Below are 71,272 nucleotides of genomic sequence, written 5' to 3'. Positions count from 1 at the left end.
ATTGGAACGAGAAACCTAGAATGAATGAGAATAGAACTGTGAGGTTGAGGATGAGGCGCTTGAAGTCAGATTTGGTTGTTCGTATGGTTAAAACAAAGATAACACTATACAATTAACACTAAATAGTTAAATAAATCATCCTTAACATTGTTGCTTTATGGTTAAAATAAAGATAACTCTGTACAATTAACACTAAATATTTATTTGATCTAATAGTTAAAATAAAGATAACTTTACAATTAACACTTAGGATCACAGATAAAATGCTTTATGGTTTTCTTAAATAAAATACTCAAAATTATCTAACAGCATTATTTTTTATTCCTCATTTTATTGACGTGTCTTAGATAAATATTTTTTTTGCTCATCTTGCTTCATCATGGAAGTGTTTATTTATTGTACTTTTGGTTTTTTGAAAAACTTTTATGCTCTTTAGAAGTGTTGAGTTTTATTGCTTGATTATGCTAAGTAGTACTACTACTACTCTGAAGTTGAATCATTTCAAATTAAACTGAATTTAGCCCTGAAGACATGATCTACCAAATGGTAACTTGGAAGTTTAGGTATTTAGATATACTAATATGTACATTGTGTTTATGGACGTTTGATAATATGCATTTGCAGGTGGTCGCACCAAAGACACAAAGGTTACGGCCAGGAATCATTGACCAAGAAGCATTCACTTTCGTCTTCATTTAATAGCAAGTCAGGTTCATTTTTCCCAGGCAGAAACATTGGTAGCCTCGAGCGGAAAGGGAGTAATAAGGACCGCTAGGTATCTGACGTCTTCAATGGATATCACAAGTTAGCACATCGGAATCTACTCTTTTTTCGTGGTACTCTTAACTAATTTGCTACAGGCCTACAGCTTTGGTTCTGAGACTTTTCCCTTCAAAAAAAAAAACACTTTGATCTATTTGTAGATTCTTTCAGGAATTTAAAGATTGTGGTTTTGCCTTTGTTGTGAGTTGTGCAGTATATTCAAATGCATTGCTAATTGAGTTGGCCATTTTTCTAACAGGTATTTTGATCTGTTTCTCTACTACAACCAGCATGAATGTCTGTCTTTTATATATGTTGCCATGGAAACTATATTTTTCTTTAGGAAGTAATTGAAGCCCTTTAATTCTGATATGAAGACATTTGATTTATGTTATGCTATTTTCAGCAAAAATAGTTCTATTGACTTGATTATAATGTTATGATCCTTTTAACTCCAACTTTATTTGTGGCATAGAAGTAGTTTACTTCTCTGAAATTTCTAAAGTTGAATTTTTTTTCTTTTTAGCATTTTGAAGGCAACTTATATTGAAAAATAGTGAAATAGCAACCTTTGATGCCATCTTCAATTTCAAGTAACCCCTTATGTTGTGTTCCCTTTTTTCCCAGTTTCTCATATCACCATTAAAAGTTGTTATTTTTTATAACATTATTTTAATCCAAATTATCTTGGAGAGCAGAAAAATCCTTCATCATTAGCTTTGTATCCAGCAACTAAGAACTGCATATCAACATATGAGAATATCACTCATACCATTTATTACGTTAATTTAACTATCGGTTTTCAATTCAAGTGCTCTTTGGCATTCTCAGTTATCTTATTTTTGGTGCATGTATGTACCATCATATAGTATTATATCTAGCGGTAGTCGATTATATAGGGTGTATAAATTTTCAAATTGAACCCACTAGAACTTGATTTCATCAAAATACTTCATCAGATATATTCTCTAGCTAATTGAAATGGCACAAGGTAACAATAGTTTCTTTTAATGTGGATTAGGAATTTGAATTTTAACAACTATATATAAGCTTGCTAATACCATGATAAATGAACATTCATGTTTATTCCGATGCACCAGATGGAAATGAACCATTGGCTTTGGACATGGAAAGCATGGGGAAGGGTCAGATATGGATTAATGGAGAGAGCATATGAAGATACTTATTGTAGAATTGAAAGAGGGGTTGTTCTTCTTAAGTTCAAAGTCTTTCATGTATTTTTAATCACAAATTAGAATTTCTTTAAATCACACATTAGGATTAATAAAAGTATGTGCTATGATGGTTTTTTTTGTATTATTTGAAATTTCAGCACATTACAAATTTTGCTGCAACAAAACTTTGGTATTACCTGTAGCTGCATTTAACTGATTATATTTTATTGTAGGTTGTTGATAAACGTGACTAGCAGAAAAATGCATATAGCAAGATGTGTCAATAAACATTTCTGTTAAGCTAAGTAGAGTAACACTTTCAAAAAACTTATGGGAATATGAATTACCTTAACCTAAAAAATAATTTAATATAACGATATTCAATTTGCATGTTGTGTACTCTTCAAAAATAATTCATGTGAACCAATCAGATTTACTTGCCCCCCTTTTTGTTTTTTCCATTTTTAGTACTTTAGGGCAGAATTGGTATTTGGTTTCAGTTTTCATCTTCTATTATTGATTTTATATTTTTGTTCATATTGAGTGATTTTTATTTTCTAAAAAACAATATATGAAAAAAGTGAAAGCATGATATAACAAAAGAAAATATGAAATCTTTTGTTGACTTTACCTTAAAAATAGAGAATTGGTTTATGTGAAGAAAAAATTGAAATATATTTTTATATTTATTTTTTATTTTCACTATTTATCTAACAAAATTGTGAACAAAACTAAACAAATGCCTGAACAGCTAACAATTTGGTTTTGGTAATTCTATATTTTGAAAAGCTTTCAAGCTTAATGGCCCATCAAAATTTTTTCGTTTGGTGTTTGTTCACTTTTCATTTTAAGTAGATTGCTAAGTTATTTAAAGATCATATTAGGAATTTGGTCCTTCAAAAATATATTTGACATGATCTTAAAAATATTTGTGGTATTTTCACTCTTAATTGACAACTTTGAATTCTTTAGAATAATATTTTGAATTTTCATCTTGCTTCTTATATTAAGTATGAGGTTCAACTTACAAATTAAAATATAAGTTTCCACCATTTCATTAAGTTTGTCTATTTATTTATTTAAATTTTATGATTTTAAATTCTTTGTTGTAATTAATATTGTATGTGTTCTTCTTTTAGATTTGATCTTCTTGACATTATAAATTCACTGTTTGTAATGAAAAGCTGCCTGCATGATAGGATCCAAAGTGTCATCCTTCTAGACGGTCCTTTAACTTGTGAGATACTTAATTGGACTTTAATTTTGTTCATTGCAAAAGGTTCTTTAACTCTTTCAAACTCTTATATTTAGAAATAAAGATGAAAACATAGTAACTAACCTCATCCATTCTAATAAATATCTTTTATCAATGAATCTTCAATAATTTTGAATTTATTTATTTTGTGTATTAAAGCTTTGGTGGCTAATTGGTTTATAAAAATTCCATTAAATTCTTCTTCTAAGAAATTGGGTTGCTTTTATTATAAAAATTTTACTTTGGAGTTGTTTTTTTTTTTTTGTTTTTTTGAAAGAATGACAGCTTCAAATTTCATTGCTTCATGATAAATAGTCAATTAAAATTCTTCGTCATTTTTTTTATTTTATTTTTGTAATTTTTAATAAATTCAATTAAGTGTCTGGATTAGAATTTATAAATTTAAAAATTTATTATAATAATTTTTATATTTAAGTGAAATTTATTAATATAAGCTAAAAAAATAACAAAATTATTTTGGTTTCTATAAGTAAAAAATATAATAATATTATATTCTGCATAATAAATTTTTATTACGAAAATCTTTTGAAATTAAAAATATTAATGAATAGATACTAATAAATTTTTATATTGAAATAAAGCAATCGCTCAAATAAAGATGATAAAAATATTTTTTAAAAAAGATACTTTATTTAAAAATGTGACTTATTTATTTAGTTACACTTTAAACAAAAATAATATTTTTATAAATATTAAAATCTAATCATACAATTTATTATTTAAAAATAAAAAAAATATATTCACATAAAAATAATTATAAAATCTTCATTATAGTATTCAAATAATAGTTACGCCAAATAATAGTTACGCCCGTGTTTTACACTAGTATATATATATGTTGTGATATGGATGACCACGTAGACTCACCTTCTCAATATTGAAGGAATCATTCTCAAGAGAGAATGGATTTAATGAGGTTTGAAAAAGCTAGTTTTGTATGCCTATAAAAGGATGTACGGGCAAAAGGAATAAACAACAATAACAACAGAACAAAAATATTATTCTTCCTTCCTTTTCATACAAATAAATCAATCCTCTTTTATGCAATCAAATACCCTTCTCCTTATATTACTATTACAATTCTTTCTCTTCTTTTATTTTATAAGTATTTTAAATTCTATTTTCTATTACTCTTTACATATAATATTAATAGCAATATTAACCATCTTTATTATATTGAGATAGTATCAAATGCAAATCTCTCTCTTTATTTTTAATACTTTTTCTTATCTTTGTATATATATATACACAATACAACATATAATATTATTATATATATATAATAATTATTGAGCTAATTATATTAATAATAGAGTCTTCTATTTATACATCTTTATTATATATATATATATATATCTTTTATTTCACAACACGTTATCAACACGAGACTCTGATCAAATTTTTAGGAAGACTCAGGTAACAAATTTTCATTATGTCGAAGCTCTCTCATCTTGAATTCAATGCTCTTGATATATCTGGAAACAATTATTTATCATGGATATTAGATGCTGAAATCCATCTTGATTCAATGGATCTTGGAGATACCATTAAGGCTGAAAATAATGCATCCCAGAAGGATAAAGCTAAAGCCATGATTTTTCTCCGTCGTCATCTTGACGAAGGATTGAAAAATGAATATCTTACATTAAAAGATCCTGCAGATCTTTGGAAAGACCTTGAAGAAAGGTATAATCATCAGAAAACGGTGATACTTCCTCAGGCCCGGTATGAATGGACGCATTTGCGTTTACAAGATTTTAAATCTATAAATGAATATAATTCTGCAATGTTTCGAATCACCTCACGAATGAAATTGTGTGGGGAAAAAATAACTGATCATGATATATTGGAGAAAACTTTCTCAACCTTCCATGCCTCGAATGTGCTCCTGCAGCAGCAGTATCGAGAGAAAGGATTTAAAAAATATTCTGAGTTAATTTCTTGCCTTCTTGTTGCTGAACGCAACAATGAGTTGTTATTGAAAAATCATGAAGCGCGCCCAGCTGGCGCTGCCCCATTTCCTGAAGTAAATGTGGCAAATTACCCCAGAAGAGGTAAATGGCAAGGTTTTAACAATAAGAAAAATTATGGAAGGAAAAAGAATTATGTTCAAAAGAGAGGATCTCACCAGAAGTGGGACAAAGAAAGGAATATCGGGCAGAATAAATCAACCGAGGAGAAGTGTTTCCGTTGTGGTGGAAATGGTCATTGGTCACGTACCTGTCGTACCCCAAGGCACCTAGTCGATCTTTACCAGGCATCTTTGAAAAAGAACGACAAAGGAAAGGAAACAAATTTTGTTTCAAATGATGCTGAGAACTCCACCACTCATTATGATGTATCTGATTTCTTTGAGGATCCTGAAGGAAATATTGGTCATTTGATCAATGATGGAATAGTTTAATCTATGGGATTGTGAAGTATATATGTAAATAAATAATGTAAAGAACTTATTGTTAAGTTTTATTTTCTATGTATTTAAGTTTCAAATGTGATGTACATAAATAATGAAATATTAATATTTATGAATTTTGAAATTATTAATTGTGTCAAATTTTAAAATAAAATTTCAGTATATGACATTATTTTATGTACAGTGTTTCTTAGAAAAATAATTCTGATCAAGTATTCAATTTAACTATGCATACTACTCATTTTATTATTATTTGTTTTTGAAGAATGGCAAGGATATGTAATGAAGATGTATGCCTTGCGGATAGTGCAAGTTCACACACTATTCTCAAAAGTGATATATATTTTACCCATCTTGTGCCAAAAGAGGAATATGTTAACACTATTATTGGCTCAGGCAATGTGATAGAAGGCTCCGGAAGAGCTATAATTTTGTTTCCTGGAGGAACAAAATTTATAATAAATAATGCACTATTATCTACCAAGTCTCTGAGAAACTTGTTGAGTTTCAAAGATATTCGCCGAAATGGATATCATGTTGAGACGATGAATGAGGAAAATCATGAGTATTTATGTATCACAACTCATGATTCAAATAAGAAAGTTATATTAGAAAAATTACCCTCACTTTCATCTGGGTTGTATTATACCAAGATTAGTGCAATTGAATCACATGCCACTGTAAACCAGAAGTTTACTAGCTCAAATGAGTTCATAACTTGGCACGACCGATTGGGTCATCCGGGAACAACCATGATGAGGAGAATTATTGAAAACTCTCATGGACATTCACTAAAGAACCAGAAGATTCTTAAATCTAGTGAATTTTGTTGTGCTGCATGTTCTCAAGGGAAGTTAATTTTAAGGCCATCACCAGTAAAGATTGGATTTGAGTCCCCTGAATTCCTAGAAAGGATTCAAGGTGATATATGTGGGCCTATTCATCCACCATGTGGATCTTTTAGATATTTTATGGTCCTAATAGACGCATCTTCGAGATGGTCACATGTGTGCTTATTATCTTCTCGCAACCTGGCGTTTGCGAGATTACTGGCTCAAATTATTCGATTAAAAGCACAATTTCCAGAAAATCCAATCAAAGCAATTCGTCTTGATAATGCTGGTGAATTTACTTCCCAAGCTTTTGATGCTTATTGTATGGCTAATGGAATAAGTGTTGAACATCCAGTAGCTTATGTTCACACACAAAATGGGTTAGCAGAATCACTTATTAAGCGCCTCCAATTAATTGCTAGACCCTTGCTTATGAGAACAAATCTCCCAACCTCGGTTTGGGGGCATGCTATTTTACATGCCACAGCACTTATTCGTTTGAGGCCAACGAGTTATCATCAATTCTCTCCTATACAATTAGCTTTTGGCCAGCAGCCAAATGTTTCCCATTTAAGAATATTTGGGTGTGCGATATATGTTCCCATTGCACCACCTAATCGCACCAAAATGGGACCCGAAAGAAAATTGGGGATATATGTTGGATATGATTCTCCCTCTATAGTGAGGTATCTTGAGATACAAACTGGTGATGTGTTTAAAGCCCGGTTTGCCGATTGTCATTTTGATGAATCAAAATTTCCAACATTAGGGGGAGAGAATAAGTTTCCTGAAAAGGAACTTAATTGGAATGCATCATCGTTGATGCATTTAGATCCTCGATCAGCGCAATGTGAACTAGAAGTTCAAAAGATTGTACATTTGCAAAGAATAGCAAATGAATTGCCTGATGCATTTTCCGATACAAAGAGGATAACCAAATCTTATATACCAGCGGAAAATGCCCCAATTCGAATTGATGTCCCAGTAGGACAAGTAGCTACTGAAGCGAATTCACGCCAGAAGCGTGGCAGGGTGGAAAATGTCCCAATTCGAATTGATGTCCCAGTAGGAAAAATAGCCACTGAAGCAAATACACGCCAGAAGCGTGGCAGGCCTGTCGGTTCTAAAGATAGAAATCCTCGAAAGAGAAAAGAGGTAAATACTATTCCTGTTGAAAAAGACATAGTAGAGACACCCGCAGTTGTCCAAAATTCTGATATAACGCCAGAAGACGTTCAGGTACCTGAAAATTGTGAAAATGACGAGATCTCGATAAATTATGTCTTTACAGGAGAGAAATGGGACCGAAATAAGACAATTGTCAATGAAATATTTGCATATAATGTGGCATTAGATATCATGCATGAAAGTAAGGATCTTGAGCCAAGATCAGTCGAAGAATGTCGACAAAGAAGTGATTGGCCAAAATGGGAAGCAGCCATGAAGGCTGAATTAGACTCACTTGCAAAACGTGAAGTCTTTGGACCTGTAGTCCGTACACCTGCAGATGTAAAACCTGTTGGATACAAATGGGTATTTGTGAGAAAACGAAATGAGAAAAATGAAGTTGTGCGCTATAAAGCCCGACTTGTGGCACAAGGTTTTTCACAAAGGCCCGGTATAGATTATGAAGAAACGTATTCCCCAGTAGTGGATGCGATAACATTGCGTTATTTGGTCAGTTTATCTGCATATCATAAACTGCATATGCATTTAATGGATGTGGTAACAGCCTATTTATACGGCTCATTAGATCGGGATATCTATATGAAAGTCCCCGAAGGACTAAAGATATCTAAACCATCCAATGAATATTCGCAAGGGTTATACTCAGTCAAATTGCAAAGATCTTTATATGGTCTAAAGCAATCTGGACGAATGTGGTATAATCGTCTTACTGAGTATCTGGCCAAAAACGGTTTCAAGAATGATGATATATGCCCGTGTGTTTTCATAAAGAAAACTGCTTCTGGATTCATTATAATTGCTGTGTACGTTGATGATTTAAATATCATTGGGACTCCTGAAGAGATTCCAACAATTATAAAAATTCTAAAGGAAGAGTTTGAGATGAAAGATCTTGGAAGAACTAAATTTTGTCTCGGCCTGCAGATCGAGCATATAAAAAGTGGGATCTTTATTCATCAAACAACATACACAGAAAAGATCTTGAAAAGATTTTATATGGATAAGTCACATCCATTAAGTACCCCAATGATTGTAAGATCTTTAGATGTGAAAAAGGATCAATTTCGTCCTAAAGAAGAAAATGAAGATATCCTTGGTCCTGAAGTAGCATATCTTAGTGCCATTGGAGCGCTAATGTATCTTGCTAATAATACGCGACCTGACATATCTTTTGCTGTGAATTTACTAGCAAGATATAGTTCCTCTCCAACCAGAAGACATTGGAGTGGAATCAAACAAATCTTTCGATATCTTCATGGGACGGTTGATATGGGTTTGTTTTATCCCTATGGATCCAAGTCACAATTAGTTGGCTATGCAGATGCTGGATACTTGTCTGATCCACATAAAGGGAGATCTCAAACAGGATACCTGTTCACATATGGTGGTACAGCTATATCATGGAGGTCCACGAAACAAACGATTGCAGCAACCTCCTCTAATCATGCTGAAATACTGGCGATTCATGAAGCTAGTCGCGAGTGTTTTTGGCTAAGGAGTTTGATTCAATATATTATGTCATCATGTGGACTGATTGATCATAAGATAGCTCCAACTGTCCTGTTTGAAGATAATACAGCATGCATTGCTCAACTTAAAGGCGGATACATCAAAGGTGATAGAACAAAGCATATTTCTCCCAAATTCTTTTTCACTCATGACCTTCAAAATCAAGGGACAATTGATGTCCAACAGATCCGTTCAAGTGACAATCTGGCAGATTTATTCACAAAGTCACTCCCGAAATCCTCCTTTGAAAGATTGGTACATGAGATTGGGATGCGTCGATTTCGAGATATTAAATGATGTCGACAAGAGGGGGAGACTGTACTCTTTTTCCCTTGGTCAGGTTTTTTTCCCATTGGGTTTTTCTTGACAAGGTTTTTAATGAGGCAGTCCCCATCACTAAAGGATATTGTACTCTTTTTCCTTCACTAAAATTTTTTTTCCCACTGGGTTTTTCTTTAGTAAGGTTTTAACGAGGCAATAATCCTGAATGGTCATCCAAGGGGGAGTGTTGTGATATGGATGACCACGTAGACTCACCTTCTCAATATTGAAGGAATCATTCTCAAGAGAGAATGGATTTAATGAGGTTTGACAAAGCTAGTTTTGTATGCCTATAAAAGGATGTACGGGCAAAAGGAATAAACAACAATAACAACAGAACAAAAATATTATTCTTCCTTCCTTTTCATACAAATAAATCAATCCTCTTTTATGCAATCAAATACCCTTCTCCTTATATTACTATTACAATTCTTTCTCTTCTTTTATTTTATAAGTATTTTAAATTCTATTTTCTATTACTCTTTACATATAATATTAATAGCAATATTAACCATCTTTATTATATTGAGATAGTATCAAATGCAAATCTCTCTCTTTATTTTTAATACTTTTTCTTATCTTTGTATATATATATACACAATACAACATATAATATTATTATATATATATAATAATTATTGAACTAATTATATTAATAATAGAGTCTTCTATTTATACATCTTTATTATATATATATATATATATATATATATATCTTTTATTTCACAACAATATAAACCCGAGTCGCTGCGTTTTGTTTCTTTTTGTAATAATCTAATCTCAGATAAGAAGAGACTTTGCATCTCTTCTCATCTTGCTTCGCATACGAGTACACGACAATCTTGAATCTATATTCTTCTTTCCACATCTTCGAATTAAAACCCTAACCCTTCTCTCTCTCTCTTTCTCTGCAATCCATGGAGGCTATCGATTCCAACCCTAACCCTACGCCTCCGCTTCCTTCATCAGAGACCCTGAATTCATACGATCCATCCTTGCATCTTCACAATTCCGAACCTCACTATTCAGATGCTGCCAACACTACTGACCCTGGCCACCCGAACACATCGGAGAACGGCCAGGCAGCCGTCGGTGCTGATGTGAATTACCCGCCTCAGGTCGCCAAACCTTTGATATCCGAGAACGGGTTGACCGGTACCACCACCCGCAGTGGCACCGACAAGGACCAATCCGGCGGCGAGGAAGAGACAACCAGCAGGCGCCGACGTAGGAGCCGGTGGGACCCGCAGCCTGATTCCAACGACCAGAGCAACAGCTGTGGCGGTGGCGATGCCGATTCTGGCACCAAAGTGAGGAAGAGGAAGTCGCGGTGGGCTGATGACGATCCGAAGCCAGTGATTCAGCTTCCTGATTTCATGGGAGGTATTGAATTCGATCCTGAGATTCAAGCTTTGAATAGTAGGCTACTTGAGATTAGTAGAATGTTGCAATCGGGTTTGCCTTTAGATGATCGCCCTGAAGGTGCTCGATCCCCTTCACCTGAACCTATATATGATAACATGGGAATTAGGATTAACACTAGGGAGTATCGTGCTCGTGAGAGATTGCAGAAGGAGAGGCAGGAGATTATATCTCAGATTATTAAGAAAAACCCTGCCTTTAAGCCTCCAGCTGATTATAGGCCTCCAAAGCTTCAGAAGAAGCTCTTTATACCGATGAAAGAATACCCTGGTTACAATTTCATAGGACTGATTATTGGCCCTAGAGGTAACACGCAGAAGCGGATGGAGAAAGAAACTGGTGCTAAAATTGTGATTCGGGGTAAAGGATCAGTGAAAGAAGGTAGGCTGCAACAGAAGAGGGATTTAAAACCTGATCCTTCGGAGAATGAGGATTTGCATGTTTTAGTGGAGGCAGAGACACAGGAATCGCTTGATGCTGCTGCGGGTATGGTGGAGAAGCTCTTGCAACCTGTGGATGAGGTATTGAATGAGCACAAGAGGCAACAGCTTAGGGAACTTGCAGCCTTAAATGGGACGATTAGGGACGAAGAGTATTGTCGATTGTGTGGTGAACCTGGTCATCGTCAATATGCTTGTCCTACAAGGACTTCAACATTTAAGAGCGAGGTTGTCTGTAAGCATTGTGGCGATGGTGGACATCCAAGCATCGATTGCCCGGTAAAGGGTGCTACTGGGAAGAAGATGGATGATGAGTATCAGAACTTCCTGGCAGAGTTGGGAGGTACTGTTCCTGAATCTGCAACAAAGCAAACTCCTACGCTGGCGATTGGTCCCGGCAACTCTGCAAGTAATCCCCCTTGGGCAAACAACAGTGCTGCTTCAACTGGTGGTAGTACAGCACACCCTGGCTTAGGTTCTGCTACGATTAAAAAGGAAATTGATGATACAAATTTGTACATTGGGTATTTGCCACCCACTCTTGATGATGATGGTCTGATCCAACTGTTTCAACAATTTGGTGAGATTGTTATGGCCAAAGTTATCAAGGATCGAGTGTCAGGTTTAAGTAAAGGATATGGATTTGTGAAGTATGCTGATATTCAAATGGCAAATAATGCAATTTCGGCCATGAATGGTCATCGCCTTGAGGGCCGAACCATTGCTGTGAGAGTTGCTGGTAAGCCTCCTCAGCCTGTTGTACCTCCTGGTCCTCCAGCATCTTCTGTGCCCACTTATCCTGTTCCAAGCCAGCCACTTGGTGCCTATCCATCCCAGCAATATGCTGCTGGTGGTCCAATTGGTAGTGCGCCCCCTCCAAGTTATGGTGGTACCCCTGTTCCGTGGGGTCCTCCTGCTCCTCCTCCTCCTCCATATGCTGCTTATGCGCCACCTCCTCCTGGGTCAACAATGTATCCTCCTATGCAAGGCCAGCCTCTGCCTCCCTATGGTGTTCAATATCCGCCTGTCCAGACAGGCCCTCCTGGTGCCACATCCCAACCTGCATCCAGCAGTGAAGTTCAGCAGAGTTACCCTCCTGGAGTGCAGTCTGACAATAGTACCACTACTCAGTCTGTACCCTCTATATATGGGAACTCGGTGCCTTCAATGCCTCCACCACCTCAACCTACTTACCCTGCATCATATGGTTATCCTCCATACTACAATGCAGTTCCTCCACCACCTCCCCCTTCTGCGCCTGGTCCTCCCTCTACTTCAGACCAGTCCCACATTGGGAATGTGCCTTGGGCCAGTAATCCTCCGGTACCACCTCCTGCTTCATCTGCAGAAAAGACAACATATGGTGCAGATCAATCACAGGGAATAGGCAATGTGCCTTGGGCCACAAATCCACCAATTCCTCCGCCTGCTTCATCGGCTGCAGATTCAGAGTATGAGAAGTTCATGGCAGAGATGAAATGATCTAGTTTTGTTGGAATTGATTTCCAAAGGTGCGTGTGTCATCTCCATTTTTGGCCCATATGAATGTTGTATTTGATTGAATCTATAATTCAATTGCTAACTTGCTTTTTACATCTGATATATAGCTTACTTTGCATTTAGTCATAAGTCCATGTTTTTTAATTCACATAAAAGCTTCTTGTGACTCATGTACTGTAGCTCTTTCAGCTGATGAGCATCCTGAGAAAACCATTACTTGTTTGGATTTACTTTAATTGGAAACAGGTTCTGAGTAAGCTTTCCCTTCTGGATTTCAGCTTGTCCTAGTAACTCATGAATATTGATATAAAAAAATTAATTATACCAAATTATTCCGTGTGGTCATATTCATGGTTACATGTTTTGCATTTGAGTTGCGATTTTCATCTGCAGCTTGGACCCCCAATGGATATATATAAGCGTTGTTTTCCTTGAAGTGTTTCAGAAAAAAATAGAGGGCCATCTCTGAACTCCCTGATTTTCTCCCCCTCCCTCCCGTCTCCCAAATTCACACCAACAGACCAAGTAAAACACACACACACACAAGGAAGATAATTAAACTAATTTAATTAATTATGTAAATCAACTTATTCACCTCTCTTTGTTAACTTGCTTCCACTTGGGCTTTTGTATATCTGAAGGGCCCTTACAGAGGGATGGGCAAACTGGTATGATTTTGTAAGTATATGTGATATCCACATACTTTAAATTTGATTTATTTCAGCTCCAGCTCTCTTGTAGTGTGTCTTTAGTGTTGTATACCTTTTTTTTTTTATTTATTCTTTTCAAGTGGTTTAAAACAACTTGCAATATTAGCTATGGCTTTTTATATTTTTACTATTATATTTAATCAAGATTTTGCCTTTGTTAACACCTCATTGTTATGATGCAACATTGTACAGGCCTGATGTTTCTTGGAGCTCTAACCTCTTGCCATGTCTTTCTTCGAAGTATGGGACTCACTTTAACCTTGCTGTGTACTCTTATGAACTTTGCAGAGTTTTGGGCTAGAAGTTGAGAAAAGTCTTCATACAGTAGACACAACATCAGAGCTTATTATTGTCATGATTATTATTAATCTCTTTTTGTTGTGTAGGACTTAACACCGTCTTAATTATTTTCTTTTGGTATTTTATTGATTTATACATTAATGTCTGGTTTCTAATGTCTCATTCTGAAAGTTTGTCCGAACTTCTATGGCAGCTGGTTCCTGGTGTTTCATTGATAAATTTGTTTTGTCATTCTCGGTTTATTGAGTTCATTCAGAGCTGATTCTGAGTTCTGACTTGTAGTTTTTATGATGAGCCTAAATCATTTGTTTTTGATGGCCCTAAGTCTCATAATTGCTTGGTGCTGAAGCTGCCTTTTAGATGCCTTTTATCATACACCTCCTTCCTGAAGGTAAATCATGCCTTGTCATTTCATTTTGGGCATATTTCGGGTTGGTTTACAAGATAATTTAAAAAAAATGTATATATTTAACAGTTGCAGTGTGGCAGGTAAAAGATTTCAAACATTTTTTAGGTTTTTGGCATGATGAATGTCAAAATTTGGTGTCCTTTACACATTTCTCCTCAATTGAACTTAAGCTGACACGGTGTTATGAACACCAAGTTCTTGTATGATGATGATACAGGCAAGTATGAAGTTTCCCATTTGTTCTGAGGTGATCATTCATATGGTCCTCTGAGGAGGGCAAATATTGTTGGGCATAAGATGGAGGCTGAGATGAAATTGATTGTTGGTAGGGTTTTGAGTCGTTTTCACATGCTTCATTTAGCTGTGTTGCTGGGTGAAGATAGATATAGTAGATAATCATAGTATTGTAGAAAACTCCTTTATCTGTTCTTTTTGGATTAAAATGAACAATTGAATTGTAATGCCGCTGGGAAATAAAGCTTTATGGTCGCCAACAATTAAATGTTAAATTATTGTCATGAAATCCCCCAGTCATATTAGGGCCTATTTAGTTTGTGTTTTCATTCTCGTTTTCAATGTTTTCTAATTTTAAGATTCTCTAAAGAAAAAAGAGAAGTAGTAAAAAATCTAAAATTCTGTTTTTACTTTTTCTTTTTTCATTTACAAAATCTTAAAAAAAAAGTGAAAATCAAATAGGCCTTTCGTTTTTCTAGTTTGTTGGTCTGTCGAGGTAAATATGTAGGTTCTGGAAGCCCTCCTAATGGTTAATAGGTACCATGTCCACCTTTCTAGTACTATCTAAGATGTGAACTATCAATTGCTTAGTGGATTTGGTGTTTCCATTCTCAGAAACGTGTTGACACCTGACACTAAATGTAATATGGGCTGTCCTCAAGTTTCTTGAAATGCGATTTATTTTGAGTGTTGAACATGATTGTTTTGCAGTATTTGTGAGTTGATGTTTGATTGGGAAGAGAAGAGAAAGGGTTTGAAGAATAAGTTGCGCTTTTAGGTAGTGTTTACTCTGAGGTTGAGATTCAGATTCAGAATTGTGTTTGGTAGTTTTTGGTAGTTTGAAACTAAAATTTTAGTCTTTGTCTCCAAAATTTTAGTCTCTTAAATTAAGCATTTCTAGAAAATGAAGACACAAGAATCTGAAATTTTTTGGGACGAAAATTAAAATTTTAATAATATTTTATTTATGCAATACCCTCATCTAATTTTTTGAATTCTTATTCTACCCCATCTACCCTCTCACCTCTCCAACCTCAATAGTAGTAGATCTCTGGTGATGTCTCCGGCGCATCTGAACAGATCTCACTCCGGTCTCACCTTTGATCTTGCTCTCCTCCAAAGCCTCTCTGAGAGGAAGTGCCAGAAGCACCGGGAGAGGGCCTAACAGATCTCGCCCCAGTCTCACCTTAGGAGGGTGCTGGAAGAAGTGGGAGTGTTTATTTTGTTTTTAATTTTTTATTTAATAAGGATAGTAAAGTAATTTTATTTGTTTCAGTATTTGTATTTATTTTAAATCAAATAAGATAGTGAGACATAGCAAAGTCTTGTATACTTTATACTAAATACATTATAGAGACTTCATTAAATCTTAGTCTCTCAGTTTCAATCTCTCCTCTAAATACTACCTTAGTGACTCTTCAAAAGCTCAAACTCTCCACTACCTTTTTCTCTCAAAACAGCCCCGTTGTATTCCAAATTTCCAATAGTGTATCCCTTGGATGTTCATTGTGGTGCTATTTGTCATCAACTTGCCATTAGCTTAGGCTAGAAAAACCTCTGTATATTTTATCTTAAATAATTTCTATGACTTGACGACTTAGTATGTGATATCAAATCAGTGTTGTTTTTTTTTTTTTGAGACAGAAGATTGATTTGAACTAATCTAATTTAATATTTTTTTAAGTATACATTAAATTTGATCGAAAAACCAGAAAGTTTTTTTTTTTTTTCCTTTAGCCTAAGATGGTATCCTTTCCCATTGTTGTGCCATTGAACATAGTGCATTCATCAACGTTTCAGTAACCACATTACCATGTAACAGTAATACTAAATACGGTTCAAGATGCCAATTGCCAAGGACCCCAAGAAAACTTATTTCAACAAGTGTGAATAATTGAGTTGCACTTTTGTTATTTGTTTTCATTTTTAGTGTTTTTCATAAAATAATATTTTTTTCACCTATTTTTTTATAATATCCTAAAAACAAAAGTACTAAAGATGAAAATAAAAATAAAAATGAAAAAACAAATTAAAAGCATTCTTAAGCTTCCAATTGCTACCAAACAACATTTTGCAGGCTTAACTGAATAATGATGTAAACTGAATAATGACCAAGAGATCAAATCAAGAGACTGAAGTGAGTTAATTTAAAATTGAGGCATTAAAATGAACGTTAACTTTAGAAGATTAAGAGTGTGTTTGGTTTTGTGTTGAGGAAGAGAGAAGCGTGTTTGAATCTCTTGAATATTTCATTTTTATGTTAATTTTTTTTTTATCCTTTAAGTCAAATTTACCAAAATCTACAAATTCTAGTTTTTGCGTTTACTTTTTTACTGTTTGTTATTTTTTTATAATATTTTTTCTCCAATACTCTATTATGCATATTATTATTTTTATAAAATTTTTATTATTTTTTATTTATATGAATTTTTTTTACCGTTATTATCATTTCTTTTTTGTATGGAATATTTTTTTTACTTTATATTATAATTCTATTAATTCTATTAAAGTACTAAAGAGTACTGAAATTACTAAAAAAATTAAGATTTATTTAAATATCTAAAATAAAATTATAAGATAATATAAAATAATTATTTAAATTCATGTCATTTTCTGTAATCTAAGAGTGATTTTTAATAATGTAATCCAAATAATATTTAATTTAATATAATCCATTTTGAATAAAAATGATCAAAGATAAACCACACTAGTCACAAAAAAACATAAACTATATTAATACCAACTCACTTTTAATCAAAATTAATTTTTCAAAATCAATTTTATACAAATTTTTGTTTACAAATGTTAATCCCAACACACACTAAATTAGACAAGTTAAAAATTAAGAAATTAAGAATATTTATTCAATCAATTCTGTAGTATCTTAGACTGACCAATTAACATGGTGAGGTTTGGAAAACAAAATTAATGGTTCCAAAAAATCATTGTTTACTTCATTTATTAAATTATGTAAATTAAAAATATTCAATCAAAGCTGCGAGTTACTTTTAGGTGAGATGGTTAAATAGTCGATTAGAGCTTTGTTTTGAGAGTTGAATGGTCACCACTTAAAATCATTATATATATATTAAAAGTGGAAACCCTACTCATCTGGCAATTTAAGCGAAGTGGTTTAATCTTCACATAGCAATTCATTTACTCCGAGTTCGAGTCCTATTTTTTGCGAAAAATAATCTTTTTCGTGCTTCATCTTCTTCTTCATGGATCAAGATCCTCCTCGAGCTCCTCGGAAGGTAAATTTCAAACGCCGAACTCTCTCAGTTTAACTCTAGATAGTTTTTATTCATTTTTATTTTTTCATTTCTGCGCGCAGATGAAGTTCACCCCCAATCCTCCACCCAAAAGGAAGCCCAAAACCACTGCTTTCCACAAGTACGTTAGCTAGTTCAATTTTGGAATTGAAATTCTCAGCCATCTTAACTCCAAACGATAAATTCATTAGTTCGTTCATTGTTTCTGATTTGTGGAAATTGTTTTGAATTTGCGATGCAGGGGAGATGCTGAAGGACAACAACAAAATCCCGAAGAGGATAAATCGCTCTTGCGTCATTGGAATGTAAGTAATCCTCTCTCATCTTTCCATTTCTTGAACGACGGTGTAAATTTCTGTTTCTGTTCTGTTTAATTTAATTAATAGCCTTTCTTGATTATGTTTTGTTTGGTGACAGAGAAAACCAGAGTCATGAGAGTTCAGTGAAAATAATAATTAGATATTAGTACATTCCCGCAACAGACTAACAGCAAATTAGCACGTTAGATCTTAGGGGGAAAGAATAAAAGAAAAAAAAAAAGACGTAATAGAAAGAACTAAAGAAGAGTCAAGACTTACACAGCTTTTGTTTTTTGTATAAATATCCATCAAAATATAGACAGAGGAGTACATGTATGGTGTTTGTTTACTGAAACAAAGATTATGAAAGATACAGTCATATACAAGCAACCATTAAAAAGATGTATTCTGTGTCTCTCTAAAAAGTTGAGACACAAATTTCTAACTTGAGATACTAATTTTTTCAATTTTCCTTATTTTTCAATTTTCTTTTTGTCCTAAAGACTAAAAAAATAAATAAATAAAATAAAAACCCTCTCCATTTAAAGATTTACTGATTTAGTTTCATTTTGAATAAAATATAGTTTTTAGCTTTTTATTTAGGATAAATACCATTAATTGAATCTTCGATTTAGAGGAAAATTGAATGAATAAAGAGGGGAAGAAAAAACACATAACAAAATTTTAGGATATGATACCATCATTATTGAAAGATTAACACGCTTTATTTATTTTTTATTTCTTTTTCTGACAAAAAAAAAGAGAAAAATGTATCACAATCTTGAATCTTGATTGCTTATTATTTTAGGAAAGACTAAACTATAAAATAAAAACTAATGATTTGTTATAATGTATGTTTACAGTTTGACTGCTTTTTCTTTTTCTTTTTTTATTTTTAAAAAATAAGGAAGAAAGAAATCCCCAATCTTCTAGGTTTTCTTAGTCAGAACTTAAAATCAAGTGTAGAACTGCAAGTATGCAAACATTAAAAAGTTGAATGTATTCTTTGAAGATCACTAACATAAATGTTACTCTTTAACTTCCACGGCAAATGCTATTGTTATATGGATATTATTATAAGGGTTTAATTTTGATGCACTTAAACCATTTTACATCGTGGTTCAATCATGTTCGTTCCTTTATATGATCATTTCTACGTTGGTTGTTGAAAGTAGTTATTTTTGTTGACGTGGTGATATGTAATTTAATGTATGTGTAAAACAACTTTACACTATAGGCTTCTGCTTTTGTTGGAAAGCATTCATGAAACGCTAATAATGAATATTTGAATAATGTTCTTTTAAATTGACATCATAAATCGCTTCCCCGTCCGTTGATAAAATGAGATTGACTTCCTTTATTTTCTTCATTTGCAGGAAAACATTGCAAGACGCACACCTAAAACTGAAACAAAATGTAACGTTTTGCTGAAATTTTCTAAATATTATTGTTCATCTATATATCAAGCCAAAAGGCTGATGAAAACATGAAAGACATATTCCTGAAATTTGCATAGCTTTAGGGAAACATTTATGATAGATGTAGAAAGTTGTTCAAGTTATCAGATAACTGTTGTGTTGAAGAGGTAAAAGATCAGAACAATACCGCTTTATGGTCATCTTACCATGGAAATACTAGTTGAGTGGATTGGCTGCAAGAAAATGTACTGAACACCTTGATTAGTTAAATTTTTATATGCCCTGCTTGTTATTTTCATAGTTAATATTTTCATCTTGTTTTTTATGTAAATTTTGCAGCAAGTCATCAAGTTGCATTTGGTCCTGGAGATAGTTCTTCAGCTATGCTTCGGAGATATGGTAAAAGTAGCGGCTCATCTTTCGAAGACTTTTCTAATGATCTTGCTTTAACACTTTCTTCAATTGCTGAAGATGATAAAAGTCATAGTTCAATTGCTTGTTATTTTCATAGTCAATACTTTCATCTTGTTTTCTATGTAAATTTTGCAGCAAGTCAAGTGGCATTTGGTCCAGGAGATGGTTCATCGCCTATGCTTCAGACATATGGTAAAAGCGGCGGCTTGTCTTCCGAAGATTTAAATGCTTTGACACTTCCTTCAAGTGCTGAAGATGATAAAAGTGATACTTTTATGTATGATGTCGAGGAAACCATGAACAAATCAGAAAGGAAAAGTAAAAGAGAGCACAAGGAACCATGGGTGAGAAACTGTCATCACTCATTTTATTTTAGTTCTCATCAGCATCTTTGTCGCAAGTATAAGAATCTGAATCTTTCACTTAACTACAGGATTATCAACACTCTTACTATCCTACTATTCTTCCCCTGCGAATGCCCTATTCTGGAGATCCAGGTATGCTTTTATATACATTAACAAATGATCTAAAATCAGAATGAATATTCATCAAATAGAAAGATAAGGTGCCAAGGAACACAAGTTTTTTTTAGCATTGACAGCAGCATGTATTGGTTTTAAATCTGTTAGAAATTCTTGACGAGGATGAATTTGGGGAAGCTGCAGCAAGTGTGGAGTATGATGAAAATAAAATCAATGCTGCTGAGGAACTTGGCCTCAACGTAAGTACTCTCAGATGACATTTGATGAAGTAATTCTACGATCATTATACAGCAGAAACTGTTATATAAATATAATGAACAGATAAATTTTTCAACAGGAGAAGAGTGACCAACAAAAGATGATTTTGTTCAAGTTTCCTCCTGTTCTACCTTTCGAAAAGCCGACAGGGAGTAGGAAGGGGAAGGAGAAAGTTGGTACATCAACTGCTTCCAAAGAGCCTGGAAAGAAAGAGGGTACTCCCTTGGAAGGATTGCCAACGGGACATGTGGGAAAAATTATGATATACAATAGTGGAGCAGTCAAGTTGAAAATAGGAGAAAACCTATTTGATGTAAGTGCATGCAATGTGTTTTTCAGTTACTGCATTTGACATCATATCAATATGTAATTTTTGTTTCTAATGCAGGTGTCTCCAGGCTCAAATTCTCAAATTTTGCAATATGCTGCAGTGATGAACACTAAAAAGAAAGAGTGCTGTGTTCTTGGTCAGCTTGGTAAAAATGCTGTGGTCACCCCTGATCTTGATTCACTTCAACTCTAAGAAGACAAAATGTAAATATACCATGATTCACCATCGAGTTAGAACAATCATTGACATGGTAGTGGAAGTACCCAGTTACTTGTTAAAAGGGATATTGGGAGTAAATATACGTGTGATTAACACCGCTGATTGAGACTTGAGAGTAGCAAGTTAGATAATGAACATCGATTTTGGCACTGTGATATGACATGAAGAGTGTAATTACTATTGCTTGGTTGAAAATATTATTCCATGTAGGAAGTGCATAATTGACAGATGTTGATAATATTCTCAATTGCTTATTTGGTCTTTTATATCCAATAGTTAGAACGAAGAGACAAAATTCAGGTATTGCATAAAATTACCGTCAAATTTGTTAACATGAAACAGGCTGAAGAAATAAAAGACCAAAAAATTCACATGCTATATAAATAGCAACTAAGCCTAGTTTGGGTAAACAACTTAAATAAGCTCTTTTGAAAAAATAGCTTAAAGTATAAGAACTTTTATTAATAGCGGCTTATAAATAAGTTATTTTGTGTTTGAATTTTTAGTTATACAAATACTTATTTTAAAGTTGTAGCGTTTGGATAAATAACTCAAAAAATACAATTTTTTTCACAAAAAATAGATATTAAAACAACAATGATAACAAATACTTTTCAATATTAAAAGTTGATTTTCTATAATCTAATCACTAAGATTACAATTGTTTAGGCAATTAATTCTTTATTTGCTCTCTTATTAGTTCTATTTTTTAGGTAGAAACTGATTCTTCTACTCCATCTTCATCCATAACGGTGTTTTTGTATGTGGTAAATAGTAATAAAATTTTAATTCACAATAATGCAATACCAAAAAAATTATTGTATAGTTAATGTTTGCTGTTTTATTGTGTATGATATAGTAGATAAAAATAAAAAATAAATGTAAAATGTGTGTTAATATATATTTTGTTGCTTTTTTTTTAATTTTTTTTTACTTCTATCAGAATTCCCTCCTCTTTTATTGGGGTCAAGAACTTGTTATAACTAACTATAAAAATAATAGCAGCTATATAAAAATAAAATCACATGAAAAAAATAAAATTAAAACTGAGATTTTATACCACACACAATGTTAAATACAAATTTAATAATAAAAATAGAGTAGTAAGATGATAAAAAAACTGGAAAGAATATATGCAATAAGGTGGTTCAGATAGAATATTGTTTTAAAATGGTGGTGGAGGGTCAATATTTTCAGTAGATAAATCATTACCTGAAAATGATGGTGGAAGGCCAATGCTTCTAACAGATGAAACCTTGGGTGAAAATAGTGGTGGAGAGCCAATATTTTTAGTATTTTTTTAAGAATGAAGTAGATTTTTTTGTTTTGAGGTTATTTTTTTTGAAAATGATAGAATGACTTATCAAGGAGGAGAAATCATATATTTCTACTTTTTCAAAAAGTTATGAATTAACTTTTCGAAAAATTAAAAGTTCTTTTTAAAATAATGCCAAACACGCGTACTGTAACTTTTCATAATTCAAATGTCAGAAAAAGTAACTTCTGTTACTTCCCAAACGGGCTCTAAATCTCGCTGTAGAATAACTTCTAGTTCACTTCAAGGCTTATTTAACCATAAGGTCATCTGTGGAGTTTATTGTACATTATGTTAATCTGACTTCCACATCCCAATTTCATTGAAACACTTCATGGATTTCTTTACTAAAGCACTATTTACCTATTGTGTTGAAAAATACCATTTAAAAAATTTGTCCAAGCGGTCAATTCGCAACTAATTCTACTTAAATAAAATACCATTTAAAAACAGAAAATATTATTCCATGTAAGAAGTGCATAATTGACAGATGTTGATAATATTCTCAATTTGCTTATTTGGTCTTTTATATCCAATAGTTAGAAAAGATAACAATTCAGGTATTGCATAAAATTACGGTCAAATTTATTAACATGAAACAGGTTGAAGAAATAAAAGACGAAAAAATTCACATGCTATCTTGCTGTAGAATAACTTCTAGTTCACTTCAAGGTTGTTTAACCATAAGGTCATCTGTGGAGTTTATTATACATTATGTTAATCTGACTTCCACTTCCCAATTTCATTGAAACACTTCATGGATCTTCTTTACTAAAGCACTATCTACCTATTGTGTTGAAAAATATCCCAGCTATGTTAAAAGAAAGGGAAAGTATGAGGAGCCAATGGAATATTTATACAATGTGTACAATGGAAGTTTAGAGAGTATTAGAGATATAATCATTAATGTTACTTTTTCTCATTAATTGAAGTTTTTGGGATGAGTGGTATCATGCATGGTATTAGAGCACTAGATTCAAAAGGTCAAGAGTTCGAGTCTTGGTGAACCCCAAAATCAATTTAAATTTTTGGGAATGCCCTCTACTAACATTAAAATGCTAAAATAATAAGAGTAAAATTAAAATTTTAATATAATAATAAATGGTGTGTTCTGTCCTGTCTAAGTTACCAAACACAATGTCAAATTAGTGTCTTCTTATATTTATGTACTCTTGTGTATCTATGTCTATATCTCATTTATGTTGAAACAACAATCAAGTACATCGTAAAAGTATAATCTAACTTCATACATAAAATAATGCTAACATGTAAAAGTCCAAACTCCAAAGAAATAAGGACAAAAACACGCAATAATTTAACCATAAATTTGTAAAATAATGCTAACATTGCTTTCATGCTAAACACAATTGATACTTCAAGCATGAAACAATATTTTTATCTGATAAATGACAAAAATAAAATAAAATAAAATAAAATAAAATAAAACAGTGAGTCCCAATCCAAAACTTCTGTCCTACATCTCGTTTCCACAAATTATGTCAAACCCTAGCTTGAGCTCGAGTCAGCAGCACAAACATAAGGACCATGATAGAAAGGATAAATGAATTTCTCAGCTTGTCATTGAAAGCATCCAGGCTTTCTGCATTTGCATGTGTCCTCCTGTTAAATATAGGTTGAAACAGCTTATTCACTAAATTAGTAATTTTCTCAATAATCTCCTTGAATATGGCTCCTGCACTCTCAAATATCCTCACAACAAAATTTCTTGCATGGAAGGAGTCATCACCATCATCATCATCATCATCAGAAGGATCATGCTCCTCCTCATCTGATATGGAAGCTCATAGCAATTATCAGCATGAACTACAGACAAATCTACACCTTAATCTGTTCAAGTAGGACAGACTTAAATACCAACCTGCCGAGATCGCCTCCCTCAATTCCCGCACAGCTTCATTCTCCAGAACAGCATCCCAAACAACTTTATCAGATGATAATGACTTCACCATTCTCTGCAGCAGCAACAACAATTGGTTAAATACATGTAATAATTTAAATTAGTAACAGTTAAGTGTGTTTTCCTAGCAGAACCATGTTACTGCTTTATATTGTCTATGTTAGATTCCGGAAAAAGCATATATTTTTAACAAAGTGAACATTATGACAGGGAGTTTCATACATAATCAAGCAAAAGCTTTTAGCTTTCATTCCTTTTTGTGTGCGGTTACATACAAGAGGTTCTGACTGAGACTAACAGGACTAAAAGAATTGACCTGAACATAAGGATCATTCTTCAACAAATGAAATGCATAATAAACTCTATCATATGCATTGTTAGGTTGCAATGATGCTGAATTATATGAAGACAAAGAGGGTTCTTCCCAGTCTGGGTCAGACACTTTTGAATCTGAAGAAGAAACTTGGTCCGCAAACACCCTGCAACATTGAACACGGTAACACTCAACTCCCACTATTCAATTACAACTTCAATACGCCAACAATCAGCCACCCTTATAGAATACGCTTTAAAAATGAGGTAAATAGAATATATATTTATAAACAAATATATATTGACGGAATTGGTGGCTGATTTTAGCGTGAGCGGAACGTTTTTGTTCCACCTTACCTGATTGTTTAGTATTTCATTATTTTCAAAATAAAAAGAAAAGCAAAGAAAAGTAGAAAGTGAAAATAAAGACATGCATACTGTTGGAGAGCAGAGACAGCATGATCAACTTCACTGTGAGAAGGAACAGGGCCTATAACGTAACCGCCATGGCGCTCAAACCCATCAACACAAACCCACTCGCTCTCATCAGCACAAGCGGATAGTTTCTTAGCGTAGAGAAATCGAGCGGAGGGGAAGGAGAGAGGGTTTAATAATGATGAAAGTTGTTCTTTGTGAGAAGAAGATGAAGAAGAAAAGGGATCACTACGTGGAGGAGTAACAGGAACACCAAGACTTTCCCTTGACCTTGAAACCGCTCTGCCAACGCTCTTAAGAGACCTCAACATGCCGCCGTCACTGCCGCCGCCACCGCCAAATATCTTCATACTTTTAGATTCTTAGTCGGAGGTGGGAATAGAACAGTTAAATTAGTACTACGCTATTCAGCCCCACAACCTCCATAGCAGTGTTATGATATGCAGGATCTAATAAGATAAATGAGCTACAGTTACATATTGAGCCGTATTTGCTTGCAGTGATGCTTTCTTTCATTTTTAAACCCGCAGTACTTGTATATAAGGTTAATGGATTTGAATTCACTCAATTTTGAATTTTATTTTAAAAGATAAAATATAATTTTTTATTATTTATTTTATGAGGAATGCTAGGGTAACAACTATTGTGATTTGTAGCCAGTCTCAATGATGATTTTAATGGTGTGAAATTTCATACAATAATTCATTTTTCTTTGCTAGTTACATGTTGGCCAGAATTTAACAAAGTTGTTGTCCCCTAGACTTTTCCATATTTTATAAATAAAATAAAAAAAGTATTCAAAAATAAAAAATTATATTTTATTTTTTAAAATTTTAAAAATTTAAATTCAAGTATAATAATTATAAATTATTAGATAATTTAAATGTAATTAAATTATTTAAAATAAAAATAATAAAAGTTTTTAAAAATTAAAAGTAAAATCATTAAATTTTGTTTTTTAAAATTTTTGAGCATATAAAATGATTCAGTTTTATTAAATAGATAATAATTTTTGTAAACAATATAAATAATAGGTTCTAAAATTGATCCAATAAAATAAAAAATACTCTATCCTAAATTATCTCTTAAATCATAACATTAGGATAACTATCTAATGAATTAAATATCTATCTATTATTAACTATGTAGGAGTAAATCCAATTAAGAATAATAAACATAATCATCTGGATAGTCACCAAAAAAAAAACATAATCATCTGGATACCTATTAAATTGAATATTCAGTATATCTATTATTCACATTATTTAATATTCTTATTATCTTTCTATACTTTTCCTAGATGATTTTACCTCATATTCTTAAATTTTGAACATTTTACTTTTTTTATTTTAAATTTTAAAAATATTTTTATTAGTCATTTAATTCTTTTTTTAATAGAAGTATAAATTAAATTTTTTTTATATTTTAAAATTTAAAAGACTAAAATATGTAATTTTAAAAATTTTAAAAATTAATATGGATAATTTTTTTATTTTTTAAATAATTAATATATCGTAATTAAAAAATTCTAATATTATAATAATTCAAATAACAATTTAGTGATTTGCAAATTTTCCTCCGTCACAATAAATATATATATATAGGGGCCTGCTACACATACAAGTAAAAAGGCCGTACAAGTTTTACAAGTTATCAGCCCAAACTTCATTAACACGCGCATTAACTCATTTTGAATGGAGCGTAACTACACGTGCCCCACTCAAACTCAAACGGTTCCTCCTCTTCTTCTTCTTCTTCTTCGTTTTTTTTTTCGATTTTCATGGTTTCTAAAATTCTTTTTCTTCTTCTTGCTGCACATTCTTCTTCCTCTTACTCTTCTTCTTCTCCTTTTCTTTCGTTTCTGCACGTTCTTCTTCCTCGTTTTCCTCTTTTTCTTCTTCTTCATTTACGTCTTTTCTCTCTGTTTTCTCTTTTTTTTCGATTTTTCATGGTAAAATCGTTTTTGAAGAAGAAGAAGCAGCAGAAGATGAGGAGGAGAAAGAGAAAGAGTTCTGAATTATGCATAATCGTTTGGGTGAATTCTTGTAACCGTTTGGGTGTATTTTCTGTAATCCTTTGGGTGTATTTCTGTAATCATTTGGGTGTATTTGAGTGATATCTGACTGATATCTATGGGTGTATCTGACTCATATCTATGGGTGTATCTTACTGATATCTATGGGTGTATTTTTCATTTCAGAAAAAATGGCAGGCAGAAACCAAGCTGAAAAAAATGTAAGAACAAATATATGTCTTCGATCAAATCAGTTTTTCATAATAGAAATATATCTAACTCTAATTTTGCTTTGTTTACAGCAAATCAAGGACCTAAAGTGTGCAACCCATCTGTTGAGTGAGAAATTCAGAAATATGAGCGAGGAGAAGTGATGCAATAAGACTGTCCAGGCCATCCTCATTGTTATTGAGTCCATTTTGTCAGATAAATTCTAATGATATTGTCACTGATTAATGTAACTGTTATATACTCTTGTAAGAAATTGAACACATGGTGTAAATATATTTGATCCAATTATAAGTAAATTTTTTTTTCCATAATTAAACTCTCTCTGGTGTATTCAAAATGTCTGATTTACAGGTACTATAATATGAAGTGGTGATCCAGATAGATTGGAACCCATATATGACGGTCTGCATAGAGATCTGCATAATACACCCAAACACAGACTATAAATACACCCGATAAAAAATTAAATTTACACATCTACTGCAGATTTTAACCCAACACTACCTGAAAGCCATTTGTTGTCCACAAGACCAAAATTAATTAAACTCTCTCTGGAGTATTCAAAATGTCTGATTTACAGGTACTATAATATGAAGTGGTGATCCAGATAGATTGGAACCCATATATGACGGTCTGCATAGAGATCTGCATAATACACCCAAACACAGACTATAAATACACCCGATAAAAAATTAAATTTACACCTCTGCTGCAGATTTTAACCCAACACTACCAGAAAGCCACTTGTTGTCCACAAGACCAAAATTAATTAAACTCTCTCTGGTGTATTCAAAATGTCTGATTTATAGGTACTATAATATGAAGTGGTGATCCAGATAGATTGGAACCCATATATGACGGTCTGCATAGAGATCTGCATAATACACCCAAACACAGACTATAAATACACCCGATAAAAAATTAAATTTACACCTCTGCTGCAGATTTTAACCCAACACTACCTGAAAGTCACTTGTTGTCCATAAGACCAAAATTAATTAAACTCTCTCTGGTGTATTCAAAATGTCTGATTTACAGGTACTATAATATGAAGTGGTGATCCAGAATTTCAAATAGATTGGAACCCATATATGACGGTCTGCATAGAGATCTGCATAATACACCCAAACACAGACTATAAATACACCCGATAAAAAATTAAATTTACACCTCTGCTGCAGATTTTAACCCAACACTACCTAAAAGCCACTTGTTGTCCACAAGACCAAATTTTAGCAGAAAATCATTCCAATTCCTATCAAATGAGTCTTTGCTATGAGGGTTTCATTTTTCCTCTTTGCTACATGTAATCAATTGATTCTTAATCTCGTTTTCCTTCTTATTTGTGCTCCACTTCGCCCTGATTCAGCTGACAATCTGAGGTTGAATCATCTATTATCTTCAAAACGAGTTCAAACTTTGATTTCAGAAACCAGAAAATCGAAAAGAAAACGAAGCTGGAGTTACAGAGAGAAGAACTAACGTCAATGACGAAGAACAAACCAATGAGAAAGGAGAAGAAAAGAACGATCGAAAAACCAGGGGAAGATGCGCGAGAAGAAGAACGATGAAATTTGGAAAGAAGGAAAACAAAGAAGGAAACAAATCTTTTAAATTTGGTAGTTATACAAACGCGGAATCTTTGTATAGCGCGTGTAAGTGACGTAGGAGTTGCAACGCGTTTTAGTAGATTAGGCGTTAATGAACTTGTAATAGTTACAAGCCCTAATCGCTTGTATACTGAGCTTTCCCCATATATATATATATATATATATATATTCTTTCCCAAAAATTGACAGCCTCAACCCAAAAGCCAAAATATGACAAATGGACACTTCACTCACACACATTCCTCCACGTGGATTTTTAAATATTTTTTTATTTTTCTAAAACAGTTATAGTTCACAGGACAGGAGCCACTTCACTTCACTTGCGAGTTCTTCTTCCTCTGTGGTTCTTTCCCAATGGCTCTCCTCTCTTTCCCTTATTTTCCTTCTCATTTTCCGTCACTTTCCTTCTCCCCAAACACTCGGCGCTGCTCTCCTTCCTTCAAAATGAGTGCGCAACAAACTGCTACTACGGCCATTGTGTGGTTCAAGCACGACCTCCGAATCCACGATCACCCAGCCCTCACCGTTGCTTCTAGCTTCCAATCACTCCTTCCTCTTTACGTCTTCGATCGCCGTATCCTCTCTCGTCAGTATCCGCCGACAGCCCGAAACACTCTTTCAGATCTTAACTCCCTTCGGAGAATGAAATCTCACCATGTTGAATTGCTGATTGCAGGTTTCTCTGATGAAATGCTGGAACTGCTCCTGTTCGCGCTGCAAGATTTGAGGAACTCCTTGAAGGAACGCGGCTCCAATCTCATGATTAGATTCGGGAACGCAGAGCACGTCATACAACAGCTTGCATCTGAGGTTGTTACTCTTCAGTTAGTTAGTTACTTCTTTAGTTGATTAGTTACACAGTTAGTTAATTTTTATAGTGAGTTACTTAGTTGATTAGTTACTGATGACGCCACAATACATGTCCGTGCATAATGAGAACTTTTTTTCCGCCAAAGTGCATGATGAGATCTTGAATTAAGAATTATCAATTGCTTTTGTTGAACAAATTCATCGCCCAGGGTGGAACAGGTGAATGCCAGTTGTGTATTTGCAGAACAAGAGGTGGAGTATGAATTGTACTTGCTTTTGGATGTTATGAAGGAGTGTATGAAATCTGTCACGGTTCGAGAACGTGCTCCTAGGATTGAATTATGGAACACTCCATTTTATGATGTAAATGTAGGTATCTGATTGATTCTTGGCTTCTTTGGCTATCTAAATTGTTCAAGAGTTGAAGAATTTATATGTGGTAATTGGTGATTACTTTTATTAACTTGTCGATAATTGATTTGGTCGTTTCTATCACTATCCAATAGGTTCTGCAAAATCTTCCTGCATCATACGATGACTTTAAGAAACTTCGACTACCTGTAACTGAACCACTTCAGCTGTCAAAATTACCTGCTGCAGACATGGAACTGGACTGGGGTGAGTTCTGTGGTGGTTGACTTTTCTTGTCACTTGTCATGAATCTTCTTTTGGAAGAGTATTTGATATTATATTTTCCATTTTTTTAATCCATTTAACATCTTGCACTTGTAAAGTGGCCAAAGTCATATGATAGATTTTCATTGAAATAGGTACTCTTCCTGTATATGATGATGTAAAGAATTTCATTACCAGCAACCAAGGGAGATTGAGAGAGAGGTGGAACTCAATCAAGTTGACATCAGCTGAAACCTTATTACGGAATAAAATAATGAAGTCTAGTGGGAGCAGTGAAGGAAGTTATGACTCTAGGCAACTGCAGTCAAAGAAATCAAATGAATCTGTTTTCCTGTCACAAAAAGGTAATGCTGTAGGAGGTGGAACAAACAATGTATTAAATGCCTTGGCTGCATATTTGAGATATTTCGAGGGAACAGCTCGTGATGACTGGCAAGAGTATGTAGTAAAAACCTGGCTTTTGTGATTATTTGTTGGCTAATATCTTCTAGGGTCTTGAGTATGGAGTCTAGAGGTCAGTTTAAAAACACGAACAGTGAAATGTCTTTTCACCTTTAAATCTGTGCAGGATACATGAAAAAGTACGTGCTTCTGAAAGTCGGAATGGAGCATCATTTATTGCACTCTTTGGTCCTGCTCTATCTCTTGGCATTATATCTAGAAGAAGTGTACACTATGAAGCTATCAAATATGAGAGAGAACGAAATGCAGGATTTATATCTCCCTTTGGATATTCAGCTACCACAATTGCAGGAGCAGTTGATGCTGTGTGCTCAAAGGAGGTGCTAGTTTTAGCAATTTTGCTATATTAGAATACAATTTTTTTTTCTGCCTTATTGATTTGGTTATTTCTTATTAGTTGTAACAGAAAACTTTCCTTGACCTTTCTTATCAAATGATCTATTCATTTAATTTTTTGGAACATAGTGGTACTGGCTTATGGCTTTGAGAAATCAAACAAACAATGATGGGATACACTCAACACGGATGTGGAAATGGAATGGTTTTCTTATTCAGGTATTCAACTGATTTATCATACTCAACGATTGATTCATTTCCAAATGGCCAGTCAACTCTCTTTTGTCAATTTAATGAATTAAGAACCCAAAAATTGGTTTTGTTAGTATACAGTTGCTGGCAATGATGGTCCTGCTGTTGTTCTTGTGCATGGATTTGGCGCTTTCGCAGAGCACTACCGTGACAACATAAATGGTTTAGCTGGAGCTGGAAATCGTGTTTGGGCTATTACATTGTTAGGATTTGGCAATTCAGAAAAGCCAAATATTGTGTATACTGAACTCTTGTGGGCCGAACTATTGAGAGATTTTATTGTTGATGTTGTGGGTGAACCTGTCCACCTTGTCGGGAACTCAATTGGTGGTATGATTACATAAATTGGGTGTACTTCCTCTAAAAAAATCTGTCCTTTTCACACTTACACACACACAGAAATTTGTAGCTTGTTGCATTTCTATATTTTTTTTCTACTTGTCTCTTCATCCGCTGTTGATGATTTGATAATTGTTTTTCTTACTCCAGGTTATTTCGTATCCATTGTTTCTTGTCTTTGGAGTGTTTTGGTCAAATCTGTAGTCCTAATCAACAGTGCTGGCAATGTCGTCCCTAGTTATACATACATACCTTTACCTGAAGTAAGTGTAAATCAGAACAACTGAAACTATACCATAGAACTTGGAGCATAGTAGTACATGGATTTTTTTCTGTTTGATTTATCTGGAAAATGACTTCTGCATGAGACTATTTATTTTGCTGCTTTAAATGATTTGGAGCAGATTACTAGATTTTTGATTCAGCAAATTAAAAATAGAATGAAAGAGCGAAATGCATCAATGAAAGTTGGGGTTTGGGTGATTGATTTGGTCCAAGTTAAGTTTGTTTCTTAGATGAGATAAATCTACGCGCACATCTGCCACCATGTATGTGTATATATGTATATTTCGTATTCTAATATGTATTCTATATGAATTGCTGATTTGGTGTCTGATTTTTTATGCACACCTAGTATGATTGATTAGATTTAATTCAAATCTATTTTATAATTTCTCAAAGCATTTCTTGTAATAATATGACAATCTTGATAATTTATTATAAAATAATTCAATTACCGAGTCCTATAACATGCTTTCCTATTCAGGATAGAAAAACCTCCGGCGCCTCCTGGTTGGGCTCTCGTGTTCTTCTACTATATTTGAGGTTACGGATTCAGGAGTTAGTTAAGAAATGTTATCCAACTGTAAGTGTTTCAAAGGTATAATTATGTCTCACATTTTTGGTGTGGATCTTGCTTGGTTCTGAGGCATTTAACTTCGCATGCAGCGGACAGAAAGAGCAGATGATGGGCTCATAAATAAAATGCTAAGAGCAGTATCCTCTTCTTCTTGGCTTTTACTTTTTAGTAATTTGCTTCACTTTGAGTTTTGCATTATTCTGATGTGTATACATGGCTCATTTTGCCATCTCCTTACATATGTAAAAGTCTTATGATCCTGGTTCTCCTGTGGTCGTGGAAAGCATCTTCAGTTTTAATCTTTCCATACCTCTTAATTTTCTTATTGAAGAATTCAGGGAAAAGGTTCTGATTATACAGGTACTCTAACGTTAATGGCAAGAAAATTTGAAGTTGATATGATATATGTATGTGAATTAATCTCTGGTATAGCTTCGTATCTTGTTATTGATTTCTTTGTTATCAGGGGATGAAAGATCCAATTTCTGACTCCAGTTCCAGGGTGGCTACACTGAAAGAACATTGCGATGGACTTGTAATTAAAGAATTGGATGCTGGTAACTATAACTTTTTATACTTGTTCATCTATTTTTAACTTTTAATTTTTTAATGATATCCAAAATTTTTAAACTTCTAACATTACAGGCCATTGTCCGCACGATGAGGTGCCAGAACAAGTGAATGATATCCTTTATGAGTGGATACCTAGGATTGAAAGCCAAATTTTGACAGGGTCCCCAGCTTAAAGTCTATTGATGTATATAGCAAAATGTAAATGTATATAATCATTAATCATTATTCATTATTACCAGAACATTTTATAATTTAATTTTCTTTCTTACTTATTCATATAAATTGTTAGAGAGTTTGAATTAAATTGGTCCATTTCTAAAAAAAACATCCAACATTCTATCCAATTCCTAAGATTTGCTAAAACTTAGGGTGCGTAAGAGAGTACTTTGATTGGACTTTGATGAGCATGGATATAGGTGATGGAGAGTTTGAGAGAAAGGAATGGGTTGAGTTTCTTGTCAAGACGTCGAGGTATGTGTACGGTGTTCCTAAGGCAAGGGACTCCAATGCCACTAATGAACGTGAGGACTGGGGTGTGTGTTTGTTAAAGGAACTGGAGCGTCACGGTTTGAATCTCATTTTGAATATGTAACAACTCTGCCGTTGCATATATCCCCTCTTTGGCAGTGTAAGTGTGTAACTCTTCGACCTGGCGTTCCAAATCCAGCCTGAATGGGAGCTAACTTGCCACAAAAGATTAATATAGAGAATCAACTCTTCCACGACCAGATAAAGGAGTTGCAAGTCTACTATAACTCCTGCCTTCGTGTGTGTTCATGGGCTTGTAAACAACCTTTATATTTGACCATCTGATTGTGATAAAATACAGAAGATGATGATGAAGAAGAATAGGAGGAGCAGGAAAAAGAGAAAAGAGAAGGAGTTTTGAGTGATGCAGAATTTATCAGTAATAACAGCGTAATATTTTAACTTTAATAAAATTATTTTTTTTAATGTTGTATTTTTTTTCTTTCTTTTTTTTTTATTGTTGCTCTTACCTATTTTCTTAGAAGTATTGCTTTTCATATTAAATTTGAATAAATATGTATCTACTATATTTGAATAAATGAATGTAGGTTCATATTTATTGGATTAATTTTTTGCCAGAAATAAAAATAGCACCAAAATTTGTTTAAATTAACACCGAAATTCAAATACAATGATATAATGTAAAAAATAAATTGCAAACTAAAATATCACGTTGACTCTATAAAATGAAACAAAATAGCACCGAATTACTTAAAATTGACATCAGAAGTTCCGTAACATGACACAAAAACATTACTTAAAATTGAATACTTATCTCAAATATAAAAAACTGAAAAATAACACCGAAATGTCTTCATTCTAATAATTTTTAACTAAATGATGTGATAGAACTAAAAACTTATTTCATGAAGACTTGAATTATAGATTTACAAATTTTAATAGAGAGGATAATAAGTGAAAAAATATGTATACAACACAGCGAAATTAAGTAGAACAAGTACAAAAATTCGAAAGAGAATGAATAGTGGCATTACGTATAAGAAGAATACGATGTATTTGATATATAAAACAACAAACAAATTTCTAAAGAATAACATTGAAATATCTTTATTCTAACACCAAAATCTTCAACTAAATAATGTAATGGAACTAAGAATTTATTTCATCCAGACTTGAGTTGCAGATTTACAAATTTTGATAAAAAAAAAAGAAAATAAGTGGAAAATCTATAGATAACGCAACGAAATTAACTAAAACAAGTGCAAAAATTAAAAAGAAAATGAACAATATTATTTATGTATAAGAAGAAGACGATAATAGCGACAATAACAATAACGATAATGAGAATGATGATAATAATGATAATGGAGGAGGAGGAGTAATTCAATTGAGAAAAAGAGGAGGAAGAACTGCTGGTGGTGGTAGTGGTGACAATGGCGATGATGATGAAAGAAAAAGAAGAGGAAAAAGGAGAAGAATAATAAGCATCAGCACCAGTAGACGTGTATAGAAGAATAAGAAGAAGACGAAGACGCTAATGATAACATAAGAGAGCGCGCTGATGTGAAATTACAACCAAATAAAATACTTAACAAAGTCAAACCAAGTTAGTTTTATTGTATATTTTATAAGTGAGACTAAAAAAAATTATTGAAGGTCTTTTTTTTGCTTTACACGGTATCTTCCAACGACTAAAGACTAATTTACGACAGATTTGAGCTCTATTTAAAAATTTATCCATGCCCAATGAATTGCAACATGTATTAGGCAAGATTCGAATCTCCAATACTTAGGAGTGTACACGGATTGGATCGGATCGGATCCAAAATTTCGATCCGATCCATACTAAAATCATCGGATCCAATATCCGCAATGTGCAGATCGGATATCGGATATATCCGCAAAACACCAAAATATTTTTAAAAGCTTATTTTTATTAAAAAAATATCAATAAAATTCATTTTTCTATTCTTTTAAATATGTTTACTCATAAAATAATATTAAATATAATTTTTTAAATAATAAATTAAAATAATACAACATATATAATAATTATTAGTTGAAATAAAACATAAAAAGAATATTTACTTATTTATTTTTTTATTTTTGTGGATACACTGATATGTAGATACCAACACAAAATCCGCAATCCGATCCGATTAGTGTGCGGATCCGATCCTATCCGAAAGCCTTGTGGATCGGATCCATATCCGTAATTTTCGAATCGGATTCGGATAAATACAGCGGATATGCGGATCAAATCCGATCTATGAACACCTCTACCAATACTTATTTAAACAGACTAGTAAGCTAACAACTAAACTAACCTAACTTAAGTTGGTTAAAAAAGATTGAGGAACTATAGATTGTATTTTATATTTTCAATTGAAAAATAAAATTGAGAAGATCTATTTTTGTTTGAACTTTGAACAGCAAAACATTACTGAATTCAGTTCGATCTAATAAAATTCTGGTAAAAACTGAATACATGATTACATGTGAAGTTCATAATTAAAAATTGTTTGATGATAGTTTAGTCAAATATATTAAATAATTTAACCACTTTTAACTATCAATTATTTTATAAAAACAACTTTATGTGAGTCTCTGCTTTGACAAAATGACAAATTAAAAAATCGTCGAAGACCCAAAACCGATGGGTCGAATGGTATCAGAATTGAATTTAAATTTTCTAAATTTTAAATTTTCACCTTAGAAAATAAAGTGTAATCTCTCATTCATAAATTATTTTTTTTTCATATTTTTTTAGTCCCACATATGAAATAAATAATGAGTTTACATTTTATTCTCTAAAATAAAATTTAAAATTTAAAAAATCAAAAAGCAGGTTTTTTAAACCAGCGCCAAGCGCCAATACAACGTCGTTTTGGATTAAAAAGAAAAAAAAAACACAAAATTTACGAACAATTTCCTGACTCTGAAATCTTCTTCTTCCTCTCCCAGCCGTGCTCTCCTCCTACCCAGCCGCGGCATTCCCCCTATCCGCCGTCGTCCCCTTCCTTCGCCGGTGCAATCTATTTCCGTTTTCGATTTCCTCGCTGTCGCCTTCTAGCCACCTTGTAGTCGCCATCGTCGTCGCTGTTCCCTGCCGCCTTTCAGTCACCGTCTTCTCCTCTCTCCCAGAAGCCTTGCAATCGCCGACGTCGCCTCCCAGTCCTCTGCTAAGCCTCTCCTCGGCTTCTCAGTTCAGGACTTTCCTCAGGTAATATGTTTTTTAATTTTTCAGTCCTCAATCCGCTGTGTTAGTTGCTTTGTTTCCAGTTTTTCAATTTGTTGTAGTTGTTACTGCTGTGTTTTTGCCTCTCCTTCCTCCTCCCTCTTCGGATCTTCCTCCATCTCTGCTCATAACTTAGCCGCACTTTGAATTTCTCTCGTCTCCTTCCTTTGCGTACTCTCTCTCTCTCTCTCTCTCTCCAAGGCAACAACCAGCTACCACGCACATCTCTTTCAGCCTAATCGATTGGAGAAGCTCACATTATCCTTTTCTTTTCTTTTTTTTTTTTCACTGTTTTTGCAGTTTCGAGTTCGATCATGTCGAAGGACAAGGACTCTACCAATTTGTCACGCACCTTCAAATACCTCTTAGGTTTCGATTTAAATTATTGTTTCTTTTTTCAGTAATGACAATTTAGCAATGTGATTTTAGTTTAACTGGAAAACATACATCAGATTTTAGTTTAACTGTTCCAGATTTTCGTTAAAATAGTATTGCATTCGTTCTTTCTTTTTCTGGTGCTACCTTACATAACAAGGCTTGCTGATCTTCTTTTCTCGATGTGTTGAATGTGGATATCATGATTCCAGCTACTCAATTCTTGTCAAGAGGAATTCCATTTATATTCAATACATGGATTGTAAGGCATCTTACACAAGAAGACTATGCGGTAAATCAATTTCTATTGCTGTTTACATCTTCTGTGTGCAACTGAGTATATGTATGTTTGATTGTGTTCATCTTTAAACTTAGAAGCGGATTCTCTTTCTGTTGTGATGTATACATGTGCTTGATAAAATTTGCCACCGGCAGTGTTCCCTATCATTTACTCAGATTAGATAGCTTTAGCAAATGATTTTCATTGCTTATCTGCTTCTTGTACTTATGTTTTGGATGATCAGTTGTTTTGTTTCTGTGTTTCTTTGATGCAGCTATATGCAGTGCAGTTTCATCTGTTTGTCACATGTGTTTTATTTCTTAGTCGGGAAGGCTTCCGGCGAGCATGCTTGCGCATGGAAATGCAAAGGTGATCCATCATGCATTGCTATTTCTGTTATGTAGGAAATTTTGCTAGAAACTTTTTTCTCTATTGAGTTAATTTGGGTTCCTTGCTTCAGTTAGGGATAGTGCAGGTTCCATCCCTATGGTGAGAGATTTGCCAGTTCTTTTAGTTCTCTTTGATTAGGTTTATCTGATCTATGTTTTTCAACTAAGTGGATTTAAGGATGAGTCTTAGGCTGAGACCTGCAAATGCAATGTTAGTTTAGAGCTGATTTTTATGATGCTATGTATGAACTATATTGTTGGTCAAAGGAAGTGTTTGTGATCAAAGTTGGTTTTGCATAAGGTGAAAGAACTATGGAAAAGTCAAATTGATTCAATTAACACTAGGTTATATCTATCTCTTTGATTGTATAGAATATAGTATTCCAAAAATGTAGTTTATGGAATGCAAATTAAGCTTTATTGCTTTCATTAGATTTTACGTTCTTAATTTAATTTCCGAACGCTCCTGATCAAATCCTTTTATCTTATACATTTTTCATTTTATAGTGATGGCAATACAAAAGATGTTGTGAAGCTAATGAAAGTGGTGTGGATGAGTTTCCCGCTTGGAATATTTATTACAATAGTGGCATGCTCTTTTGTTCTATGGTTGCAAGGCCTAAGTTATTCTAGTTCACTTGGGCAAGCTGTGTTGATCAATGGTAATCTACTTGAGCTTTATGCAATTTATACTCATTTTTTCTTTTGTCTTTGTGTGACTATTTAAGGCTAAGCTAAAAAAAAAACGTAGTTAGAAAACCCTAAAGATAAAGCCTAACTTTACTGGAGACATTGATTATTCATGATGAGAAAAAGAATTCCATAATCTTATTTTTGTTCAATCCACATGTAATCAAGCAGCCTGGAATAACTCTTCAAGCTATCACACAATGTAATCTTTCAAATTTAATCAATTTGACTTGTTATGTCAGGTCTTGCATGCATTTTGGAGCTTTTAGCTGAGCCTTTGTATATTCTTTCACAGAACTTGGTCTTGCTTGAATTAAGATTGATGGTTGAGACAGTAGCTACTATTTCACGATGCTTGACAATGTACTTTCTACTTGTCAAGAAATCTCAAATGGTAAGAGCTTATTTGTATTGTGCTACAGACTTTGTCCAATTTCCTTATCATAAGCATAATATAGTCAGTGCTTGACAATGTACTTGCATCCAGTTTGATGAACTGTAATAATGATTTTTTTCAAGGAGAAATAGTCTTCAAAGCTTATGCTGTTAGCTGGATGCATAGAATTGCTATTCTATATTTCTGGTCAGCATATCCTTAGAAATATGACTGATTTCAGAGTTGACTGACCATTTTCAGGAAAAACCAATCATATTTGCATTATCACAATCTGTGTATGGAGCCTGCTTATTTATTGGCTACTGGGGTTATCTCATTCTTTTCAGCAAATTCAAATGTTCTTACCTTTTCCCATTCAGGTTAATTTTTGTATACCTTTTTTCTGAGACTTAAATATGTCTAGTTCTTTACATGGTTGGTACCGGCCGCTTTTGTCATTTTCTCTTCTAGAAGATAAGAATAAATAAGATAAAGGAAATTAAAGGAAAAATGAAAAAAGTTTTGACTGTTAATGAATCTACAATTAGGCACTGGCAGTTCAAGGAGATGATTGTATATTATCTTAAGAACTGAATTGGTACTGTCCTATATAATTTTTCTGGGATTAATTTTCTGATGTAATCTTTGGTAGAGTGGATTAAACTTTGTGTATTAAATAGCAACACAATTATCAAGGCTTGGTAGATGTAATCACTTGTGTAATTTCATTGTTGGATGCCAGTAATATTGTTTATTAGCTTATCATTTGATTCTCTGAGTCACTTCTTGAACATGGATGAGTTTGCCTTTATTTCTTTCATCTTCTGAAATTATAAATGTGTGTATAACATGCTAGATCTTTTAAAATTATCGGAGAGCCATGGTATTTGCTAGGAACTTATCCTTGAAATCTTCAGTGATTATTGACATAAACCTCTCATTTACTAAGGTTGAACTATGTTATTCTCTTCTTGTACAGTTGTACTCATTTGCGTGCCTGGATACAATGTTTTGCAGTGTTGCAGCATAGATAATACTATTATTAACATCTAAGTTGGTTTGATAGAATGGGATAAACTTTCATAGTGATATGTTTACTAAGCTGTTCAATGAAAAGGTTAATCAAATTATTTATTATTTACGTCAGATTATTTAAATGTAAGCATACATTCTATAATTATCTCAAATTTTTGCAGAGAAGGAAAACTGATTGACTTTGATAAGCAGCTGTCCAAGATGTGCATGTTGTTTACCTTTCAATCTTATCAAAAGTTGATTCTTCAGGAAGGAGAAAAAATGGTGCTTGTGTGGTTGGATACACCATATAATCAAGCAGTATATGGTCTTGTGGACAAATTAGGTCTGAATTTGGTTTTCATAATTTGTACCATTAAACTTAATTGCTTTTCCTAATTTGGTTAAGAATGTTTCTTATTTTTATTGAGAAATAAGATTGATTTTCTCATATTCAATTTTAAATATCATCACCTTTCAGGTAGCTTAGTGGTGAGACTAGTCTTTTTACCTTTTGAAGAAAGTTCATATGTAACCTTTGCAAGGTCTGCTTCAGGTTCTATTTCTCTCTTGTTCACTCAATATTTGGGCTGGAAAACCTGAATTTCTTCCTTTCTATTTTTTTTTACCTTTTTGCTTCTACTTTACTCCTGCTTTTCTTCCCCTCTTGTTTGTTTCTTTGCATTATAAATGTTATACTTCATTCCTCTCTCCTGAATTTTCCTGAGTAGTTATATTAGTTTTAGTTGACCATGAGACTTATTTCCCTTATTGTGATTAAATATAAAGAAATTGATAATCTGAAGTCAGTATTTTTCATCAAACAAATAAGTGGGATGAGCATGATTATATTGTTAGCACTATATTAATATTATGGGGGACATACTTATTTTCATACGTAGAACATTCATTTAGTCATAGATGTGTAAAGGCTTACATGGTTTTAATCAGTACTCTTTGCCATGAAGATCTTGGCCATTTATTCATGGCAATGTAAGCATATATTGTCATGAGGTTTTTGTTTATTTATTTAATATTTAACTAATATATTTTATGTCAGATTCCTTTAGTATATAATCATGATGTTTGCTGTTTTTGTACCACTAACATAGTGTTCTTTTCTTTCTTTCTTTTTTTTTAAAAAAATATAATATGCTCAAACATTGTTTTGGCCATTCTTGACAGGACAATATCCAGGGAAGAGCAAGAAATTAGGAAACTGCTTGATGGAGTCCCTCAAGTTAGTTTTGTTGATTGGTATGCCTTCTCATTTAATTCCACATTGAAATTTTGTCCCAGATATGAGTTCCTTGGTTTTGCTTTTCTTTGGTTCAGTAACAATAGTTTATTTCTATTCCTCATTTGAAGAAGTTTTCCTTGGCCGTGTGTGTTGAGTGGTTTCACATAGACTGCTAAAGTCACACAAACTGTTGGGAGAAATGATGTTATATCTTTCAGAATAGTTGACTATAGTTGTAACTAGTACTAGTCTAGACAATGTAAATTAATGTTTAGCCATATGAGATGCTGCCATGCCTAATATCAGGTTCATTGTTAAAATGTTCTATTGAACTATGATTTTCTCTTCTGTATAAGCATTAGCAATGTTTGGTTTGTGAGAGTGAATAAAAGAAAAGAAAAAATGTGATGACCAAAGAGTGAGTCATTACAATTGGGTGTTGTACATCGCTATTTATCAGACTATAAATCTTTGACCCATTTTCCTTGGAAATTAAAATAAATAGATGTATAAAGGAAATTAAAGAAGGGTCTATCCATGGGACTAAAATTTTCTTTTAGCTTGTCTTGAGTCTACCCTGGAGCCAACACTTTATTCCATCTCAAGGAGCCTCTTTACATGAAACTGAAGACAATGTTTTCCACATAGTGAGAGACATCTATAGACATATAATTTGAGAAGAATAATATGTAGCTATTAAGAGTTGTGGCTATAGTTGTATGGCAAGCTTTACTCTTTTCATAGCTGGGAATAGATTTCAACTGCATGTTTTCCCCTAAATTTCATATTCTAGTCTTTACCTTGTGGTATCATTGTTCTTTCCAGGCCTTGTCTTTATGGCATTTGGTCCAAGTTATTCTTATTCGCTCATTAGATTGCTGTATGGTGAAAAATGGAGTGATGGGGAAGCGTCAACTGCTCTCCGCTACTACTGCCTTTATGTCATTGTCTTGGCTATCAATGGTTAGTGATTCACCTTGTCTCTTGTTGCTTAGTTTATAATAATCCTAAAACACATTCATGGTTGGTAGCAGAACTTGCAACTATCTATCCTATGTTTGTTATTCTTCACCCATTATTATTGGTTTTGTGATTGGTGTTTGGGGCTCTACTTTCTAGATATTACTAAGTGAATTTTACAAAAAAAAAAAGACATGACTGAATGATAGTAGATGTATTGCATTTATTGTTTGCTACTAACAACTGAGGCTGATGTATAAACAGGTTTGGGAATGGGTATAACATAAGAAACCTTCGTTTAGTTTTTGTATGCTTGAAGGAAGATCATTTCTGATTAGGCTTGCTGTATCACAAAAATATTCAGTTGGGAGAAAAAATTATTTTCATGGAATGGATGGGTGCTTGTATGTTGAAAGCTGTTTAGGGACAGGATTAGCATAAGCATCACATGGATATTGGTGAGATTAATGAGGATATCATGGTAGGAAATGAAACTTGGATTAATACTTGACTCAGGTAAGACTGAATATCAAAAGAGAATTTTAGCATAAAACGTGGGATTGTGGGAGAAACTTTTGATTTCCTAAACTTTGATAGATGTTAACCCTAAACCCATTACCCATTTAAATCCATATGGCATGCAAGTTTTCTATTCTCAGTTAACTTGTTCAACTAGTGTCATTGCCACTTTTTATTTAAAAAAAGAAAAACTACCTAGTAGCACTGCAGCTAAGATTTACTTCAATGCCTAATGCCTATTATGCATATTAATCCAGAATTGCATTATACATGTGCTTATTTCCTTGTATGTAACAAGCTTGCTACCCTGCTGGATAAATTCCATACTTAAAATTATGATGTTTCTCTCCTTGCTTCAGGAACATCTGAAGCCTTCTTGCATTCAGTTGCAACAGAGAGCCAACTAAAGCGTTCAAATCATTCATTAGTTGTATTCTCGGTGATCTATGTAGTTTTGAATGTCCTGCTAATAAGAATAGCTGGGGCAGTTGGCTTAATTATGGCAAATTCTCTCAGTATCCTTCATACCTTTGGGTTGCTGGCTTAGCAATCCTATAGTTGTTTATTTCAAGCTATTTAACATTTTTTTTCTTTCTTTTGTGATGTCCAGTTGATGCTCAAATATTACAACTATTATTTACAGCCAATTGTTCAAATGAAGGTTAAGGGGAAAATTAGATCTTAAGGAGAAGTGGGGTTATTACGTAAAATATTTAAAGGTGAGGCTCTTGATCACTGGAAAAAATGGGTTTACAGATAGAATCAATTAAAGTAAATATTCTATCATCTGTTATGTTGTGGGTTTTACTACCACAAGATGATGTTAAATCAGATGTAACTGTCTCTATGCCTAAACTTGCAACATGCTAGTCTTCTAAGTTGTTAATGCATCTTAACAAGAAGCCTAGACACTTATTCTGTATAAGTAGCTGAAATTTTGTGTGGTTACTATTTTAATCATTACTAGAATGCAAATACAATCAATACAATACTGTAGGACTCCTATAAGTGTTCCCCATGTTGATCTAGCAATTTTGTATTATACTTGTCTATTTTTCTTGTTTAAGTTGCATCATTGATGGGAAAGAAATGTTTTCCTTGGTTTCTTGACTCAAACATAGATATGACCTTGAGGATTTCATACTCTGCTGTATTCATTAAAAATTATTTCAAGGTATGACTGTTGGCTTTGTTTTTCATGACCTTAATTTGATCATATTTCTGACCCAGGCATTCATATCATACTTGTGTATTTTTTTTTCTGTCCGCAGGAATCTTCCTCATTTTCATTCTCGAGCTGCTTGCCTTCAGGATGGACTTTTCTGTTAATTTCAGGTGTAATCACTCTCATTTCTGAGAATATATTTCTGGACCAAGAAAACTTCTGGCCAACATTCATGATCCATTTGTCTGTTGGGCTGGCTTGCTTCTGCATTTCATCTTATGTGATGTATATTCTTTCTTCCTACTTATCATTGTTATCTTAAAAAGAGTTCTAATAACTACTGATAGACACAATAGTTTATACTAGTTACTGTCTGAATGTACCCATTTCTGTCTTTTAGCTACCAACGGGAAAAACCGTTCATCAAAAGGATTATTCGTTTTCGTGATCACTCAGACTGAAGATTTTTGCAAATTTACCTGTATGGTAAGTTTTATATCTTTTTAACAACTATTTTCTTCGAATTTATCCTTGGACATGACAAATAACTATTTTCCTGCAGGCAGAGGAAAGAGCATGGATTACCAGGTAGTTTTCTGTGGCATGATATGTTTACCCATGCCAATAGAAGAATACTAACTATTGAATCTGATTGAGCAGTTTGTAACAAAGAAAATTAGTTGGTTTGTTGAGATAATAACCAAAAAGGAGGAGAATGGAACCGTGGTGGATCTAACTCGCTGACTAAAATTTGGTATATTTATCCAGCTTCTTTGTCCTTGATTTTTCTGTAAATTAAACTTTTGAATTTATTGATTGAGAAATGACAAATGTTGTGTGACTATATCTGTTGTATCTGCTTTATCTTCATTTAATTTTTGTGTTATGCTGCACATATTGATATGCAGTAATACACAACACAACAAATGTGGACCTGTAAGGCTACAAGAGATTATAAATCGAGTTAACCTTCTAGCCAGATTCAGGTCAGTTGAAAACTAACTAAATGGGTGTGCTACTGTGCTCACATTTTCTAATCTGATACGCTAAAAATATCGTTCCACCCCGTTTTATTTGTACGTATCACACACTCAAATAATGCTGAATTGCTGAAATTTTGAATTAAAACAAAACTTAGGAAATTATCGATTGTTTATCCAATATACTTAGGGCTAAAAGCCTGTGGAATGATTAAAAATCAATAGAGTATGGTGAGTATAGGTGAAAAGTGAGAGAAAATGAATAACATACAAGGGAAAATGGCCAACTAAGAAACCTGAAAGTAGTGAAGATTGATTGAGGTGTATTTTATATCGCCGCTTTATTTGATGTTTGTGGGGATAAAATTTGTAGCAATTATACTAATCAGATGAAGGGGAAAAAACAAATAATAAAATTGAAAACCTTCAATACCAAACAAGAAAAAATGAAAAGCTTAATCGCAATTTATAATCTAAAACGTGAAGATAGCGGCGGAGGTAATTTTCTCCTCACTGATATGAAATTTGCTACACATCACTTTCCAAAAACGAAAGAATGGAAAATAAAATATTTATGAGGAGTAAGCTTTTGATTAAGGTAGGGTTTGAACATCTGGTTTTTGTCCTAGGAAGTAAAAATGGAGATGGTGCGAGAGTAAGTAAAAAGTAAATACCACAGTTTTTTTGTTTCTTCTTGTTAGAGTCTTAGAGATATAAAAATTAGTTTTAAAATTTTTACTGAGATAGTCTCTCGTAAAAATTGGCTTGAGATAGATTTTTTTTAATCTTTTTTCTTTTACTGTCTCTATCCCCTTCTCCAAACAAACAAACCTCATTGTAGCAAATGGGATAGGGAGAGAATCTTAAAAGTCAAAACCAATTCGCAAAAAGCAGAACAGTGATGAAGGAGACGGTCAGAAAGAAACAAAGGTTATGATTCATAGGACACCCACTCTGCCACGAGTATGTTGGTTGGCCTCCATTGTCACTAGAAACGACCAACAATGGTAATTATAAGCTTTGAAAGCTGAAGAAAAGTTGAAAATAGCATAGGGGGAAAAATATGAAGCTTATTATTAACTTGTAGACTAGGCTTCCATAATGGACGAGTATCCAACAAAGAAAATAAGTATAAAGTGAGCTCCATTTTCTTAAACAACATTATGCTATTTTTTGAGTTTTCATCTTTGCTTAATAGGTTGGATTCCTTGATGGACATAACGACATTTTGAATTTTATTATTTATTTTGCAATATTGATATTGCAACCTTTCATAGCTATAACTATAACGCATGTTTAGGAAAACACAAACACGAAGATTGAAATCAGAGAGAGAAAAAGAAAATCGAACTTTTGGTGCCCATTAAGTTTTTCAACTTTCTTATGATAATAAGTATTTTTGTCGTTGATTAAGAAAGAGTGACAACATTTTAGCGGAAGGAGGGAGAAATGGTAAAGAAAATCTTTGTTCTTTATTTCTACGTAATTATTGAATACGGGAAAACAATAAAGGGGAAAGAAGAGTGACACCCTTTTGGCGATGAAGTCAAGCCTTCCACAATTTTCAAAGATATGAGAACCTGAAAAATCCAAAAATTACGATTTGGAGTGTCTTTTTTTTAATTTCCACAATGAAGTTATCCATTTCCCTTCTCCCACAAACTAGTTTTGCATTTTGATATTTATTGTAAATTTGCGCTAGGATGCATTAGTTAGATTGGTGTATATATTTCATAAGAAGATTAAAATATGAAACAAAAGTGAAATTATTCAATCTCAAATTCAAATATAATGCTTGTATGAGTAAGCTTAAATGTCATGCATACAAAGATACAAGAACAACAAATTTTCTAATTACAAGGAAGTATTTATTTCTACGTTACATGAAAAAGATATGACCTATGGCCTGCAACCCCTATATATTATTAACCAAAAACATCAACATGAAAAGGAAAGTTGAAGAAATATCAATTTTTTTTTTTTTGGGGCTAAATTATGTGGAACTTCATTGAGAGATTGAGGGGCAATTTCCCAAAATTCTCCTTCGACTTTGGTTCCGATTTCCTCTCCCCTTTGTCCTATTACTTTAGAAGGAGTAAATCATTTGCTTGTCTATTTTCATATCTCTTCACATACTCACAACTAACTAGCTAGCGGTGCACTCCAAATATCGAGTTAAAGCATCTTTTTTGCAACAAACACCCTCTATGAGTGTTGATTAAACATGACATGCAATCATGATTATGGGACCCTTTAATCTTAAATTCTCTTCCAACGTGTAGGGTGTAAATAGGCGTTTGTCTTCCAATAATTTCCAATATATATATTTAATTTTAATGCATTAACAATTTACGTGTATTTAATTACATATTACCACATCAATAAAAATAATTATTTTTAATAATTAGCGTATAAATAATTATCTAAACGAATAAACATGATGGAACGATGCTGTAAAATTATTTACATTATCAATGCATTAAAATTAAACTATATAATATTTTATTTAAAAATTTACCCACACACACATATATAAATTTATTATGATTTATAACAATACATTTTGCTATTTTTCTACTAATTAAAAGTTTCAAACTAAAAAAATCCAAAATTTATTATTAATATGACTTAATCTATTAATTTTATATTTTAAATTAACATTTTTTCCAACAAAGTGATTTACAAATTAGAAGTCCAAATTAAAAGATGAATCAAGAAAGAACTTGACTTTTTCCGCACATATTAGTCACATGACCACTTCATTTTATTTACGTATTTTAATATTTATTTAATTATAGTATTAAAATTTATATTTATTTTTATATCAAATTTTTTACCAAAAAAAAAAATCACCTAAGATCCCAAAAAGATCCACAAGCAAGGCAACAACCATTGCTAAAGGTTTTCAAATTCCTCTTATTACTATTAGTTTTACTTGATTACATGAATGTATCATCTATCTATCTACTAATTACCCTCTTTAACTTTTTGCAATTTTCTAAGAAAAAGTTGGGTTATTTTTTACAAGCTCCGTCATATAACAACTCTCCAATTATCCAAGGAAACTCTTCTTTTCTTCGTTTTCCTAATTTCCTTTTACATTTTTTCTATTTTCCATTAGGTAGTAATAGGATGTTGTTATGTTCCATTTTTTCAGATAGCCGTTCATGCAATTTAATTTTTTCTTAATTGTTATTATAATTATTTTTTTCCCAGGGTGGGTCGGTGGGCTAGCTAACGAACTGAAGTTCATAGAAATGGCCGTATGTCTTTTAATCATTTTGCATGCTAAATTGCTAATCTAACTTTATTTCTCTTTAAGTAATAATAATTACACATATGCATTATTTGTGTTTGGTAATCCCATACGCATTATTTGTATAACTTCTAAGTCACTTATCAGTTAATGATACTTACATATATATATGCCAAAAGAAAAGTTTAAAAATAAAATTAATTAAAAACATCTGAGTTATATTTATCTTAGCTTTTCAAAATGATTTGTGCTGCTAGCTATGACATGCTTGGTTAGTTTATTATTACCTTCTTTTAATACATTTAAGAAGTTAAATTCATTGTTAAAATAGTTGACATGAACCCCTCTATATATATACAGCCAAAATTCTAAGGAAACGTTAAGCTGAGAGTTAAAAAAGGTCTCCTAGCAAACAAGAATGATTTCATTTCAAGTATTTGAAGTTTGAACCTAGAAATTAGAATCTATATAATTTTATTACACATTAAATTCATCACCTATGAAATTTTTACTCAATCTTCACTCTTAGCTAAACATACTCTTAAAAATTACAGACTTTCTGATGAAAAATAAACAATTGGATTTACTGATTGGTTAAGATAAATGATATATATCTTGTTTCTATTTAAAAAGCTTAATTACTTTAAATATCTTTATTGTTTCAGCCAAATTTTTTATTAGATCTATAATTGAGCTCCTACATTATATAAACATTTTCAATTAGATACTTTTTTAACTATTTTTGTTAAAAAATATCATTTTTTTTATAATATTTATCTTTATATTTGATGTAGAATGAATTATAAAATATTTTTAAAATAACAATAAATAAGGATCTAATTATATAATTACAGATTTTTAAATTGTAAAGACTTAGTTAAAAATTTGACACAACTAATAGACTAATTAAACCTTTAAAAAGATAATGACATCTGATAAGTTACAATAACACTTTAGAGTTGGTTAAACAGACTAAAAAAAGTAAGAGATTAAAGGATCTCTGTACTCTCACGGATGAAAATTTTCACAGCTCGGTCACTTACAAGTAGTAAAATTCATCAGATACTAAGCTAATTGTATAGCAAAATGGTCCCATAAATTTTACAGCTGGATCATTCACAAATAGAATTCATTAGATGCTAGTTGCTAATTGTTGTTTATGAAAATGGTCCCATGAGTGCTCAGATAAATCAAGTTCTCAAACAATTATTAAACTAATTATGCTTTGCATGATTCAATTAATGGTGCACTTTTCTGGAGGGTTAAATTAACTCTGATCATCAATCTTGACTTAATAAGAAGGAAAAGGTGTCACATGCCTTCACTTCACTCTTCTTCAAATCCTCATTATTCTGTTCTCCACTTTCATTTACAAAAATAATTATAATTATTTATATTAATTAAAATTTCAGACTCAAACACAGAGGTGTTATAAGTCAAAGAGCAATATTAGGGACTGTAACATATATAATGCAAGGACACTGTAGATCACTGCAAAAAGAATGTAAGTGGGACTGTGTAATTGGACCCAAAAACCATCTATTCTTCACTTTATGCCACCCACCTCTTCTTTGAGTATAGGTTTCAAACTTTTTCATCATTCCCTTGTGGACCTCTCACTCTCACTACTCTTACTCTTTGTTTTCATCATTTTATGTATCTATTCCCATAACAGTCTCCCTTTTGTATATCTCTCTCTCTGCATGCTGTCTTGTCCTTTTAACAGCTTTGGGGCCTTCTTTTCTTGTTTTCCTTTTCGTTCTTCTCATACTGTAGAGGAGAATAGAGAGAGATATATCAAAGGAGAGAAAGAAAAAGAAAAGGAAAATAAAAAATAAATTTTTATAATTTATTTTTTTACCATTAACAGAGACTGCTACAATAAGATAGCATTAGCCAAGAGCTTGGCCAACATCTAAAAAACAGAGCAAGAATGAAATTCAAAACTGATAACAAACAAAACAGCAACCAAACTACAATTAGATATTACATTGACATTCTCTCCATTCAACATACTCATTCTGTTGCAGCACTTTCGCAAATTCAATTAAGGTCGTAAACGTTAATTACATGAGTTTTTTTTATTCCGGGGGGTTATTGAGCCTTATCTTTTCCGAGGATACATACTGTTCATGTCACATTCTAGATATTAACCAACATAGTACCCTTTATTTTTTCATCTTCCCTTTCTTTTTGTGGTTTTTTTATGCATTGGAACGTGCATGATTCTCTTCACATTGATTAATATCTCGTTTTCTGAATTGTGGCCTTTGTGAGGGAGCAAGTGTGAGAGAGGAACATAGACTTGTTTGGTCAATTATAGTTTGTATTTATGCCAAGGAAAGGGTGGGTGTGTTTCATTGGTTCTTTTGTGAAATGAGACTTTTAATTAAGGTTTAATTATTCTGTTAGTCCTATAGTTTTATCAAATTTGTAATTAGATCTTTATATATATTTTTTTTAAATTTGGTCTCTACTGTTTTTAATTTTATAATTAAGTATTTCTTAGTGTAAAAAATATTAGAGTTGAATAAATATTTATTCGCAAATTGAAAATATTCATAATTAAAAACGTAATTAAATCTTTGTATTTTGGAAGAAATATTCCGCTAATTTTAAAATTTTTGACATAAAAATGACCTAATTATAAAATTAAAAGTAATTACACAGAATAATTAAATCTTTAATTAAATGAGAATGAATTATGAGAGAGAACTCTTAACCCCAGCGATAACGATATTCAAAAGCAGTGGGATAGGAAGCCATCAAGAAACTTGGCTAAATACTAAATAGTATAAACAACTGTCTGCTAATAATTAAAGTCTAGTTTTATGTAGCTAACTTTCTTCAGAAATAGCAGGTATCATTTTAAGAGGAGGTTTGAAAGTTCATGTATATGGTTTTTTTATTATTATTTTTGTCTGTCGAGTATTCAGGATTTGCCCCAACTAATTTGGATTTGATCCAAGTTACATATTTATAATTCACCTTTAACTATAATAGATGAGTTTTTTAACGAAGATATAGTTATATATTTACAAATTAAAATCTCAAATTTAAGACCTTGCTTAAGCGATACTAAACTATTTATCAGTCGGACCAACCCTGCCATAGTACTCATATGTATAATTTGATTAACAATCAATATTGAATAATTCCAAATTATTCAACATGCTTGTATATGTTATGTATAGATTGTATACTTTGATTAATAATTAATACTAAATTTCATATTGAACTATTTAACACTAGAAGTAAAATATCTTAGCGAGTGCGATGAGATACATGTTAGGTAAGTAAACTACTAAATTTCTACTACATTCAAATTAAAAGTGATTAGTCATAATCAGAATAGATTTTGATGTAGACAAACATTTTCTGCAGTATCCTAAATTCCACCCAGATTTGTATAATTTTCTTCCAAAACAAAATTAAATTATTGTCACTTGAGCACGCATCAATTATATAAATTACACAGTATCACATGTTCACATAAATAGGGAATCCACATAATAATGTGTCTTCTAGCTAATGGCTATAAGCAGAAAGTGACCATTGATCAAAATTAAGAATGATAGGGTCGTAAACACTTTTCAGTTCCACTCATAAGTGGCTCCAACCACAAACCTTAGCTAGTTTTCTGTTCCAACAACTGCAGATACAATCGTATACTTCAATCTTTTATATATATATATATAATTGCAAAGAGTAAAGACAAAATTAAAATTGAAGTTGAACTGAAGAGAAAGTCCAGTGAGTAAGAATTGAAGAGATTTAAGAGGGAATCACGCGTGGGGGTGGGGAAGGGTATGTTATCCAAAACCATCATGGCTCATTAGAGAATCAAATTTTGTAGGCCCAATAAATAATAATTTATAAATAAGAATAATGTCATATGCACTATTTTTTTTAATATTAAAAATAATGTTAATACACTAACAGTATATTTTAGATGAATTAGATGTAAATATAAAATTATTTTATACTCAAAATACATTAAAATTAATTCTTAAGAACAATTAATAAAAAATTAAAAGAAGATAAAAAAATTTAGTTCCTTATACTATAAAAAAAATATACATAATAAATTTATAAAAAAAAAGAGTAATACAAATATAATTTCCCAATAAATAAACTCATTCATATTCATAGTTCATGCATGCTTATAAACGGTCTATGCTACTATGCATAAAGCATGCCTCACTTTCTTAGCACTATTTGAGTGCATAGCTAAGAGATCCTCTCTTAGGTTCATTGCCATTCGGTGATTATAAGACACGTGTCCATTTGTCCCCTACCCTCTTCATCATGCCATGCCAATTCTAATTAATCCATGCCTGCTACACCACCAATATGTATTTCATATCATTCTTCTTGATCATGAGTCCTCATTTCAAATTGATGATTCATGATAGCTTTGCACTAACAATTATAGCATTATGCAATGTACAAATTTTTTAAGAAAGTGCTTTGTTGCCAGAGAAGTCGTCAAAAAATGTATCCCGGAATTATTAGACAAAAGAATATATTTCTGTTTGCCACTGGTACTGCCAATTGTTTCTGGCAAGTTTTAACAAGCCTCAGTCATAAAGTGTTACTCTAGAGGAGGGAAAAAAATCAGAAAAAAAAAAGAAGAAAACAGATAATTGGATTCTTAGCAAGTTATATATATATATATATATATATATATATATATATATATATATATATATATATATATATATATATATATATATCTGTGTGTGTGTGCGTGCGTGTGTGTGTGTGAATGTAATTTTTTATTTAATTCACTTCAAACGATGATACATTAATTAAGATGGTAAATACATTGGTCTTTTAATTGGTAGTCTCAAAAAATTCACATAATAAAAATAAAAATAAAAAATCTTGTTAAAAATATCTCCACAAACCCAAATTTCGGTTGTTAAAAGGAAAAAAAATAGTCCATTTCAAGTTTGAGTGAACCTATAAAAAAATCTTTTAAAAAAATAAAAAAATAATATTTAAATATTTGGTATAATTTTTTTATTTATTAATTATGTTTGAATATAATAATATAAAAATAATATTTTTTATTTATTTATTATTATATAAAAATATTTTTTTAAAAAATATAAATTATAATTATTTTAAAAAATATTTTTTAGTTTTTTAATTATTTTATTTTTATTATTAAAAATTTATTAAATAGTTAAAAAATAAAAAATTAATTTATCAATTTAATAACATTCAAATAAATATACCGTTCATGTGATTTAACAGGATAATTAACATACTGAGTTGGTTTACTTCTTAAAGTGGAAGAAAATCAATCTGCACCAGATATTGACTGGCTAATTTGTCTCCATCTTTTTTTTTTATTATTTTAAATGAATATGACTGGCTAATTTGTCTCCATCTTTTTTTTATGTTAAATGAATAAATGTGAAGAAAAATTAAATTTTGGACGAGAGTAGATTTACTATTATTTTAAGTATAGTTTATGATAATTAAGACGGAAATAATAAGAGATGTAACACAAGAAGATTTAAATTTTGAGATGAAAGTGAAAGCGCATCAAATATGATACTTATAAGCAAGCCCCTTTTAACAAAAATACAAATATGAAATTTTGATTGGTAACATGTTACTGAGAAAAGTGTGAAGGGTATAAGGGGGACAAATTAAAGATGATGTGGTGCCCACAGAAGCACTCACCACCAAAACGAATGCCTCAAAGTGGGTCCCATTTTCTACTATTGTGCTGTGGCGTGGCCTTTGCCTCTGCCAATGTCATTTGGGTCCATTGATTCTTCATGTGTCATGTTTCAATTCAACTTCCTAATGTCTATTTTTGTCATTTTCACCCAGACCTTCAAACTCATATGTTCAAGTATGAAAATGTCCCAACTTAAATTCTGATAAGTTCACTTGTACATATAATTCGATGGATTAATCTCTGCATACAAGTGATTTTATTATACAAGTCTTTTAATTGATGTTACGTTCAAATGCGTTTATTATGCACATATATTTCACGCGTCTTTAACAGATTTTTAACTCAATCAACGCGCAAATATATAACTTCTTTTTTTAAAAGTATTTCATTTTCTTTTTTGAATTTCTTGTCTTTCTCTTCGATCTCTTTCGTAAGTTTCTTTCTGTTTTCTCTTTTGTCGTTTACGTGTATTTTTCTCTGCTTTCTCCTTCTTTATTTACGTGCTTTTCTCTCTCTGTTCTCTTTCTTTGTTATTCTCGATTTCCATTATTTTTTGACATCAAACTCTAAAATTGTTTTTGAAGATAATGGATGATTCAATTTCAGATTGTCAGGTGAACCAGAGCGAAGTGGATTTTGAAACTGAATCCAATGAAATTCCTGAGATGTGATTTAGTTTTAGTTAGTAATTGAATCTGAATTTGAATCCAGTTAGTAGTTTTTTATTGTGTAGCTGAATAATGCGTAAACCTTGCATGTGAAATTTACTGTTAATTCTTCCTTATTTGAATTGAATCTAATGTACTAGTTCTGATTAGAATTAATATAATTTTGTCCATTTTATATCAGACATTCGAGTGTAGATCAGAAATATTTGGGTGTATTTTAGAAAAGTTTGGGTGTATTTACAGTTTATAACTTTTCATCTGACGGAGGGTAAATTGTCTTATTCTTTTAGTTGAATTATTTTAGTTTCTATTTAGTTATGATTCATAAATCTGGTTTTTGTTATTTTTTATGATGGTTTTATAGTTGTATGTTCATTCTATAGTTTATGCTTGTTTTAATACGGTGTATTTTGCGTGTATTTTGCAGCCCTTATGTGGTGTTGATGACCAGTTTATCCCCAAGGTTGGGATGACTTTTAACACCCTTGAAGATGCTGCAAAATTTTACAAGGATTATTCGAAGGTTACTGATTTTTCTACAAGAGTTCGGAGCATAAATAAGAAGGGAAACGAAATTAAGAATCAATGTATAATTGTATTCCAGTGTGTATTTTATACTGGTGGCTGATTTTGTGGTTGATTTTAGTGTACACGTAACATAACTCATTTCTGTATTTGCAGCAAATTTGGGTGTAAAATGAAGATATTTAGGTGTAACACAAAGATATTTTGGTGTAAAATGAAGATATTTGGGTGTATTTTTATTCTGATAAGTTCTACATAATTCAGAACTCTTCCTCTTCCTCCTCATCTTCTGCTACTTCTTTTTTTTTCATCATCATCACCATCTTCTTCTTCTTCTTTTCTTATTCATCTTTTCCTTTTTGTTTTACCTTCTCAAGTTTTTTCTTGTTTTACTCTCTTAACAAGAATAAAAACAAAAAAATTAAACAAAGAAGAAGAAGAAAAACATAATGCTGCAAAATTACTTGAAAGATGATGAACTTACATTCATTAGCTGAACAATGCGTGAACCTTGCCTGTGATATTTGCTGTTTATTCTTCCTTGTTTGAATTTAATCTAATGTACTACTTCTCATTAGAATTAAAATAATTTTGTCCATTTTATATCAGACATTCGGGTGTAGATCGGGAATATTTGGGTGTATTTTAGGAAAGTTTGGGTGTATTTATAGTTTATGACTTTTCATCTGACGGAAGGTAAATTGTCTTATTATTTTAGTTGAATTGTTTTAGTTTCTATTTAGTTATGATTCATGAATCTGGTTTTTCTTATTTTTGATGATGATTTTATAGTTGTACTTGCATTCTATAGTTTATGCTTGTTTTAATATGGTGTATTTTGAGTGTATTTTGCAGACCTTCTGTGGTATTGATGACCAGTTTGTCTCCAAGTTTTGGATGACTTTTAAACACCCTTGAAGATGCTGCAAAATTTTACAAGGATTATTCGAAGGTTGCAGGTTTTTCTACAAGAGTTCGGAGCACAAATAAAAAGAAAAATGAAATTATGAATAAATTTATATTTGTATTCCAGTGTGTATTTTATACTAGTGGCTAATTTTAGTGGTTGATTTTAGTGTACACGTAACATAACTCATTTTTGTATTTGTAGCAAATTTGGGTGTAAAAGGAAGATATTTGGGTGTAATACTAAGATATTTAGGTGTAAAATGAAAATATTTAGGTGTATTTTTATTCTGATAAGTTCTGCATAATTCAGAACTCTTCCTCTTCCTCCTCCTCATTTTCTGCTGCTTCTTTTTTTTTTTTTCATCATCATCACCATCTTCTTCTTCTTTTTTTTTTTATTTATTTTTTCCTTTTTGTTTTACCTTCTCAAGTTTCTTCTTGTTTTACTCTCTTAACAAGAATAAAAACAAAAAATCAAACAAAGAAGAAGAAATACATAATGTTGCAAAATTACTTGGAAGATGATGAACTTACATTCATTTAACTAAAAGAAAGAAAGAAATAAGGAAAAGAAGAAGAAGAAAAAAAAATGCAGCATTAGAGAAAACATATTTCTATATAAAAATGCTATTTATACAGTAAAATTAGCCACTAAAATCAGCCACCAATGTATTTGTGTATAAATACATGTGTGCTTTAATTTATTTTCTGTATTTCAGTATGTATTTTATACTGGTAGCTGACTTTGGTGGTTGATTTTAGTATACATGTAGCATAACTTATTTATGTATTTGTAGCAAATTTGGGTGTAAAACGAAGATATTTGGATGTAACACGAAAATATTTGGGTGTAAAACGAAGATATTTTGGTATATTTTTATTATGATAAGTTCTGCATAATTCAGAACTCTTTCTCTTCCTCTTCCTCATCTTCTGCTGCTTCTTCTTCTTCATCTTCTTATTTCATATTCTCATAATTCTTTTAGGGAGGAAAAAATCAAACAAAGAAAAAAAATACATAATGTTGCAAAATCAAAAGAAGAAGAAGGAGAAACACGAAGATGAAGATGAAACACGCAAAGAAAAATAAGAAGAAGCACAAAGAAGAAGGAGAAAAAGAAGAAAGAAGAGGAAGAGGAGGAGAAACGCGAAAAAAACATAACAGTTGTGGTTCTCATTGAAGAAGAAGAATAAGAGTCGTTCATAATGAGCGCGCTTTGGAAAAAAGAAACGGTTGAGTAACGCGTGTGTATTTACGCTCGAGTATGGGAAGTGTGGTGCACATAACTTTTGTTCAACTTGACCCAATTTATAGAATTTATAAGCTTTTTTATTTTTCTTTTTTTTCTTTTTTTATTCTTTTTCTTTATTTTTTTTTTTTTTTTCTTTTTCTTTTCTTTTTTATTTTTTTATTTTTTTTTTTTATTTTTTTCTTTTTTTTTTTTTTATTCTTTTTTTCTTTTTTATTCTTTTTTTTTTTTTTTATCTTTTTTTTTTTTTCTTTCTTTTTTTCTTTTTTTTTTTCTTTTTTTTCTTTTTTCTCTTTTTTTTTTTTTTTTTCTTTTTTTTATTTTTTTTTCTTCTTTCTTTTTTTTTTTTTTTATTTTTTCTTTTTTTTTTTTTTTTATTTTTTTTTTTCTTTTTTTTTTTTATTTTTTTTCTTTTTTTTTTTTTATTTTTTAATCTTTTTTTTTTTTTTCTTTCTTTTTTTTTCTTTTTTTCTTTTTCTTTTTTTTCTTTTTTTATTTATTCTTTCTTTTTTTTTTTTTCTTCTTTTTTTTTTTTTTCTTTTTTTTTTTATTTTTTTTTTTTTTATTTCTTTTTCTTCTTTTTTTTTTTTGTTTTTTTCTTTTTTTTTTTTTTTTCTTTTTTTCTTTTTTCCTTTTTTTATTTTCTTTTTCTTTTTATTCTTTTTTTTTTTTTTCTTCTTTTTTTTTTTTTTATCTTTTTTTTTTTTTTTTTTTTTTTTTTCTTCTTTTTTTTCTTTTTTTTTCTTTTTTTTTTTTTTTTTTTTTTTTATTTTTTTTTTTTTTTTCTTTCTTTATTTTTTTTTTTTTTTTTCTTTTTTTTTAAAAGGCTTATATATGTAGCGCACCTGTAATTCGATTATATTAGTGTTGTATTTGTTCCTGTCCAATTATATTAGTTTTGTATTAGTGTTGAAATTGCGGCACTTAAACTAATTCGATTATTGGATTAGGTTTATATTAATTTTAAAATTTTAAAATATAATAACATATACAACTTTTATTTTAACGTCAATTATGATTTATTTAAATATAATTTTTATGACGTATTATTTTTATTTTTGTTACTATTACATATTATTTCTTTAATTTTTTATAATTTTCTAAATTTTATTTTATTTGGATACTCAATTATTTAAATTGATTTGGGTCTACTCGCAAAAAAGGAAAAATTTTAGATTCACATTAACTCAAATATATTAAAATTTAATTTTATTTTTTTCGAGCTCAGAATCAATCCTATCCATAAATACTCTATTTAAATTTTAAAATGGTGATATCCTTAAAAAAAAATTCAAAATGAATTAAAAAATAAAAATAGGATAAAATACAAACTTATCTTTAGTTACAACGACATCTAAGGTTACTGCTTTAAGATTTAAGATTCCTGTCAAACAAATTTAGGAAGATAGGAAAATCTAATAACTAAGATTCCTTTAATGCTTTCAAGACACTGACCATACAAATAAAATAGACGTACGTACGTACTATTCCTTCCCTGCATGACATCAACCTGCTTTCTGGTTTTTTCTTCCAATTTGCCTCTGCACTCTACAATTTTTATTTTACTCTTATTCTTTTATCGCATTATTGGTATCATAATTGATTATTATTAATTTATTATTATTCATTTAGAAAAAGACACAAAATTCAAAGACACATGCTTTCTGCTCAAGCTAATAGCATAGTAAATGACGAAAGCACTTCCATATAGATTTCTTCAGCTGAATCCTGTGCTAATTAAATCTAATCACCATTTGTATTCATAAAAAATAAAAATATTGATATATATATTTATATTAGATCGAAATTAAACTTGTATTAACGCAAGATGTTTTTTGTATGACAAAAATATCCTACGTGACACTTTAACCCTCAAAAAACAAGGTACTTTTATCACACGGAAGACATCTTGCATGAGTACAAATTTAGTTTTAATTTAGTCATTTTTATCTTTCATGAATACAAATGTTCATTTATTATAAATCCATACAAATCAAGACCGAAAGACTAAGAAGATAACAATTATTTTATTTAATTTTATATATAATATTTAAAATTATATATTTATTATATTTAATATTATATATTTATTTTTAAAATAATTAATAAATATAAAATAAGATAACTTTAAATTATTTTTTATTGTCTTTTAAATATTTTTGAATAAAAAATACATACACAAAGTCTATATTATTAAGATGTCATTGGTTTTATTCCAAAAATGCTTGCTGTTGTTTTATGAATCAAATGTTAGTAACAGATTGGCAGCACAAAAATAGATCCTACATGCATATATAATAACTAGCTAGCCATTGATGTGTGTATGCAAATATTGTGGAATTGTCTTCTCATTTTTTATTTCTGTTAACATAAAAATAAGTCCGATTTTATTTTATACTATTTAGTTTTGTAATATATAAATAAAAGATGATACGACGCATTTTTAATATTCTAATCCTATTTTTTTTTTAAATCCTAATTTTTAAAAAATTGTTCAAATTAGCTTACAGTAGAGTTGTTCCCAATACGAATCATAATTTGATTTAGATCGGAATAAGGTAGGAATGGTATGTGGTCTCTGAAACATGTTTGGTTTTGTACTTATATTTCTTTTGCTGAACAAAAGTATTAATGTTGTTGCAATCCCATGCTGATAGCAATATGATTAATCTCTCCACTATTGCGGCAATATTAACCTTTTCTGGCTTTACATTGTTTCATGCCATTGTAATCAGCATTTCCTTGTCCCTTTTGCCACAAATATTCATGCGCATCCCCAGTTGTTATCTTCATGCTTATTATGGCCTCAAATTACCCTTCTTTATACATATATGTATATTATATATGTTAGATTTGGTGGAAACTCAGGTGCAGTCGACTTCACGTGAAGTTGATAGTTGAGAGCCGTTAGATAATTTAACTGATTTGGCTAAATTTTCATCTAACGATTCTCAATTGTTAACTTTACGTAAAATCGACTGTAGTTGAATTTTCACCTTATGTTTAAGGTCTTCTTCCCTCTTTGTGATAAATAATTGTAGTGTTGCAAAAGTGACAATTATAAGATCTGGACCACTAAATTGCAAATAAATAAAGTTTACTTATTCATCGCTATACTAAAAATGTATAAAAAAGTAAGAAATAACCACTATTACAAACTAAATTGAAGGTAAAAGAAGAACACACACATACAACGATCAATTTGTAACGTGCATTATAAAGAAAAAAGAAAGTGAATACAATATTCTAATTTCCCGTCATCCACTATAAGAAAAAAAATGAGCAATTTTGACTGCCATTAAAAAATAGTTATATCCTTTTACAGTTATTAGTTGTCAAAAGAATGTTAATATTATTAGAAAATGGTTTAAAAATATTTTGATGGTGAAATTGTCAAAAAAGAAAAAAAAAACTATTATTGACACTTATTTTTCATAATCAATATAATAACCAAATGTCAACAAAGATTTTTTTGACAATTAAGTGGCCGTTAAAAATACATGTCAATACTGACCGTTAATAATATTATGAACTTTTATGATAATTAATGGTCATTAAAATACATTTAAATGTTTTTTATATAATTATTGGTAATTAAAAATATTCCTATAAAATAACTAATTTTTTCTGTACTAATAATGATTCTCAACTATATTAAGTTTTTTTTTTTTTTATAGTGATTCTTGAAAAATATATAAGTATATAAGACAATAAATATGAAGAAGTAAAATTATAAATAAATGAGACGCATTTTAGAGGAGAAAAAGATGTTGGATGGCAGCATGCAGTGGTTGGAGTGAGGATGATTGTGTTTGAACTTTGAAGCTTTATTCTTATCTTAGCATCTATTACTTTGGTAGTAATTAATTTCCCATCATAGTATTGCTTTAATTAGTGAAGTCAAACTGTGCTGAAAAAGCGATAAAATTTAAGCATATTCGGTATTTAATTAATTAATATAGTATTATTAGTTAAGCAACAAGTGTGAACCCATCATTGTATAACGAAAGGGGATCATTTTAATTTTTTTTAATTATTTAATAAAGTATAATTTTTTATTATTTAATATTTTTTTACATATTTTTCTTTAACTTATTTAAAAAATATAAAATAAAAAATTATACTATATCAAATAATTGAAAGAAAAAAAAAGAAGATTCATTCATTTTAAATAAGAGAACATATATATGCTTTCATCTTTCTTTTATTAATTTTCCCAGTGATTTATTTTTCTTTTATAGCAATGTTGTCTCTTAGCAAATTATTTATACTAAAAAATATATAAGACAATAAAAATAGTATGCATTTAAATATAAGTCATGCCAATATAATTAAACATATGTACTTTCAATAATCTGCCACTACTTTGAAATTATTTAAGCCCTGGCCTCTAGCTACATTTGACCCTACAAAAAAGCCTTGCAAATCTGTTTTTTTCTACGGTTTATAATTAATCTTTCTTTTCACCCAAAAATTGTCCTTCTTGATTATAAACAACTTATAAGACTATTTTGGATTTAAGGTAATCTTTTATATATAAGACTATTCTCTATATAATAATTTCAATTTTTTTGTGGAGAGATTTGTAAATATCTAGTGACCAAAAAAAATCAAATATTATAATAATAAAATATTTTCGTACGCTCTTGTAGCAAGCTTTCTTTAAAAGGGAAAGTATGAGGAGCCAATGAAATATTTATATAATATGTACAATAAAGGTTTAGGGAGTATTAAAGATATAATCATTAGTGTAACATTTTTTCATCAACTGAAATTTTTGAGATGAGTAGTATCATGATGTTTATTATCGTTAGTACTCGGATGATTATTTTAGATAATATGAAAAATGTTCATTTTGTAACTCAATAGTCCATTGTACACATTGTATAAATAGTACATTATCTCCCTAGCGGGATCTCTTTCTTTAAATATGAAGCTAATATCATTATTAGGTAATTTTATCATATATCTTTCCGGTAAACAGTTAATTTATCATCTAATCTCCAAGCTTGCGTCATAAGTAGATTGCATTCTTAGCTTGCAGGATAAAATATGATTATATAGATAAGGTAGATGAAATTGGTAATTTGTTTGGCATGTATTTGATGTACTTAAGGGAATTATGCTTAGCTTGTACATTTTTTTTTTTTCGAAAGTTTGTTACAACTAATTACAAAGACAACGACAGAGAAATGAAAAATATCATCATTACTAGATTGGTCTTAAATTGAAAAAGAAAAAAAAGCTATTGAGGTTTGCTCCTTCTTGTGTCTAATACGTCCAAAATAAAGGCCTAATGTAATGATCAACCAAATCTGATCCCAAAATCTTGGTTATTAAATTATAGGAATGATTGAATGAAAATGAAGGAATAAATAAATGAAATGCATATATATGCATATATGGACAGTGCATCCCTTGATTGGGATTATGCTGAATTGCTGACATATTTGTATAAGCTATTTAGAATATCTCTAATTCTCTATAGTGGTCCATGCTGATGCTGTTGTTTAATTAGGACAAGGCTCTCTCACCTGAATCTCCATGCTGGACCTTGAAGACAAGCAAATGATAATGAAAGATAGAGCCAAATAGGACCATAAAACACCACAACAAAGGAAAAGGAAGGGAAAAAATAAAATAAAATATTAAAAGAAAAAACAAAATAAAGCCTCCATATTTGTAATGTCTATGTATAAAGAAAAATGGGTTTTTATATGTATTTATTTAAAATATGGTTTGGGTGGAATATGGTGGGAAAATTGATATGGCTTTCTTGGATCCTGCAAGAGACATTGGCACTGTTACACATGACATAATTTTATCAATTTGATTATCATCCAAAGATAAAGGGGGAGCAAGGGAATGATGAAAAGTGGGAGCAAAAAAGAAAAGGTGGAAAAAGAATTCACCAACAAAATTTAAAATAAATAAATAAAGTATATGGGGATTGGATTGATATCAGACAAAGGTAGAATACACTGAGGTGAGAGAAATTGATGACATGATTTTAGGATCTTCATATAATAATAAAGGAGGAACTAATAGTGTTGTTTGTAGAAGCTAAGATGATAATAATGAAGTAGTAGAACAAGTAGAGAAAACTTTGCCACTCTCTCTCTACTATTCTTTTATGTATGTCCACCAACAAAACCCACTGAAGCAAATTATCATGATGAAACTCCCTCTGCACCCTGCACTCCAAAAAAGTGATTGTCTTCCTCATCAAAACCTTCATTCCCTTAAATCTACTACCTCCATAAACACCACCATAACCATATTCTCATCCACAACCTTTTCCACCCCAAAACCATGAAGACACCTTTCTTCTTTTCCTTCTCCCTCTTCTTCTTCTTCTTCTTCTACTGCCACACCCTACTTGTCTTCTCTGCTACCACCATACCCCTCCAACTCATCTCTCTACTCTCAATAAAATCATCCCTCATAGACCCTAACAACATCCTCCATGATTGGGACCCTTCTTCATCCTTCTCCTCCAACACCGAAAACCAAGACCACCCTATATGGTGTTCATGGACAGGCATCATTTGCCACTCAAAAACATCACAAATCACCACCTTGGACCTCTCAAACCACAACTTCTCAGGCACAATCTCACCCCAAATCAGGTACCTAACTACCCTCAACCACTTGAACCTAAGTCGGAATGTCTTCAGTGGAACCTTCCAAGCTGCAATCTTTGACCTCAGCGAACTCAGGACTTTGGATATCAGCCACAACTCCTTCAACTCAACGTTCCCACCGGGGATATCTAAGCTCAAGTTCTTGAGAGTCTTAAATGCTTACAGCAACAACTTCATTGGACCTCTCCCACAAGAACTCTCCGTGCTTCGCTTCCTTGAACACCTCAACCTTGGAGGAAGCTACTTCAATGGCACAATCCCACCAAGTTATGGCTCCTTGGCCAGACTCAACTTCTTATACCTCGCCGGGAACTCATTGGTAGGTCCAATTCCACCGCAACTAGGCCACCTCAGACAGCTACAACACATGGAAGTTGGTTACAATCCATTGGAATCAACATTACCAACAGAGTTAGCAATGTTAACAAATCTCAGCTACTTGGACATCTCAAGTACTAACATCACAGGTCCTCTGATTCCAGAACTTGTTGGGAACTTAACAATGCTGGAGACACTGTTGCTGTTCAAGAATAAGTTAACGGGTGAAATCCCAAGAAGCATAGGGAACTTGAAGTTACTGAAAGCTCTTGATTTGTCAGATAACAAACTCACGGGTTCAATTCCGGAAGAAATCTCAATGCTGAAGGAACTCAACTTCTTGGGCTTGGAACTGAACAATCTAACAGGGTCAATTCCACAAACAGTTGGTGACCTTCCAAACTTGAACTTCCTCCTTCTCTTCAACAACTCACTCACCGGAATTCTTCCTCAGAAGCTCGGCTCCAACGGTTTGTTAAAGAAAGTGGATGTTTCAACCAACTTTCTAGAAGGTCCCATTCCTCCAAACCTCTGCAACGGCAACAACCTCAACAGGCTCATCCTCTTCTATAACCGTTTTAACGACTCGCTTCCGAGTTCACTTGTTAACTGTATCTCCCTCTCCAGGGTTCGCATTCAGAATAACCGCTTCAACGGTCAAATTCCATTAGGTCTTGGTCAACTCCCTAACCTGACGTTCCTTGACATCAGCGACAACGAATTCACCGGGAGAATTCCCGAGGATTTCGGCAATGCCGTAAGGCTTCAGTTCTTGAACATCTCCGGCAACGCGTTTGAGAGCGCGTTGCCGAGCAACATATGGAACTCCACCAGCCTCCAGATCTTCTCCGCTGCGGGTTCCAAGATCACCGGTGAGATTCCCGACTTCGTAGGGTGCAAGAACATATACAGGATCGAGTTGCAGGGGAATTCACTTAACGGAAGCATTCCGTGGGATATTGGAAACTGTGAGAAGCTGATTCAGCTGAATCTGAGTAGAAACTCGCTCACCGGAATCATTCCATGGGAAATCTCAGCGCTGCCTTCGATCACCTACGTGGATCTCTCGCACAACTCGCTCACCGGAACTATTCCTTCGAACTTCAACAACTGCACCACGCTAGAGAACTTCGACGTCAGTTTCAACTCCCTCACCGGACCTATACCTTCGTCGGGGATCTTCCCGAACCTCCACCAGTCGGAATTCTCCGGCAACCCCGGCCTATGCGGCGGCATGGTCGCGAAGCCATGCGCGGCTGAGACGCTAGGCTCGGAGGACAACCAGGTCGACGGTCGACGACAGCAGCCGAGGAAAACTGCCGGCGCGATCGTGTGGATCGTTGCGGCGGCGTTCGGGATCGGAGTTTTCGTCCTCGTAGCGGGGACACGGTGCTTCCACGCGAATTACGGCCGCCGTTTCGGTAACGACGGGCAGGAGATGGGACCGTGGAAGTTAACGGCGTTTCAACGACTGAATTTCACGGCGGAGGATGTGTTAGAGTGTTTGTCGATGTCTGATAAGATCTTAGGGATGGGGTCCACTGGAACGGTTTACAGAGCGGAAATGCCAGGTGGCGACATCATAGCGGTTAAGAAGCTGTGGGGAAAGCAAAAGGAGAATATCCGACGGAGGAGAGGGGTGCTTGCTGAGGTGGAGGTGTTGGGGAACGTGAGGCACAGGAATATAGTGAGGCTGTTAGGGTGCTGCAGCAACAGAGAGTGCACCATGCTGCTTTACGAGTACATGCCCAATGGGAACTTAGATGACTTGTTGCATGGCAAGAACAAGGGTGATAATCTCGTTGCTGATTGGTTCACTAGGTACAAGATTGCCCTTGGTGTGGCGCAGGGGATTTGCTACCTTCACCATGATTGTGATCCTGTTATCGTGCATCGTGATCTAAAACCTAGTAATATATTGCTAGATGCTGACTTGGAGGCCAGGGTGGCGGATTTTGGGGTGGCTAAATTGATCCAGACCGATGAATCCATGTCTGTCATCGCTGGATCATACGGCTACATTGCCCCCGGTGAGTTCCCTAATTGGTCTTCATTATAATCGTTACATCACTGAAGTGCATGCTAATTTGTTCGTTTTTTATGTTTAGACTTCATTTATTCATTGATAAAACTGCTTAATCTTCCTAAATTAAGTGAATAAAAGAAACGTATATAGCGACTAGCGAGTATAGTTTGCTGAATAATAAATTCACTTTGCTAGCTCGAACTAATTTAGTTGAAGTATAGTTTGTCATTTTCAATATTGTGACTTACCTGTTGTATGAGGAGCTCATGGTCCACGAAGAAATAGTATGCATGGATACTAAATGGTGATGGAGTGTGCAAGAAAATGCTCTTATTGGTGGAAGTGTGGAACTCTTCTATATTGAACACTTTGGAAGAGTATCAAGTAATTAAAAAAAATTGGAAATTAGCTTGTTAAAATAATTATAAGAGCTATCTATCATACATGCATGTTGACTCTAATATGAACTAGTAAGTCATATTATAGTATATCATTACTTTATTTTATATAATAACTGCCTTTTTTATTTCTTCCCTCTTTTTTCTCAATTTCTATAAAATTTATTTATTTCTCTCTCTCTCACTTACAATGGTGTGACCACAAGTGTTCAAAGTGAATGTACAAATAGAATGCTTGGTGTGCAATGTGAATGGTGAAGGCAACTTTGGAGGGTGTGGTCAAAATTGGCATGGCAAGGTGGTGCAATGTGGTTGGCAGTGTTATCTAAGAAGAGAGGCGCTTGGGACTTTTCATGACCAATTTCGGTGCATGGGTTCTGAGCACTACTGCGCATGGATAGGCAGCTCTTTTTTTTTTTTTTTTATTTGGTGTTTCACTTTCACACGTTGCTTTTTATCAAAGATCTTCAAATATTAAAGGGGACCACCTAAGAATATTGTCAATTCTCATTAACTCTTTGAATCATGAGGATGTTGACTTTGGTCTTTGTGATTAGGCAATCCCATTAAAGTAATTAACAGCCTCTGGATTTGGACTTAAATATTTTTTTAATGCTCTCATGTGTTGTCCTGTTATCATAAAATAAATTAAATTCATAACAAAGTTGTACTTGATTAGAAGGCTAATAGTCTAATACCCTTTTTTTGTTTTTGTCTCTTTTTACCTCAGAATACGCCTATACTCTTCAAGTGGATGAAAAGAGTGACATTTACAGCTATGGGGTGGTGTTAATGGAGATCTTAAGTGGAAAACGTTCAGTGGATGCAGAATTTGGAGATGGGAATAGCATTGTTGATTGGGTGAAGTCAAAGATAAAGAGCAAAGATGGGATAGATGATATATTAGATAAGAATGCAGGTTCAGGGTGTTCCTCAGTGAGGGAAGAGATGATACAAATGCTTAGAATTTCATTGCTTTGCACAAGCAGGAACCCAGCTGATAGGCCTTCAATGAGGGATGTAGTGTTGATGCTTCAAGAAGCCAAGCCCAAAAGGAAGTTGCTTGATCTGGATAGTATTGTTATAGGTCGATGTGGCGGCGGCGGGGACAATGTGGTGGTTGGTGGTGGTGAAATTCCTTTGGCACAAAAGGCCACGGCGGAAAGCTAATTAATGCAATGTGTTCATATATGATTTCAATGTTTTTCTCTTTTTATATTTTCTTTTCTTTTCCTTTCTTTTTTGGTGGGGATTTTTTTTCTTATTGTGGGGGGATTGGTATAGGAGAAAGTGATTTTCTATTTTTTAACTTCCAATGGAATTTCAAGTGTTACTTGTCCTTTTTTTTTTTTCTCTCTTATTTCGTTTATATATTGTTATGACTCTATTAATATGCCATATGTATAATTAGAGAGTGTGAAGGCTTGGAGCAGTAACCAAATTGGGAACCAGCAATAGCTACTAGTGAGCATGTGAAGATGATAAAAAGAAATATCGATAAGACAAAGAAAGATACAGTTAAAAACTGTTTCAATTAATATGGATTTGCATTGAGGACAATGATTCCAAGAAAATAAATTTAAATCGATTGCATATTATGCATATTTTTGGGAGGGGGTGGGGGGAAATAAATACTAACGGTGTCAAATTTATTCCAAAAAATATCAAAATTGAATTCATGAATAAGAGAAAATCGCTATGTATGTAGTATGTGATCATTTTATAGTGTGTTTGGTCTTGTGTTGATTTTAAGTGAAATAAATTTCTTATTAGTTTACTTTAGTTGCATATAATTTAAGTTTGGGTAATGCTAGGGCTAAGACTTTTAAGTTTTAGCATTAAAAATGAAAAGTTACTACAAATGTAGAAAAAAAAATGTATTGATCACTTAAATATATATTTTTTTAAGTTATTCCTTTTAAATCTAGCTAAAAATTTATAGTAGTTTACGGCGAAAAAAAATTCAAGGCTATGGTATACTTCACAAGGCATGGTGCACAACATACCATAAAACATTAAACAATTTAGATTAGGCAGAGTCTCTGGTGTAGAAACTGATGCGGCTTCTACACGTGTAGAAATGGTGTGGACAGCTCCAACAGGCGACGAGTGTATGATTGAAGTAGCAGATGTGACCTGCTGCAGGAAAGGCGTCCTCTCAATTCAGGAAGTGCAACTCCCTGCACGTGATAAGAAAACATTATCAGCTTGTGTAAGTAGGATAAGTAAGGATAATTAGTATTAGTTTAACATGGGGCTCGGGCCTTTTTTGCAGATGTGGAATGTTTCCTAAACTGTTGATGGGCTAAGTTTTCTTGGGCTTTGTGATATACAGGACTCATAATAAAATCTTACAGGAGAAGAAAAAAAATATAAAGAAAATAGTGAATTGGAAAAACAAAATCAATTGGCGTTTTTATGTATAAGGATTTTACCCAGTGGTATGAAAATCGGACCGGACCACTTCAATTGGGAACCGGCAACCAAAACGGTCTGATGCAGTGTATAAAACCGCTCAATCTATAACGGTTAATAAACCTCTGAACTGGCCAGTAATCAGGCGGTTGGACCGGACCAGGAACCGACCGGTTCATTTAAACGCTATCGTCTTGAGCTCTTTTTTTTTCTAAAAAAAAGAAACCAAAGCATAGACGCTCACCCTCAGGCCTCACCCACCCCCTTTTGCCCAACACGGCAAGACCCCCTAAGTGAAATTCATAATTGAAAAGCAAGGCTTGGAAGTAGAAAAATTAGGGTTCTAGGTCCTGCCGCGCCGTCCGTCGCTCTCGGCGCCTCCCCACCGTCCATTGTACTCGACGATTCCGCGGCCTCCTCCTTCTCCCTGTGTCGAATCCAGCCACTCTCTTGTAGCTCGGGACGTCGTCTGGTTGAGGGTTGGAGCTACTTGCCGTGTGTTTGTTGCCGTCGTCTCTCCGTCGCCATCGTCTGTTCGTCGCTCTGATCTTCGTCGGAGGTTAGTAGCACTGCTTACAGGCTTACAGGGTTATTTCACTTCGTCGGGTCCTGCTTTTATGCTCTGTTTAGTGGATTTATGAAAGGGGAATTGAAATCAAATTGTTGATTTTGTGTTGTTAAATCTCTTCTGCTGCTCTTTTTAATTTCTGAGGTAGTGGTGTAGTGGAGAAGAAGGAATAACAGTGGTCCTCGTCTGGTGGGCGTCCTGCTCGGCGTTGTCTACTCGCTGTCGCGCTCAGCTGCTCAGATCGAAGATCGGTGCACATTGCTATTGCTTGTTCTTCCTTTTTTGGTGGTCTGTTCAGAAGTGAGAACGATGGGTTTAGGATTTTAGTACTGTTAATGCTGTTGTTGAATGATTAACGCTGCTGCTACTGCTGGGCTGTACTCTGTTTGGTTGTTTTTTTAATGCTGTATTGAAAAAAAATTATGCTTATACTTTGATAATTCTTTGTTAACTTATGTTAAAATTTTGATGAATATGGTGTCTGCTGAAAATGTTACTAAACTTTGTTAAAATTATGGTGAGGTGTGAGCTTTTATTCGTTCAATGTTAACACTATGTTAAAATGATACTGAAGCATGAGCTTTTATCTGAATGATTGAGTCTTCTCTATTGTATTGAACTGAATTTATTTATTAAATTTTTTACTTAAATTTCGCTAAGTTGTGTCTTGTTTTGAACCGATTTAAATGAATGATGGAATTTTTATTGTTGAATTTTTGTTGTTAAATCTTGTTTCCATTGAAAAAAGAAACTAAAAGGAGAAGAAAGCTTCCACAAACTATAGAATATTAAGTTAATTCCCACAAAAAAACATAAGCAAACGTCATTAGTTATGCAAAATATATAGACTGTTAATAAGCAGTAGCATAAACAACTTAGATCAATTCCATGTATTGAATTTTATTAACAATCATGTTTAACAGCGATAGCATAAGCTAATGTCAACGCTTCTACAAATTATAAACTGTTAGTATCTATTTTTGTGCAATTGTGCTATCTGTTTTAGATGTTGAGTGTGGCTAATTTTCAAAATGTCAGTGCTCAACCCCCTGCATATTTGGTCTATGTTCACTTATCTTTTCAATCATTTGGTTGCCAAAGACTCAAGGAGTTTTAATTTTTATTTGTTTTTTTAATGACCTTCAAGTCAATAAAATTATTGAATGTCACCTCTATGATGTATTGCAACATTCTTTTCATACGGATCGGACTTGGAATATATTAGGGAGCGTGCGGAAATTAGATGGCGAGTAATTCCTTTAAAAAAATTTTATTTTCAGATGGAATACACTGGTCATAGCAAGAAATTCTGCATAGAGGATGAGAGCGAATGTTTTGGCGAAGTAGTCAGTTCAGATGCTGATGAATTTGATGTTGAGCAATTGGATCCAAGTGGGCAGGATGACCTGTCGAATTATGGAGATGTATTTGGTCTTACTGCAGCTAAAATAGAGAACAAGGTTTTCAGAACTGAGGAGCGTGCTTATGAATTCTATATGAGGTTTGGGAAGTGCCATGGGTTTGGTGTACGCAAGGGAGACTATGGGAAGGATGATGACAGAAATGTAATTAGGAGGAGATTCTTTTGCAACAGA

At 32.5% G+C, this 71,272-nt stretch overlaps 6 protein-coding genes and 1 pseudogene across 16 annotated transcripts; 6 read left to right on the top strand and 1 right to left on the bottom strand.

Moving 5' to 3' along the window:
* The first annotated feature begins 10,204 nt into the window (after positions 1–10,204).
* On the top strand, positions 10,205–14,080 carry LOC107629722 (splicing factor-like protein). Its single transcript, XM_016332589.3, has 2 exons — positions 10,205–12,850; positions 13,742–14,080. The coding sequence occupies exon 1, from the start codon at positions 10,395–10,397 to the stop codon at positions 12,819–12,821; it is 2,427 nt and encodes an 808-aa protein (XP_016188075.1). The 5' UTR covers positions 10,205–10,394; the 3' UTR covers positions 12,822–12,850; positions 13,742–14,080.
* A 3,548-nt stretch (positions 14,081–17,628) lies between these two features.
* On the top strand, positions 17,629–21,432 carry LOC107629723 (uncharacterized). 2 transcript variants are annotated; one of them, XM_016332592.3, is made up of 10 exons: positions 17,629–17,746; positions 17,827–17,885; positions 18,006–18,069; positions 19,440–19,479; positions 19,821–19,880; positions 20,031–20,239; positions 20,329–20,392; positions 20,525–20,616; positions 20,715–20,948; positions 21,024–21,432. In XM_016332592.3, exons 1-10 carry the CDS (start codon positions 17,714–17,716, stop codon positions 21,156–21,158), a joined length of 990 nt encoding a protein of 329 aa, XP_016188078.1. In that variant the 5' UTR covers positions 17,629–17,713; the 3' UTR covers positions 21,159–21,432. The 2 variants fall into 2 exon arrangements, with proteins under 2 accessions (XP_016188078.1, XP_016188077.1); XM_016332591.3 differs by having other exon boundaries at positions 19,821–19,886.
* Positions 21,433–23,792: 2,360 nt separating this feature from the next.
* LOC107634197 (uncharacterized) lies at positions 23,793–25,679 on the bottom strand. The gene is made up of 4 exons (XM_016337768.3): positions 25,169–25,679; positions 24,735–24,897; positions 24,380–24,473; positions 23,793–24,289 (listed from the first exon to the last, which is right to left on the bottom strand). The coding sequence occupies exons 1-4, from the start codon at positions 25,513–25,515 to the stop codon at positions 24,000–24,002; spliced, it is 894 nt and encodes a 297-aa protein (XP_016193254.1). The 5' UTR covers positions 25,516–25,679; the 3' UTR covers positions 23,793–23,999.
* A 3,665-nt stretch (positions 25,680–29,344) lies between these two features.
* LOC107629721 (DNA photolyase) lies at positions 29,345–33,543 on the top strand. 2 transcript variants are annotated; one of them, XM_088506811.1, is made up of 14 exons: positions 29,345–29,606; positions 29,697–29,830; positions 30,050–30,199; positions 30,337–30,448; positions 30,601–30,904; positions 31,035–31,248; positions 31,394–31,483; positions 31,591–31,846; positions 32,006–32,118; positions 32,622–32,720; positions 32,804–32,851; positions 32,964–33,074; positions 33,181–33,271; positions 33,360–33,543. In XM_088506811.1, the coding sequence occupies exons 1-14, from the start codon at positions 29,375–29,377 to the stop codon at positions 33,458–33,460; spliced, it is 2,055 nt and encodes a 684-aa protein (XP_088362937.1). In that variant the 5' UTR covers positions 29,345–29,374; the 3' UTR covers positions 33,461–33,543. The 2 variants fall into 2 exon arrangements, with proteins under 2 accessions (XP_088362937.1, XP_088362938.1); XM_088506812.1 differs by having other exon boundaries at positions 29,405–29,606; positions 30,040–30,199.
* Positions 33,544–36,643: 3,100 nt separating this feature from the next.
* LOC107629719 (lipid transporter) lies at positions 36,644–55,188 on the top strand. Of its 9 annotated transcripts, none has more exons than XR_015907507.1 (19): positions 36,644–36,999; positions 37,315–37,383; positions 37,602–37,681; positions 37,944–38,038; positions 38,566–38,720; positions 38,991–39,142; positions 39,386–39,504; positions 40,321–40,484; positions 40,620–40,694; positions 41,324–41,395; positions 42,204–42,341; positions 43,217–43,372; positions 43,979–44,031; positions 44,129–44,307; positions 44,423–44,508; positions 44,585–44,610; positions 44,683–44,776; positions 44,931–45,008; positions 55,052–55,188. XR_015907507.1 is itself a non-coding variant. In XM_016332584.3 (16 exons), exons 2-15 carry the CDS (start codon positions 37,329–37,331, stop codon positions 44,481–44,483), a joined length of 1,554 nt encoding a protein of 517 aa, XP_016188070.1. In that variant the 5' UTR covers positions 36,644–36,999; positions 37,315–37,328; the 3' UTR covers positions 44,484–44,508; positions 44,585–44,867. The 9 variants fall into 9 exon arrangements, 1 of the variants encoding a protein (XP_016188070.1); XR_015907508.1 differs by lacking the exon at positions 55,052–55,188 and adding an exon at positions 54,563–54,630; XR_001618021.3 differs by lacking the exon at positions 55,052–55,188 and adding an exon at positions 48,219–48,265.
* Positions 55,189–63,268: 8,080 nt separating this feature from the next.
* Positions 63,269–68,130, top strand: PXY (Leucine-rich repeat protein kinase family protein). The gene is made up of 2 exons (XM_016332583.3): positions 63,269–66,300; positions 67,425–68,130. The coding sequence occupies exons 1-2, from the start codon at positions 63,621–63,623 to the stop codon at positions 67,862–67,864; spliced, it is 3,120 nt and encodes a 1,039-aa protein (XP_016188069.1). The 5' UTR covers positions 63,269–63,620; the 3' UTR covers positions 67,865–68,130.
* A 2,827-nt stretch (positions 68,131–70,957) lies between these two features.
* The window catches only part of LOC107632557 (protein FAR1-RELATED SEQUENCE 5-like), a 1,646-nt pseudogene continuing 1,331 nt past the window's right edge, over positions 70,958–71,272 (top strand).

This window comes from Arachis ipaensis, chromosome B3, assembly GCF_059453495.1.
Source record: "Arachis ipaensis isolate K30076 ecotype BB chromosome B3, ASM5945349v1, whole genome shotgun sequence".
Lineage (NCBI taxonomy): Eukaryota > Viridiplantae > Streptophyta > Magnoliopsida > Fabales > Fabaceae > Arachis > Arachis ipaensis.
Note: the sequence above shows the minus strand (reverse complement) of the source record. Positions and strands in the feature narration are given on the sequence as shown.

Excerpts from the sequence above, each read along its gene's own strand:
- LOC107629722 (XM_016332589.3), top strand. The coding sequence starts at position 10,395 with ATGGAGGCTATCGATTCCAACCCTAACCCTACGCCTCCGCTTCCTTCA.
- LOC107629723 (XM_016332591.3), top strand. The coding sequence starts at position 17,714 with ATGGATCAAGATCCTCCTCGAGCTCCTCGGAAG. Across the intron at positions 18,070-19,439 it reads CGCTCTTGCGTCATTGGAAT|GAAAACATTGCAAGACGCAC; the intron begins GTAAGTAATCCT and ends CTTCATTTGCAG. Across the intron at positions 20,393-20,524 it reads GCCCTATTCTGGAGATCCAG|AAATTCTTGACGAGGATGAA; the intron begins GTATGCTTTTAT and ends TAAATCTGTTAG.
- LOC107634197 (XM_016337768.3), bottom strand. The coding sequence starts at position 25,515 with ATGAAGATATTTGGCGGTGGCGGCGGCAGTGACGGCGGCATGTTGAGG. Across the intron at positions 24,898-25,168 it reads GCTGTCTCTGCTCTCCAACA|GGTGTTTGCGGACCAAGTTT; the intron begins GTATGCATGTCT and ends TCAATGTTGCAG. Across the intron at positions 24,290-24,379 it reads GAGGGAGGCGATCTCGGCAG|ATGAGGAGGAGCATGATCCT; the intron begins GTTGGTATTTAA and ends CTTCCATATCAG.
- LOC107629721 (XM_088506811.1), top strand. The coding sequence starts at position 29,375 with ATGGCTCTCCTCTCTTTCCCTTATTTTCCTTCTCATTTTCCGTCACTT. Across the intron at positions 32,119-32,621 it reads CATACATACCTTTACCTGAA|GATAGAAAAACCTCCGGCGC; the intron begins GTAAGTGTAAAT and ends TTTCCTATTCAG. Across the intron at positions 32,852-32,963 it reads TAAATAAAATGCTAAGAGCA|TCTTATGATCCTGGTTCTCC; the intron begins GTATCCTCTTCT and ends CATATGTAAAAG.
- LOC107629719 (XM_016332584.3), top strand. The coding sequence starts at position 37,329 with ATGTCGAAGGACAAGGACTCTACCAATTTGTCACGCACCTTCAAATAC. Across the intron at positions 39,143-39,385 it reads TTGTCAAGAAATCTCAAATG|GAAAAACCAATCATATTTGC; the intron begins GTAAGAGCTTAT and ends GACCATTTTCAG. Across the intron at positions 42,342-43,216 it reads CATTGTCTTGGCTATCAATG|GAACATCTGAAGCCTTCTTG; the intron begins GTTAGTGATTCA and ends TCCTTGCTTCAG.
- PXY (XM_016332583.3), top strand. The coding sequence starts at position 63,621 with ATGAAGACACCTTTCTTCTTTTCCTTCTCCCTCTTCTTCTTCTTCTTC. Across the intron at positions 66,301-67,424 it reads ATACGGCTACATTGCCCCCG|AATACGCCTATACTCTTCAA; the intron begins GTGAGTTCCCTA and ends TTTTTACCTCAG.